The sequence below is a fragment of the Vanellus vanellus genome (genome assembly GCF_965231255.1).
Source record: "Vanellus vanellus genome assembly, chromosome: 20".
In the NCBI taxonomy this organism is placed as follows: domain Eukaryota; kingdom Metazoa; phylum Chordata; class Aves; order Charadriiformes; family Charadriidae; genus Vanellus; species Vanellus vanellus.
In genome coordinates this window covers 6,104,070-6,176,158 of record NC_138925.1, presented here as the reverse complement: position 1 = coordinate 6,176,158, position 72,089 = coordinate 6,104,070, and positions in this window count along the sequence as shown.

Below are 72,089 nucleotides of genomic sequence, written 5' to 3'. Positions count from 1 at the left end.
GAGAAGTTGGGAAGCCAGGCCCCCCACTAGAGGAAATCCAAATACAAGGCTATAACCCATAGGCATCTGCTAACACACCCTGAGAAGCAGATAAAAACAGCACCACAAGCAGCTCTCCGCCTGGAAAACATCCCTGCGTGCTTATCTGCAACTGCAAATTCAGGTTCAGGAGTTGGGCGAGAGTAATCACAATTTTAATATGAATTTAGTGTAGGTGAGAAGGACTAGACTTGGGCTAGAGAACCTTGGGCCTCTTCTGAATTCTCAAAGTTAGGAGAGCAAAATGGTAAACTTCCCCTTACCGCTGTCCTGCCTTCAGGGCGTCCCCACTCAGGCGTACAGCTCAGCTGTACGGGAACGGGGAAGCCTCCTGCCTATCACGCAGGTCTTCACCTCTCTAATGAGGCAGATGATAGATGTGGAAGTTGTAATTTCAAATTCTGCTAACTGCAGAGCTGGATTAGCGATCCGGTTTTACTCTATACAGATGTGTTTGTCAATTTGCAGAGAAGGAGGTAAAGAAAGACGTGTTTGAGATCTTCAGGACGAGATGCTCAGACCAGACTAAGAAGTGAATTTCCTAATGCTCACACAGCACAGCAAGCTAACTTCCTTCCCATGTCCTTCTCCCTTACAAGTAGATTGGGACTTCTCAGCTCCTTGCAAAAACTGATTAATCTACTATCTATAGATTAGCCTAAAGGGTTTTTTTGTGTGTGTGTTTGGGTCAACTGATTCTCCACAAGACCTTGACTAGAAAAACCCAGGGATAACTGGGTTTTTTAGATTGCTGGCATATCTGATTAGCCAAGGGAAACAGGGTGGCTGGGTTGGTATAAATTTACAGAGCTGACTGAATTGGAGCTAGTGATCAAGATACATCAAAAATTATTTGCTGGCTGAGTTGGCCAGTTCAATTTCAGGTATGATGAAACAGACTTCCCAGTGACTGAATATTAGCAACAGAACCAGTACAAGGGAAAGATTGCTTAGCTGGTTAAATGTGTATTTAAAATGCTGATAGCCCACACTGAGATCCAAGAAAAAAATGTATTTATCATTGTTATTAACAATAATAGAAATAGAAACAATTTTAATAGCACACAGGGTTTGATGCATTTCCCAAATGCACGGATTTATTAGTTTAAAGCCTGTGTATTTATTTTTCTCTCCCCAGTCCTGCCCCCCCTTCCAACCGTCTTGAATTTTTAATGCACGCTGTTCCTAATGCCAGCCGTTTTTCTTGTAAAGGTTTTTTGACATAACTTTATATTGCTACATCCTTTTGTTGTTGCCATTCCCCATCCTTGTTAGAGACTCCACTCCCCTAATGAAGCTCGTCTCCTGCCAGGATAATAAAAGAAAATAGATACAGAGCTGAAGTGAGGCAGTGAGAGGTGTGTGCATGTGTGTGTGTGTCTGATTAGAAATAAGGGTGACACAAAATAAGTGCCATAACAGCCTGTTCTCCAGGGACTCCCAAGGCTGTCCCCAAGATCTGCGGTTTCTATATATGGCTCTGTGTGTGCATGCACGTGCATGTGTGCATATGGATGTATACACGCACATAGTTTGTATGGATCTAATTCTATATACACAGACTGACAATGTGGAAGGACATCTTTGGAAGGTGTGCGCTGCAGGTGCCAGAAGTATGGGACATTATGCCTAATTAAAAAAATAGGACTCAAAGTAGTCCACTGACTTCCTAGTCCCTAAATTTTGGGGGTATGCTTTGAGTGTTTCACAGTAACAAGTTGCTGATTAAGCGTGTTCAGTAGCTTTCTAGCCATTGTCTCTCTTCCCCCCCCCCCCCATCCGTCTTCATGAGTGTCTAATAAAGGCGAAGGCACCTTACTCCTATTGCCAGTCAAAAGACCAAACAGAACTGTTTTCACAGCCCAGAAAACGACAAAGATCCCTGCTATCCTGTGTGTAACATCCCCTTCTCCTTCCCAGCACTGAACTTCCAAAGCACAGATCGGTTAGTAGCATGTACACATTGGCATCTTTTGAGCAGTAACAGCCACTGCAAAAAACGTACTGCAGCCTGTGCTAAAGAGAAGAGCCCCCTCAGCTCTTTAACGCCTTCCAGCCTTAGGAACAGACTCTTGTGCTTTTCCAGGGCAATTCATGGCCTCACTATAAGCTGTGAAAAAAATCCCCAAAACTCTACAATCCTTCTTTCTCTTCTGTCCATTGAGAATAAGAAACTTAATGTTTCTATAACATTCCTCAGACTTTTAACTGCTTCTATAGGTACTTGACAACTAAGTCTCACAATTTTAACGTGATGGGGGTGGTCAGTGATTACACTTGTATTACAGACCGATAAAGAAGAGAGAACTTAAACAAGGCTCCCGGGGACACAGAACAAGGAAGTGGCAGTCAGGGAAAGACCTGAGGTGTTGTGAAACCCAGGTCCTCTTCTTTCTGATACACAACATCTTCTGCTCCATGTTAATGCATGCTAAAGGCTGTGCAAGACCTCTGTGCCTCATGTCACTTATCAGAAGAAACCTCAAAACTACGCTGAGAAGTTCAGTCACTCTGGGTCAGCGTTAATTAGCCCAGACCTGGAAAATTTCTAAAAAAAGAAAGAAATTTTAAAAAGGCAATGAAACCCAAAGTCCCTTTAAGAAATTATCAACTGCCATTTCAATTTATCCTGCGTTCTATATTCCTGCCTGGTGCAGAAGGCCAGCAATATTATTCTTCTGTTTCCACAGCGGTGCTTCAAACAAATGCTTTTCAGTGTTGACGGCATGGAATGTGTATACTCTGCCTGCTGCTGTTAAGATGCAGAGAGCCAACCATCTCCCCAAAGGTGCTGGGAATGAGGCTTGCGTTTTTCAGCTGAAAACTCCAGTTTTCTAGCCCAACAGTTGCTGGGATGCAGCCACACTGTTAGCACAGGGCAACAGCTAGGTCTGGTACTTCAGAAATAACAGCTCAAACAGCAACAGCAAAGCAGTTTCAGCACGCAGGATCCTGCCTCTCCTTTCCAAAATGGTTTACGCACTTTGCAGCACAAGTCTTGCTCAGACTGTCTGTAACAGCAGCGATGATGGGGGCTGGCTATTGGTCCCTCTCCTTCCCATAGAACAGAGCACAGAGTGAAAAGCAGTTAACTGGTGAACCATAGTTCATCTATAGGAAATGCCTCCTCAGAAGTTGTTTGCTACTAGTCAGAAATTTTGAAGAGGGTCCAGCAATGCACGTATATGTACCCTTAGCCCAAGCACACTTCCAGACTACTTGTCCTCTTGGATGCTTCAGAAAACCAGATACCTGTTAGATACATGTGCAGCAATATTATCTCGGGGACTAGTTTCTTGCAGAGTCCAACAGACACAAAGAGGACTGGGTCTCTAGTTGAAGTTACGATAAGCAGAAGAATCTGTTTTGATTTGTTTCCAGTGGGATATCCAGCTTTTAAGCACATCAGACACATTAACATGAGGAGAACCTCTACATATTTGTGGCTTTTGACATCTGAAATATTTACAGCTATCTGCAGCTCTACTCAGTTGTCTGTAGCAGTGCCACGTACTTTAGAACTCCAGAAAGATCCGTCTATTTCTTCCTATCAGACCAACTCTAAAATTCAAAAAGCAGAGTCATTATGTCTAGGCTTGGTTTACACACTAACTCTACCCTGAAAAGCTTAATTGAAATTTCAGGTGGAAATTAATCTAGTCACCTCTTGTTCCCTAATGGATTTTGATCTACTTCCCCACACTGTGACAATTTCTGGCACAGTAAGTGATGTCTGTTTTAAAGAAGGCCATAATTATGAAGTCTACAGGGAACTATAGGCAAGACAGAGACGCAATGACATAGCTCTTACTAGACCAGAAAAACAGGAATGGCCAGGACTACTGACACGCTGCAGAACAATGACAGATCAGTGAGGAAAATACTTGCAGCATGCAAGATCTGGCTCTATTTTGTCCTTTTCAAGCTGTATTTTCATAGCTATGGAAAATATCTGACTAATTTTTATAACTAGAACGCTATTCTTTGTCCTCCCTCCAAAATTCTGGCTGGAAATCCCAGAAGCAGTCTCAAAACAGGAATACCTACAAACTAGCAACTTTTTATCATTAGAATCCAGAAAAGCAGACCGGAGTAGAAGCACAGGGCAGCTGAATTTAGGCATGCTTTTAAGGAAAAATAAGGGTACTTGCATGTCTCTGCATATGTGTGAGCAAGTATTACAACCAAACACGTCACAATGATCAAGACCCAATATTGACACACAGCCTCGAGATAACCAAGCACTGGGAATGATGAAGTGCTGTTATTTCTGTAAAAGGACAGGTCACAGTTCTATGAAGTGCAATCAGTTATGACAGAGCAGAGTAATCAGCAAGATAACAGACTGCATCATGAAATGGGGAATCCAAGCTCCAGCATGGATGTGGCTCGTGGAGTGGAAGCATGCCAAACAGGTAAGCTCTTGGCTGATTTTCTCCTTCATTTGATAATACCAGACAGGCAACACAAGCTGTCCCTCATACGTAGCATGATGCTGCAACTCAAAACATCTCTTTTCAGTTCCAAACCCTGTACCAGCCCCTCATTCCTGCTCTTTAGTATCTGGAGTGCTATTTTGAATCCTAGCCCTCCCTCACGCAACCCAGAAGCTATGCCAAACCACAGTGGGATGTAGGAAGGGTGGTGTGTGGCACCCTCAAATGAGACCAAGAGCGTGAGACCAGCACATTCTTTTTCTCTCATCACTTAAGGCAGCAACACAAGCCCTCTACCCTTTCTCCCTGAATCACAGCTCCCCAAGCCACTCTCCTAGTACCTTCATGCATTTGAGACAGACAGAAAGTCTTCTAGCTTAGAAAATGGAGCCTGGTGAGTGATGGAAAAAAGCTGCTGTCTGGCCAGATCATGCCCCTCTCCGTGCTATGCCATCTCCTCACAGGCACACACAACACGCACTCACGCAGAATAGTGCCAAAGTAAACAGGAGCTGTCACAAGTGGACAGCAGGGGTGGTCTTGGTGCTGTGGGGTAGTGATGAGGAGAGATCAGACAAGAGGGCATTGAGATGACAGATGCAGACATGAAAGAACATGTCTGCGTGGAAGACTGAGGGCTCTTTTGTCCACAGAAGAATGGTGGAGATATGAGGAGAGTCAGAAAGAGATCTGGTATGTAAGTGGCTCATTTTGGACCATCGAAATCCCCTCCACTACCATGCCACCAGCTTCCAAAGAGCTATGATTTCTTCCATAGCGTATCTGTCCTTCCCCTATAATTAAACTGTGTGTCTCTGCTGGATCCTGATGTGCTCCCCTCTAGCTGGATTACTGGTACACACTGCAGCCCAGAGACATCACAATTCCCAGATTATACCAGCTCACAAAAGACCCTGATCCAGAAGGTCCCAGGTACAACCATGCTTAAAAACTCCCTGGGGGAGCTGTCACACTGAAGAATGGCAGAAACACAAAAAGCAGAAGTAAGCATTTGTGGTTGCTGATAATCTCTCAAACAAGACAAAGTTCACCAAGCTGTTTAACCTATTGATAACCAGGACAAAAATGGCTTGGACGCTGTGATATTCCTGAAAACTAAAATATTACATCTCCTTGGCAGTGGTTACAATCTATGATCCAAGCCTATCTATCTATCTATCTACTTTGCTTCTGGCATCATCTCCATTACCCTGTCAAGTTTGGAAGCTAAACACATAAGCATGATTCGGTGGCCACCCAAGGGGTTTGTGTGTGGCCGCCAGAACAGGTGAGGTTGTGCAGCATCATTGGTTTACCCCTTTCTTTCTCACAGATGCAGCCCTGAACTCAAGCTAAGAGGTAAAGCCACAGACAGTGCCCTCTGGACACTGTGGATCTCCCTCGGGGATCACAATGACCAACACAAACCAAGCGTTATATTGTACCCTACAATTCCCAGTTAAGAGCACCATTCCACAGGGGCCATGTGGTGCTATAAGCCAATGCATGGGAGCCTAACAAGCTTTACAACAGGGCCTGAACACTCCAGATTTCTTCGCAGAGAACTGGAAGCCACTTTGGTGCTGAATAATCCAGATGCTTCCCGAATGCTTCAATGGGTGTAATGGAGGAGCAGGAATGGGAGGCTTATCTAACCGACATCAATTACACAGACTTGGCACTGTGGCCAGTGTGCCTCAACCAGCAAGGAAGATACAATCCCTGCCATAGATAGCCTGCAAATTAATGTCTGACGCATACTCCTTTTTTTGCATGATACCATACAAAACCAGGGGCAACTGTTCTCAAAGATGGCAGGACTCTAGATCTGCGTTCTTCTGAACAATGGAAATATTAAAACGTTAGTACAGACTCAGCTCACCAATTTTCTTCCTCTACTGACTTTGAACAGGAACCTTAAAGACATATACTATAAACTTTGGAGAATGGGAGACCTCAAGAGGACACAAAAATTGTAAGTGGGACCTATCTTGAGTCTAAAACATACACCTCTTTGTAACAGAACTGCACATTCACTGTCTTTCGGAACAGCTCTAATATACAATCAACTAATGCTGACAGTAAATCACAGCAACAGTTGCCCGTTGTGTCTTACACATAGCAAGGTGCATACGCGAACGTGCTCTTGTACAGCTTTTTCGACATAGAAGTGAAAGACCCACTGATACCTCATCCAAATCAAAACAAATATGTCTGTCCCAAGGCAAGTTTTGATCAAGGGGAAGAAAGAGAGTAATGAAAACCACAATGACATTGAGACAAAACTATTGGTTTCACACAAACAGACTCCTGGGTGGCAGTATGAAGCCAAGAAAAGAAAGAATGGGTCTTTCATGGATAGATGGATCACAGAAGGGGAATATGCTACACAACCAGCAGTTCTGAAGGGAAGATGATATTTTTCCCTTTGGCTGTCCTGAATAGACAATGGGACCAGCAGTGTTATGATCTAAGAAAGACAATGCACACAACAGCAGAGGCACGGCAGCACTGTCTGCACAGCAATTATTTAAATTGAGAGAATCCATACAATTATTTTTTTTTTGGAAGAGGGAATTTGTTGGTGTTGTTTATTTTAATTTAATTTTATCAAGAGGGCAAAACTCAGCCCTGCTGGAAATACCCCATTCACAGAGATGCTAAAGGACACCCAGCAGGTTCACAGCCGCTGCACAACACATCCCAGCCATCTATGATTTTAATGCTTAGGAGGTGCAGGCTGTGCTGTATTAATATGCAAAGTGTGCCTGCCTTCCCAATTAAACGGAAAATGCTATGATTAAAGGCAGTCAGAAGATATAAGATGGATAGTGCTGAACTATGGGCTTTATTTCCTGCACATAGAAGCCCCACAGGAGTGCTGATGGAGTACATGCCGGGGAGATTACCAAAGGCAAAACAGAGCTGGGAAAGGAAAAATGCCTGAATATGTAGAAGGGGGAGAAAATGAGGAAGCTGTTTACAGGCGGATGGAATTAACCTCATCCTGGTCTCTCAGACCCTCCGGGCCACGCATACCTGGAGGGAAACGAAGCGCCACTGCTCATAGAAGCCAAATTCTGGCACATCATTTTGAGGGAAGAAGGCCTCAGAAGGTGAGTGAATCACAGCATAAGGCCCAGAGAGCTTCACAATTCATAGCTGCACAACCCTGAGGCAAAGCTCAGAGGGGACAGGCCTTTCCTATGCCCCCTCTTTCCTTGTTAGCACCAGCATGTTCTCCTCTACCACCTATCTGGGATGGGAGAGGAAAACACTGTGGAGAAATGCAGCATGCTGGATAATTTACAATTAAACCCATGAAGATGAGAAGATAAACCAGGAAACATTAATAACTGATTGGAGAGTTCCCTTTGACTTGCTGCGAAGGGCTCGCTCTAAATCACCCGCATAGCTTTAACCCTCCTGGCTCTGCTCCGCATCTCAGCCCCAGGCCACGGAGCCATCTCCCCCCACTTACTCTTCCTTCCTGTCTCTGAACACCACTGCACCCTGTCACCGACGTACTCCGTGCCCGTGTTTCATGACTTGCATTTAATTAAAAGAGATGGCAAAGTCAGGTATATTTATGGGGACTTCTAATCCTCACACTTACATTTTCAGTTGCTATGGGTTTCCTTCCAGAGTTCGCTCTTTCTCCCCCACCCCCACCATGTAACTTGCACCAGAGTAAAGTCTAATAAATTCTGCTATGTAATTGGCTGTATATTTTAGGAGTCCATCTATCCCAGTGCTGTGAAAACAGAGGCCTTCAAAAAATTACTATAGGGACAGAAAACCCTGGGGGGAGGCAGTCCGAAGTGCTTTATTTCCTCAAATGACTGCTGCCAAATTGTTAAAGGTACGAGGCTGGAGTGCTGAGTGGTACAAAGGCAGGGCTGGTGGCAGCTGCGATGTCACAGGACAGCACTTAAAGGAAAGCAGTTGCCAGAACTTGCACCTTTGTCCGAAAGCAGTTTGCTGTCCTGCTTTGCCTGACTGAGAGCAAAAGAACCACCGCAGGGGCTTAACAGAGGGCCCTCCCTGCCTGCCCAGTGTGCAGCTCAAGTGAGGAACAGGCGCCTGATATGCCTTAATGCAGTAACTCTTCAGGTTCTAGTGGTGCTCTCACCTGGCCAAAGACACTGAAAAGCCCGTGATACTCTTTAAATGAGCCACTTCCACCACAGACTCTCCCAGAAAGGTTGGGAAAAGGTATCCACATTTTGAGCTGCTCTTTGTCTTTCAGGAGGGATTCCTTTTAGCAGCAACATGCCCCCAAGTGAAGCCACACAGAGGAAAGGATGCACATCCCTTCTAGACTGCCAGCTTAGCTCCAACATGGGTTGGCAGAGCCACATGTAATGATGGTGCACGTCACTGACTTACCCTCTTAACTGCAGAGCTGGCTGTAACAGGTAGGATGCAAAGTACGTGGGAGTTAGCTGTGTGTGAGGAAGCCCGCTCTGCTGTCTGTTACAACCCTTTTGGATATAAAGAGAAAATATTGGTTCAGCACACTGCAAGAGTATGAAATACTTTTTTTTTTTTTCTTTCCTTCATGTGCATTATGTAATGGACTAACACATACAACTGGAGAGTGTTAAAAAGCTGACATTTATGTAAATGAAAGCACTAAGGATATATGAATGTTGTGTGCTGTATCTGAGGTGGGAGCGCCACTAAAAATATTAGAAATACTGCTAGCAGCTCCAGATCATCACAGGCCCCACTTCTACAAAGACCTGTAAAGAGGAAAAGTGCATACACAAAAAAATATCTGACCTGTTCTGCCAGCATTTTGGATGACACATCTCTACTGATGACAATAGGAATTGTCCATGTGCCATGAGCGCACTCACAGGTGGGCCTGCTGCACCACTGCTATCTTGTTCAGCACTTAGCAGGATTTACTGGTTGTAATCTTTCTTCACACAAGGAAACCCTTCTGCATGAGTACCCACACCTGATACCAGCACAGCACAGCCTCCCCTCATCTCCCAATTCTCACCAACCCATAGAAATTTCAAATTCCCCATTCACTGCTGAATCCAAGTAAAACACTGCAAAACAAGAGGGAAGGAGAAATTAGGTTTCCTCTGGGTTGATCATTTAAGTACAAGAAGACAAAGAGATAAGAAAAGAGGAAGGAATTCTATGAAGTTGGCACACGTGCCGGCCCTGGAAACACACAGAATTATGGACAAAACTGTATGCGGAATGCCACTGCACAAACTCTCCTATTTTTCTATCATTTCTCCATGATGTTAGCAGAAGCTAGCGCCCCTAAGTCACTGTTTTCCACATTCTAAGTTTATGTCCAATGTTAATGTTATTTAAATGTCACCTTTTTTTTTTTCATTCTCTCTCCTGTGAAATTCATGCTGGGTTTCTTATTTTCCTCCATTTTTTAAAGAATAGTTTATTAAGAAAAGCTGAGTGTACCTCCACTCCGTCTGCTGGAACAGCACTGATGAATAAAAAACCCACCTCACAGGAGACAGTTTTATTCTGTTGATCGGAAGTCTGCCAGCCCAATTTATGATTGGACATAAGATCTCCAAATCTGAATTTATGTGTTGTAGTATAACGACAGGTCAATGAGATTAAAAGTATGTTCATGAGAAAGCTGTAAGGCAATTTGAGTTTCATGGTTCTGTGGTGATTGGGCATTCAGTCTAAGAAAACCTACGTTAATAAAACACTCGCAGTCCCCGGGAACAATCTGCACATTATTCATTATTGCAGCCCGGCTGCGGTCGCCTTCGCCAACACCCCCTCACCATAAAAGAGAGAGAGAGAAGGAAAGCAACTCTCCCCCTCCTCCCTATTCAGATGAAGCCACCAGGGAGATAGTGCCATTGATAACAAATGGGCTGAATTAACAATTGATACTCTTTTCTTCTTTATCATATGGTTCACATAATCAAAGCAGGGAGGGGGAATGGGAGGAGAGAAGAAAAGTCTGAGCCTCACATACGGGTCTCCCCCACCAACTGAAAAATATATGGACTAAACACAGACCAGCAGCTTCTAATCACACACAGAGTAACTCCCTTGCCTTCAAGGAACCCTGTTTATTGAAGAAACACCACCCTACAAACCTTAAACACTGCTTAACCGAGTCTTAGCCAGGTCACGCAGGCTTGCGCAGGTCATCTGAACCAGAGCAAACCTGCATAAATTGTAGACGTGGGCCTCGCAGCTGCATTTGGATCTAGGGCCAAAAAGCCTTCTCATTCAGAATACAGACTTGGGCTTCAAAACAGGGCTGGTTTGGCCCACAGATTGGATGCAGCAAGTCCTGTAAACTTTAGGTTCAAATTCAAATATCTCCCAGGCTTGTAACCCAGACCAAGGTTTAGGTTCAGTATGTTATCATGGTAACTTTCAAGCGAAGCTCAGATCTTGATCCAAAGTTACCTGTGGGCTCAAAGTTGTTTGCTTCTACCATGCTAGCTCACCCTTTGTCTCCCTGCAAATAACTACTAGTTCAAGCCCAAATCAAATTCCTCATCTCACTTTGGCATCACACCCAAACTCCTAACTACTCCTACCCAAGACAGGAACACTGCCACCCTTCAGATTACACAAAGCATCACGTAAATAGAAAGGAACCTACAGCAAATCAAAAAGTCATCATCTTTTCTCTTTAAGATGTTTCATTCTTCAGCAATGCTTCTTTTCTTCATCATCATAATAAAGATTTTAACTCAAGAAAGATCACAAGGTGTAATCATTTGGTGGTAGGGAGAATGTTCCATGCTTTGTTTCCGTATGGACTCTGTCTCAATAAACCAAACTCCTCATGTGCCTCACCCCACGCGAGTACAAGGCCCAGAATCACCTTGGCCTGACTGAAGAAGGGCTGAGCATCCCCAATTCTAGCATACTTCAGTTATTGCTGTAGGTGCCCAGCACTTCTGAATATTAAGCACAAATGCTGAAAAACTAGAGCAGAAGCTTACAGAATGCAACACCAGCAGCCCTGCAGACATGGGAAGGACGTGAAGAAAGGAGCCTGAAAAGGGACAGGGCCAAGAGGAGATGACAAGGAGCTGTTATTTTTCTGTACGTTTTCATACAGAAAGGTTCACTACACTGCTGTTTGACTATTCCGATCACTATGCAATGGAGTCCCAAATCAGAGATCCCTGTGTACCTACAGAGCTGTTACTGCTGAAGGGCCAGAAAATGTTTGTTGTGTAAACCCATCTCTGATAGGCAACGAGATACCAGGACGTTCCTGTTTCATCATTGTTTAATCTGTTCTGTTGTCAGGCAGGGCACTGGGCCAGTAAAAGTTCCCACTGCCTCAGCTTCAGGGGTGGACTGGCTTCAGGATTTATACAAATAAAAGAAGAAACGAAAAGCGCCGGCAGCACCAATCTGATTACAGAGTCATTTATTTTCTGGTCGTTAATAATTTGTGCAATAAAAGATTGCGTGCCTTTCTGAGTTAGTAGGAGTTATTGGCACAAATTTCCCTCCACACTGGTGTGAGTCTGTGCTTGGAACATAAATTATTAGTTTCTTATCGCACTCCTCCTCATTTTTCATGCTGCCACAGCTCGATCGCCAGAAGCCAACCCCTCAGTCTCGGTCTTATTTTATGCTGCACGAGAAAGGCAGCAAAAATGGCTATTCCATCTTTAATTACATAAACTCACTTTTGCATTGCATCTCCCCCAGTCTCCCTCCCCACCTGAATACTGGCAGGTGTGTGCGCTCTATTGTGTCTGTGTGTATGCCCCTGTCTGGGGAGACAGGCAGCTACTCTGCCATTTGCCAGTACATTTCTAATGAAAGCGCTGTTCTTTGACAACACTCAGAATAAGGAAATGACAGGCTTCCACCATCCTGCCAGCTTCTATCAGATATCTGTTTGGAATGCTAGCAAGAAAGTTGCATGTGTGCATCTCAGCGCGAGGATAAAAGGAGACTGGAATTCCTACCATCCTTGAAAGAGTAGGAGGAAAGTACTGGCACAGAATCGGGTCGTACACAAGATGGCTTTATCTCCAGTTGCAGGTTAAGGAGTTTGAGTCTTGGATGTAGCTGAGAAAATGCTTGTGCTTTCTCTTCCTATAGCATTAGGCCAGTGAATGATAAGAACGCCTCAACGCTCCTCTCTAAAACGGATGCTTTACCCACATTTCCAGTGGGGGAAATACACTAAGAATTAAAACTCATTTAAAAGCTATAAAAACATCCATCTTGTTTCTCTGACACAGAGCACTGAAATGCTTTTTAGTGGTGCTAATTGTTTTGTTAAATACAGCAGTTCACATACAAACCACACCAAAATTCTTGGACCTTTCCATATGTCAGCCTCATGGTCTCCATTCAACATGCCTCCTTCAGTTGTGTCCCAGGAACATTTACCCCAACATCTGCTTAACTTCAAAAGAAATACTTACAGATTCAGATGACAGAGCGTGTCTGGCATCTGCAAACCTACTTGCCAAGGGCTGTGCAAACCATAAGCTCCTACAGATAAGTGAAGTCAGAAGATGCAGGAGTAGCTTTGCCTTCTCTTCACTGAAAGACAACTACCCATCAATTGAGAGTGCTTTTCTATGCAGCACCCATGCACAGCAGACTTTCAATCCATGTTCTCTTATTCTCTCCTTACACATTCATCTGGCAACTCTAGTCACTCCTGGTCACAGCCAAAGCCCACTACTCTCCCTCCTGGATCCCTGAAATGCCAAATACCTGCTGCATAAACCAGGTTGTGGGAGGCCAAGAATGACTGTGCGTACTGGAGGTGTCTATTACAAAGGGCATATGTGCAACAAGCTCCAGTGGAGCCACAGGTTGGAGATCATGGGGCGTTTTATTTAGCTTTACAGAACACTTTCTCGTGCCAATATGGCTACGCACAAGCAGCCCTACAGAGGCCTGATGTTGTCTATCAATAACAGAACGACAGGACATGCTTAGGGCACCCCTGCATATACATATGTTAAAAGGAACATGTGTTCCTCCATTCCAACAGGATTTATAACAGGGGTCTTGGGCAGGCATAGCACACGCATAAGGGTGTGCTGTCAGTTCAAGAGTGATTGATGGCTCGGTGCTTGGCATGTCTACAGTGATTACACTGCATTGGTGAGTCACTGATCATTTCAAAATGATGGTTATGTCTACAGGGTAACATCCAACAAATCCATGGTTCACACCATGTTCCAATTGTCCACCCTGAATTCTTATGATCTGCTGAAGGAGCATCACCAGGGCTCTGTTTCGCTGGGTTAGTTTCTGTCAGAATCAAAGAGCAGCCTTCCCCCCCCACCCCACCCCCCCCAGTACAGATAAAATCTCACTAGCCATCAACATGTAACAGAGCTGCAGAGAAGCACACTGGCCTCATCAAGTGTAGCAGGATACCCACCCCACAATAGTTGAGGAAGCCCATGTGCTGCAGAACATCCCCCAGACTGCTATCGCACTGAAGGATTGCTCACACACAAAACCCCAGCCCACCTACCGCTAGCTCACTGAGTACCGGTGTCAGGAAACTCCCTGCTCATCTCCACCGAGGAAAAGAGTGAGTCTATGTTGAATATGTTAACACAGGAGGGACTATAGCTGCAGTCAAGTTACAGCTGTAATAAGATTTTTTTTTTCTTAAAAAGAATGTAAAAAAAATAGTTGCATGCTTTATAACTTATCAGATTGGTCCTTGAAAAAAATTCAAAGACAGAAACACCACCATTACAGAACTCCTTCAGAACAAAGATTTATAGATCACAGTAGCAATCTCTCAGGTCTATCACAAAATGACACCGACAGACAGAAAAGAGAATCTTTACATTAGCAAAAGTAATCACTTTGCACTGTGTACATGCTCCTGGTCACTGGACACAAATCCTGGGCTTTTTCCTGATTCTCTCTCTACCAGATTCACATATCCCATGCTGTTTGCCATCACTACTCTGATTTCTTCCTAGCTTGCTCCCAGTTTGGACTCTCCAGTTTAAAGCTACAGACTAGGCTAGAAAAACATCCACCCAGTTCCTTTTGAAATCAAATATTGAGATCATGACTGGGAGCAGATACTGAAAAAAAAAAAAAAGAGTGAGCAGAAGGTTACCTGGCGGCAGAAGGACCCAGAAATGAGGACGAAATAGAGCCACCAGGTTCAAACCCAGATCAACTTGAGAGGGTACCCAAAATCACGGCTTCTGATTCATGGTATTTAGAAGAAAGGCCAACTGTCCCTTCAGGACCTGGGGACCCAAAATCCTGGGAAATTTATTTTGAGCCCTTGGGGCAGTCAAGTTTCTATCCTTGGAGAGAAAAATACCAAAAAAGCACTCAATGGAAATCTTCTTAGGCTTTCACCAGGCCCCCAGATTGTCTTGCAATTTTTGATGTGTTAGAGGACAGGTCCCAAGTCCTCTAACAAGCACATCTTCATTTTTCCTGTGATCAAACAGTTTTAAGATATTTATCACTCCTATTTCCACTTCTCAAGAGAACTCCCTTTATCACAACCTATTCCAAATTTGTTTTGCTGCCATCAACACCTGCCAAGGCCATGCCTTCTGTAAAATAAGTTGGCAGCATGCCACAGGCAGGACTTGTCAAAATACTGTCTCCATGCTGCCTCTTGGAGGACCCACACCCGGGGACATTTCCATGCCCTCCCCAATTCCTTCGTCACATCCCTCACTGAGACAGCTGGCTGAACACCAGCTCTCACGCAAAAGATGAAACCAAACTGCAGAAGCATTTAAAATTTCTGGTGAAGCAATGACAAGAGGATGAGGGGAGGTTGCGGTGGAACCTGTCCAGCAAAGTTTCTGTGGCCTTAAAAGCAGCAGATACCTCGAGAAATTACTTGACAGCCTACATGGCGCTGGACTTCAGGGGCCAGTTAAAGCTTAAAGCAGGCTGACGACTCTTCAGCTGAGCAGTCCGGTTGCAAACCATTCTGAAACAAGTCCTTGGAAATCCAGTCTGCCTCATTTGCTCAAACCTTGCCAGCTTAATCTGAATAATAACAGAGAAATCGCCCCTACAAGGCTAAATGCTATCAGTGTAGGACTAGCCAGGAAGATAAATTAAGCAGCGCGCGTGGCTGAGACCCTTTAAAAGAAACAGTGCGCTTCCTATTTTCACATCTTGAAATCTCAACACTATAGTAGCAACACTGGCAGGAGTTCCTCAGTCACTTTATTCCTAAAAGGTCAGCACTTCAAGCAGATGTCCTTCTCCAGATCCCTTTATCTTCTTTTTTTTTCCTATAGCCAGCATGTCATTGATTTAATTCATGATGCTTCTTTGCACAGCAATAGCAACCATCATCTGAAGTTCATGAAACACTTGGCAGTCATTTCTCAGCTTTCTGGTAGTACTGTGGGGAGCCAGGGAAGCACCAAACATAGGCAAATATTAGTATGATTTCTGATCTGCATGACAGTGATACCAAAAAACCCCACGCTTTAGGAATAGTGCCCCAAAATACTAAGAACCTCATAAAAACATTTTGCTATTCAATATTCCTGAATATTTCAATACACAGTTGAATTTCCAAATCAATTTCTTGTATCTATTTTGCTTTTGTTTTTACTTCACAGTGTTCAACCCGATGGATATTTGCTGTCTTACAGTTCTATGCACAAAGATTCAGAGAAATCAACTTACTCCCCTCAACTCGTTTGTGTTAAAGACACAGAAAAAGCATTTGGCATTTCAGAATCAAGAGGCAGGAACAGCAGACAACTTGGTTCCCTTATACACAGGCAGCTCCACATGACCAGACTGTTCTAAAATAGACCGTGCATGTTACTTACTACCTACTAAGCATAAAATAATTCAATTCTCTTCCTTATACATAATGATACTTGACTTTAGTATTTCTAGAAAGGGAACTGTTTTCCCCCATTTCTCCCACCCTTCCCAGTCGGAGCTTTGCACATATCTCCTGAAAAATCTGCCACTGTGCACTCACAAGCTGTATTGCACTTAATGAGGCACTCCAGGTTCAATGAGGTCCTTCATCTTTTCAGTTCTAGCTCTGTGCTTCTCCCTTCCAGGCATCTAAGTTGGCTCCTGCACGATCTTCATTATGGTACTTCTTTTTCCTTAAGTTACAGCTCCATGGTCCCTTTCCCTCCTGCCTGAGGCAAGAGACTAAGGGGTTAGAACTCCTGGGTTCATTTTCCAAGCTGTTGTGACCTTGACAAGAAGCCAGGAAGGTGGTATTTTTCCAACTTGGGTGCCTAAATTGAGGCACCTGACAGAACCTTATTTACTGAGGTGATAAGCATCCACAGCTCTTATTAAAAAAGAGCAGTAATTATGACAGTATCCAAAGTCTCATAGTCTTGCCTCCCCTCCCGCTTTCACATTTCATTAATCCCAAACCTGCATCTCCCCCTTACTTTAACAGCCAAAGCTAATGCAAGCTGTATCTTCAAACCCAGTATAACCTATAATTCCCAGTTCTTCCAGAAGCTACACTGTACCACCAACAAAACCTTCACATGAATGCCTAAAAAGGTTAAGTGGGAACCATAGATAGGAGTTTCTGATGTAGAGCAATGTGTTGATCCACCTTCCCTAATCCCTTTACCATAGGAAGGAAGTAGACGTCTCCACAGTAGGAAGTAAAAGCCTCTTTAATTTTCCTCTTTGGGATCCACAGTACTTCTAACATTCTCAGCATTCCAACCCGGAAGAGTAGTATACGTGTTTGGTCTGTGGACTATTGCATGTACGTATAAAACTTTATACAGCTCAGTTTCCAACTGATCTGACAAACAGGTCCATAAAGCGTGAAAACTGAACCTTCCAACCAAATACTTTACATGCACGCCCTTCCTACAGACCTGTAAACCACTCATAAAAGGTTCTCTTTTAATCTCTATGGTGACTCGGCACATTTTAAAGAAAAAAAAAACGTACTAAAATATCTGCCATAGATGCATAACATTTCAAGGTGTCTATTTGGTACTGTGGGTGAACCCACGGGGTGACAAAACAATACTTTATTATATTGTACCTGTATGGTTCTAAATCAGATGGACTTTCTGAGTAATCTGATTATCTCTTCTATGAAATCAAAACAGCAAGGGAGAGAGGTTTTTACCCTAATCCTAGCGCCATCTCTGGGAATGGTTTATCGTGCAGAATGACTTAACAATGGGAAGGAGGGGAGGGTTTTCCTGTTTGCCGCTGCCGTCTCCTCCATTAGCAGCAACGGGGGCTCCCAGCGAGGCGGCACCCCCGGGGCTGTGGCGGGGGGGGGGGGGGGGGGGGGGCTCGGCACCAGAGTCACCCGCGGCAGCATCCCGGAGCCAGTCCGCCCCAGTCCGGCGGGACGGGGGAGCGCAAACCCGGAGGAGAGCAAAAGCGTAGCGGGAAGCCGCGCAGTGTCGGGTCGGGCTCCGGCAGCGCTGCCTGGGGCCGGGCCGGGCCGGCGCCGCCCGCTCCCCCTATCCCCCCCCCCCCCCCCGGGGCGCTGCCGCCGCCGCCGCGGTCGGAGTCGCCCTGGCAGCGGAGCCGAGACGGCGATGAGCCGCCGACACGCTTCAATTAGCGCGGCGGCCCCGGCCGCTGCCTCCCCCGGGGCACGGCACGGCTCGGCACGCCCGCCGCCGCCCCCGCGCTCCCCGGGCGGCCGGGGCCAGGCGGCAGCGCCGCGGCCGGCGCTCGGCGGGGAGCGGCGAGGGGGGGAGGGAGGCTTAAAAGGGCGATAGCGCGGAACCGGAGACGGCTGCAGCCCGCAGGAGCTGTCTCCGTGCTCCGAGCAGCGGCTGCCAAAGGGGCGAGGAGGCTTCGGGGAGGGGGGTGCAGGGGAACACGGGGCGCTCGGGGAAGCCGCACAGCGAGCAGAGCCCCGTTCTGGCACCCACGGCGGGAGCTACCGAGCCCACCCGCGGTGAGCCAGGACTCGAGGCTGGAGAAGCGTGGCAAGGGCACAGGGGAGGGCAAAGCACGCGCAGCGCGTGTGGCCGGCACGCATGTACTGCTGCAACACACATGGGCAACCTCACAAAAGAGCACAAATAAAACATGGAAATACAGTCAACAGCGGCGTACCAAATATGTTCACAGAGAACACAGCGCTGGACCTTCCTCTTCTGTACACGCGACCACAAAGCACCAACCTAGAGGAATTCTCAGGGCAACAACAGAGAAGGGTGTCACACAGGGTGGCCTCATCTTCATGAGTCGAGATGCGCTGCTGGCACACAGTGTAGGGTATATACAACAGTCAAACCGCGTCAGCACAGAACAGTGCACCATTACTAGCATTTTGCACATCAATATCGGTGCTTTTCTGAATATTTTAGCAATGAACAACTTCCATCCTGAGATTTTCACGTTTCTGTTTTGACCCTTGGCCACACAAATACAGGTGTTAGACATAGAGAAAGTCTTCTAAATTATCAAGCGCCATGCGCCAGCTGAGTAGAAAACAGTCTCCAAGTGACTACAGAAGCACTGATGGTGTGGCAAAAGGATGAAGTCACAATCAGAGCCCCATCCCTTCAAGCTGCATCTGCCAGAAGATTGTCCACACCTAGCGAAACCTTTAATAGAGACAAGCTTTGACACTAAACATATAGTTTCAAGATTCGATTTTCCCCCTGTTTATCCTACAAAAGGATGTACTACTCAGCTGTAAGTCACACCCATTCATCGCAGCCCTCACTGCCACCCACCAGAAGCTTTGCAACATCAGATACAATGCAACCACACGAGGCACAAACTCCTGGTGTCTGCCCATGGCTCTCTTTCAGCATGACAGACCACCTTCAAGAGAGATGGTCTCCGCTGAACAAGAGATGAAACTGGCGCAAGCATCATATTCTCTTGTTCCCACACACAGAGATGCATTTGTTTCCTGGGAAAGTAAGGACGATGATGGAAGTTGTTTCCCCTATGCATGCTCCTTTTTCCCCTGTCAGCATTTCCCTTAATCAGGAGATCTGATGCGATCCCACAAAAGCCAGATAGTTTAAAAACTACATTAGGTCTAGGAGTGTGTTTTAATCACCACCTTGTCTGACCTGACAGGTTTCAAAGGAGATGTCCTCCTTCTGGCTTTATTTTCAAACAGTTAAAAAATATTTCTGATATAAGAAGAAGGGCTTTTTGTATTTCAACAAGACAGTTAAAAATCTCACTCGTTTATCTTCATGGTCCCACTTTCAATTTTGCCTTCCTGGAAATAATTTTGGGATGGGAGAGACAGATTGTATCTCAAGCCATGACATTTCAGTAAAATGCCACCACTTCTCATCACAAAATGATGGTGTTTTGCCCCATATCATCAAGTCATATAGTGAGAAGAGTTTTTTTCTCTCTCGAGTTTTCATTGCATTAAAAATGAAACATAGCAATCTACGAAATATCTGACTAGACCAACACTGATTCAAACATGGGACAAAACTTACCACGATTGTCAAAGTCCCCTTCTACTTGATACTACAAGGATTGGGGAAAGGAGGAGTATGTCACAAGCAACATTCAGCTCTAGCACGAAGGGACACGACACCTGTCAGAGTGGAGTTGTGTCCACTGAGCTATGGGGAGGCATTTGATCTCACTGCTATGCAAGACATAGGAACCAGATGGTGTGGAAGGAGCTGTTATGCCTGAAATATTTAACCTCCACTCTAAATATGCATCCTGACTTCAAACTGTTCCAAGTCACTACTTCAAGAAAGACTTTCTTCAGAATGAAGTTAATTTTCAAAATCAGATACTTTTTGAGGATGAAAGTGAGGTATTTGACATCTGATTTTCAGAGCTGTAGAGCCTTTCCACAGCTTCCCGTTGACTTCTACTGGAGTTACAAAGGTGTCTGGAGAAGGACTTGCAGGCTACACTTGTTTCCATGCCAACAACCACAAAAAAAAAGGGTTATTTCAGATACAGAGTAGCTAATTTTCAAATGACAAAATTATCTGCCATTTAAATTATGTTTGCATCTCCTAAGCGGCTAAGGGGGGGCCTAATCCATATTGGGGACTAAAGACCTGCAATATTTTATTATTAAAATTTCAGCTGTTTTAGAATGAGGGAAACATGAGAAAAGGGCTTTGTGTTCGTGCCTGTAGACCTGAGGCAGGTGAACTTTCCAGTAGGATCTGTGGTAATTTTACCTGAGCGCATCCCAGTGCAAGAACCTGTTGGCCAGGGACATGACGTTAGCCCTGCCAAAACAGGGGAATAAAAAACGGCAGTGAGATAAGTGTGGAGAATTTTAGCCATACTGCAGTGCAGGCAGAAGCCAGGAGGGAGCAGGAGCCCTGACAACGCAGATCGCATTCTGGCAAAACTCTCATTGACTTCAGTGAAAACTTTGCCTAAGGAGGGGTGGCAAATGTCACACCTCATAACGAAACTCACCTGCTCAGTACAAAGGCCACATTCATCACACGAGAGCAGAGATTCTTCTCCGCACCGATAGCATGCTGTTAGCGTGTTCCTGGGGCAAGAAACTGAGGAAAACTGCAGAAGAGCACTACATCAAATGGGTAGGATTCTGTTCCTCAGTCCATCCCACAACTTACCTGGAGGTGGCCCTAACACAGCAGCAAAATACTGCCCCAAACTCCGGCCTCTGCCATGTACCAAGGGCACTCACCATACGTTGGCCCCAAGAACCCAACCCTCTCTCTTGGCAGCGCTCGCTGTGCTAGCTCAGAAACACTGAAAACCAGAAGGTGGCAACCAGGTTAACCTCTTAATTCAGGTACAGCCTTACAAAGTTGGGTTTTTTTTAGCATACCAATATCATGTTTGGGAGAGAGAGGAGAATTTATTTTATCCGGAAGTTCTATCAGTACAACCCTTAAAAGGATGCAGCTATACCATCATGACACGGGCTGTACCTTAGCATAGGTTAGAGACATTATATGGCTTCATTACATTGGTATAATCAGTACAGTAAAACCTTAAGTAAAGAGGGTTCATTTCTGATCTAAAGTGGAAATGAATTGCCTTAAAGGTGTTTTTGTGGCCCCTCGGCAGACATGATTTTAACTAACACGTAGGTCATAGGTACAAAGAATGCAGCACTGCTGAAATCTCTGTTCAAGCCTTTGCATTGTTTGTTCTTTGTTTCAGGCAAGAAAATCCGGAGAAACATTTTTTTTTTTAATTCCAGAAAAATGCTGGGATGCAGCTCCCACTGGGAGGCAAAATGGCAGAGCTCTGAGCCCCCACGAGCAATTGCTCACTGGGAAACTCTGCCAGGAATTATAACTTGGGTTGGGGTGGGGCAGCGGAGGGAAGAGTGCGGAGCAGAAGAGGTCCAAGATGATGTGAGAAAATAATCTCTTTTTGAAAAAAGAGAGATGGGAAGAAAAGAGTTGCTCCCGAGATGAGTTTTGAATGCCAAGTTTCAGCAATTTTCAGCGCTACATTATAAACCCTTGAAAAATGAGATTTAAGGCTTCTTATCTATTAGATGGACTACCCTTTGTGCTCATAATTTTTACAGAATTGCAAATGCTTTTTACTCTCTTTTCCTAGAGTCGGGGGGGGGGGGGAGGAACCCTGAAGAAAAAGCTAAGTTCCTTTCAGGGACGAGCTGTTCATTCTTGAGGCAGAAAGCCTGGAGGGCTCTGTGCAGACCCTAAAATAAAATGACAGTGGTGGCCCCACAAATTTGTCCCTAGGGTTAGCGCTCTAACTGACCCTTCCCCATTCGTCATACCAATTCAGTCACTCATCGTGAATGACACAGCACGACACCACATGAATTATCTCTGACCTTCAGGAGGAGTGGCTCCTCCAGATCAGGTTGGGGTCACGAGGAGGGCAGGAGGGAGAAGTTGGTCTGTTAGACCTGGGGATTAGCAGAATGCTTCAGCCCCCTGAGCAAAAAGGTGACGTGTTTCACGGCATGAACCTGTCCTCATGGCCCAAGTAACAGTCCTATAATCTCAGCCATCAAGCCCCGGAGTGTTGTGTGAGGCAATGGTGTCTCTAGGATCGTGAGAACCGTGTGCGAACTGCTTTGGGCGACTCAACTTATGGACACAGCAAAAACGCCTGTGCCCCAATTCAGGTTGACCGCACCACAGAAGCCACAACCAGGACGGGTGACTGGGAACTGGGCAATCCTGGCTTCTACTGCAAATTGGCTTGCCCCAATGCCGAGGAGCTAACAGATTGTTGGCATTTCTGTTAGAAGCCCAAATTATTGGGTGTTTATCATTTGTCTGAAAGTTGTGCTTTGCTTCTTCTAGAAGGATGGAAGACTTGCCCCTGGATGACGTCAGCGCTCCAAGGAGTTCAGCGTTCACCCTGCCTCCTGCAGCGGACCGTGCAAAGGAAGGTAAAGTCTTAAGCCTCATCCTGGTTTGGGCCCCACATCCTGACATTCCTACATTCAAAATTTAGATGCTTTTTCTGTCTATGGAATAACCAGATCTTGTCTATATATTTTCAATATAATCTAAATGTCCTTAGATGCTTTTAGCCATAGAAAATGGCTAAAAGTTTAAGGCATCTTTCACACACAAAAACTGCATAATGAAATATGCACAAATAAATCAACTCTGTTCAGATGCTCCTTATCTCATTCAATGCCCCAAATTTTCAGCTTTATAGAAATGATTAATATTAAGTAAATGAACCATACCACTGAATTCATTAGTACCTCAAATGGAGCAAACACTTGCTGTTTACAAACAGCTCCACCCAGATGAGTCTACAAACCTCACTCCAGCTAATCCCTGAGTAAAGTTACCCATAATGCAATACTGTTAGCAGGATCAGGGCCTAAGGATTTAATCCAGCTAAGAATTACTAACTACTGATGCTAGTGAAAACAATGGGGCCATTCACGTACAGAAGTGTTGGGTGGAATGAGATTTAAAAATAAAATTGGGAGAGTGATTTTTCTGTAATACCAATTCAAATTGAACAATGAACCTAATAAGTTCTTGATGCAGACAAGCAACAAACAAGAAGGGTTGCAGTCCTTTAACATAGTGAACTAATTGCATATTTCATCTGCTCAACATTCATTCTTGGAAAATCCAAACTCAGAAGTTAATGTTGTCATTTTTATGTCTTTTTCTTTGCGGGGGGTGGGGGCGGTATCTACTGTCCACCAAACCACCACCTCTTGCCAAGTTATTCTATCATGTTTGTCCAAGACCACGGCATCAATAAGAACTGAAATGACACTGCTCTCATGTCATTATCTATAGGGAGGTTCCCTTGTCATCAAGACTAGTTACAAACCCCAGAAAATTCCCTCCAGGAAAATCTAACATGGCAGTTTTTACCCAGCATTTACCCAGAATATTTACTAAAGCAGTGTTTAAGGAAGGGCACATTATTCTGCATGGGACACTAGGGACGTATACATCTCCTGCTTCCCCCAAATCAAACAAACCAAGCTAGCAGCGAAGTTCCAAGTATTTCCATCATTCAGCTGCAGCCTGAGAGGGGGCGAGCGCTCCCCAGGATTTTAATTCCTACTCTACCTTCGTGCAGGCAGAAAATGGAGATGAAGGAACTGCTCTATCGTTTTGGCAGGTGATTCAGCTTTCTTTGCTGCATCCTGGCAATTAGTTTGCATTATTACAACTGTAGGAAGAGCTACAGTTGCAAGTCTCTGCTTATGTGGGGCGGGTAGGGAAACTAAAGGAGGACTCAACACTGGCAGCTGCTCCCCAAGGCGCCGTGCCTGGGGCTAGACTCCATTCTAGTCTGGACTAGATTCCCACAGCTCCACACAGTGTGCAAAAGGAGTTTCAGTGATGGTGCCTCCTCCCTGCCCCCTGCATAGAGGCAGCTGAAAAAAAGTTCCTTGCATCCATCTTCTTCCCTGTGCACCTGTACAGGGTTAAGCATATTCTAACCCACTGTCTCATAATGTATTAAGGGCACGACCTTACAGCTAGGGTACCATCGCGCAGCTGCTGTCCTAGGAGAGTGTCTACATACTGATTCCCTAAAGAAGAAGATGGGCTAGAGAGAAGGGGGGAAAAAAAGGAAACCAAAAAAGCTTTACAGGAAAGAGATGAGCACGTAGATTCCTCACCAGTAATTTCATTACAGATTATTAAATCTACTACCCCTAAATAAGGTCATTGGCTTTTTTTTTTTTTTTAAATTTTCAGTCTATCCCTCCTTTGCCTGTTTCCTCGAGGCAGGCACCAGCACCAAGGTTCTTTATACATCATCTGAATCTATTTTCTTTTCAGCAAAGCAGATTCTCAAAAGAAAGCAAATTCCCAACTTTCTATTCTTTTGGCTGTAAGCATGAGAGCATGAACTGATCATACAGGAATCAGGAAGAAACCCTGTATTTCTTGTACATAGTGATAAACATTCAGAATATGACAGGAGAGATTGTGAATTGGAGTTACTACTGCAAACAGGAGACAGGTTTTGTTAGATTAAACATGTAATCCTTTAGCGTAGGAGAAGTTTCTGTCCTTTTCCCAATAGTCACGTTGCCCATCACCTGGCATCTGTGTGCCAAATGAAATAATACACACTGACTGAGGCATTCCTAAATTAATTTGGTCCCCCACTCTCCTTCACTCTGTCTCTTGAGTTTACCACTGTTAGTTTTCTATTTTCTGCACCTTTATATGCAACAGTGGTGCTTACACAGATAGAAATCCCCTCTCCATTAAATGGGATTTTGTGTGTGAGTACTTGCTCACAGCATGCTGCTGTTGTGTTATCACCCTCTTCCTCTGGTTCTGTTGTGGGAGAACATGGACACCACGCTCTGAAAATAAACAGGTCAGTATGAGCTCTATTCTACTCCGTCACACTCATGCCACAGCCAAGAGCTATCCACTACAGTATCACAAACGGGTAGTTCTGAGAACTGTTAGTTTCAGCTTTACCATCTGCCCCTCTGACAGCCAAACTTCAATTCATGAGGAGATTAAGAGTTATCCCATATGTTGAGGGATATCAGATCAATTTAAGGTGTGATTTTAAGCAACTGAAAAAGGTTTCCCATTTTGAAACAGACTTTTTTTTCAGCTTAATTTATATCAGAGTTTCAAATGAAACTGAAAAAAGAAGTTGGCACACATTCACTTTCCAAATGGACTTCGTCTAATTTGTTTAATCACTGACCCAGTCACAAAGCCAGAACCGTAGAACATGTGCACAACTCAGCTGTTTCAGTGTAAAATCCAGCGGTTTAGCATAAACTAACAGTGCAAACCAGCGCATCTCTGCTGATTGACATAAAGTGTCAGCTTATCAGCTTCCCAAATCAAGATTTCTTCTCCTTCCATAAATATTCTTGTTAGTGGTTACAGACACCCTTTCTCCTACAAAGTCGCATAGCGGGAATTAATATTAAAAAAAAAATAAATATCAAAAGTCACATCAGCTAAAAATCCTGCAGTAAGATCTTAGCCTGCAACAAGAACAGCTAACCATTTGCAAACCCATGTGCTCCACGAATGCACAGCTCAACCCTTCATACTCTTTTTGGACTGAGGAATAGGAACTTGAACCAGCAACCCCAATAGACGTTGTTTCTCTTTTCCCTTGTTGCTGTTCTACCCTCCTTTAGACCAATGATTAGGAGTACCTAAAAAGCTCACCTGATTGTCTGTAAGATAGAGAAAAAGACCCCCACTATCCTGGGCATGCTTTTTGCTCCTTTTAATTGTATGTATTCAAATGTATTTATACAAACATAGGCCGTGTGCTATAAGGAACATTGTCTCTTCTGCAGGGCTCCTTTCTACATACCTGGCTGAGGATAGTCAACCTGCAAATCCTTCAGTTCTTAGCACACAATGGGGGACAAAAGAAGTTGGTAAATTATATGGCATCTATCTGATATAGACACTTCATCCACTTTCTGCTATGCCAAGCTGATTGCTCTTTCTAATGTTACAGAGAAAAAGAGAAAGTACAAGGAACAGAGAGAAAACAAAGGAAGAAGACTGCCACATCTCCAACTCCACTCCAGAAAGGTAATCAGCTGAGCGAAAGTCCTCCTCCTCCAAGGAGATGCGGCAACTGAATTTCATCTTATTCCCCTGCTCAAGGTGGATGGTCTTAATTGTTCATGCCAAAAGAGCAAGCAAGAAAATCTTTTAATCGATTAAGATGAGAAAGGGGATGGTTAGTGACAGCAGGCCAGACACATTACCTGTCTCTAGTCTCCGAGAACTCTACTGGAGCTGAGATCTATTCATTTGTCTGGGATAGACTGTTTTTAAGACCCACGGTCAAGCTCTCCAACTTGTTGGCTAATAATTACTTCCCAACCCTTTTGCAAAAGTTCCATAAAGTTTACAGTTCAAGTCTATTCTTTTATTTGGGATACACTTCATTTTATTGTCTTCTAATGCTTCTCCCACACTTCCTTTCTCAATGCTGTGTTTTTTGCAGGATGAAAACTCCAACACAGATTTACAGAAAAAAAAAAAAAATTCAGTGAGTTCTCTCTCTCCAGCTCTACTCCTTTTGAACAGCAGAAAGATCTATCTGTAGTTACCTAAGCTAATGTGGTCAGTGTTATAATGTGTTTTTTCCTCAGCTGCTATATTATGCTCAAAGAGAAACAATAGACACCCTGTCTTTTTAACATGACAATAGGTATCAAAGGGATGCCCTGAGAAGGTAGGTGACCTGCAGAATGATTTCTCTATTAGAATTTAGTCCACATGGTGAAAAGATTGAGTAGCTCTGTCCTATGGATATATCAAAAATAGCAGACTTGCTTCCAAGCACCACTGAGGTTGCCATGACGCAACCTGCTTCTTCCACGCTTGAAGGTAGTTTTGAAGTTATCTTGTGATGCCACAGCAGTGCTTTTGTGGGACTTCACAATGTGAAGTGGCTTACTAAATTTGGAGAGAAAGCAAGTATGAGAATGATGACCTTTAAACACACACCACGTGATGTCAAGAAGGCGGCTTTGACTTAGAGTAGCCAACATGTCTACTCCTGGCTAGACACGAGGAACACAAAGTATCATGGAAATACCAGCTGCATGATGATTTAAGAACCACTTGCTAACAGGTCTATCAAGAGTGATGCCAACCTTGCCTCCTTTCATACACACCATCCTCCTCACAAGAAAGAATACAGGTTGAATATTCCCATACCTGGCACAAAAGAAAGGAGAGTAGAGCTGGGGATTCATAACTGGGGTTAAATGTCAAACTCATCAAGGACATCACAAGGATACACCATCCCCATCACGCTTATAAAGAAGGAGAGAGGCAATGCAGAAAGAGAGGAAGGGGACAGGGAAACAAATAAATAAGGACAATGCACAATTTATGAAGACAAGAAGGTAGTAAGTGCTACTCACCCAGAGTGTAAATTGGTATTGATGTCACAACACAGCCCAGCCAAAAAGTAATGATAATGATAATTTAGGGCTTGCGTTATATTTCACTCAAGCCACAGTCCTATCCAACAGCAACTCTCACCCTGCCACTTTCTCCCCCTTCTCTATTCATTGGTGTCCTCCTAAATCAAATACACTCAATGTTGATTTGATTATATTTCCTTATTTTATTTATCATCCATCGCTCACTCTTCTACTCTCTTCACAAGTTCTCAGTGGGCATCTCAGTCATTTTCTGGTACCTGGCAGTACTCAGAGGAAGAACAAGCCTGTCTTTAGGCCACAGGAATTAGAATCCTTATACTGGTAAGGATTCGTGCATCCTTCCCAGCCCTCATCTGTCATCCTTTAATCTCGCCTGTTTTATGCTCCAGATCCTGGCTACCCAGTCCTGACTTCCCAGGTTTATAGCCCTGACTTACTTCCCTCCTGTAACATTTTACTGCTTGGTTATTGGCCCTTAGGGGCCTCATTTACACAAGTGATGTTTTCGCTATAGTTAAGACTAATTCACTGGGTTACAGTTTGCTGTTCCATCCTACATTCTGTTCAGTTCCCAGTCTCCTCTCTCCTGCAGGGAGGGCAAAAGATTTTCTAATGGACAGGAGGTATTTTATTTTTTTTAAATTATGGGTATTAATTCCCCTTTTGGGTGTTTCAAAGCCTGAATTAAATTCTCCCCCTCCGTATAGCATTATTCTGCCTGTTTCTCTTTGATGCACATGTACCCACAGGGTCTGTGGGACCTTGAGACGGAGACATCATCTGGGATGTGCTCTCCTCATCCAATTTGATGTTCTGAGGGAACCAGAGTCCTGAGAAAGCCTTGGGAGCCGGATACATCCCCTATTTGCGCCTCCGGTCCAGCTGACAGTATTCTGTTCCTAGAATGTACATGTGTGTGGGTTGGGTTTTTTTTTTTTGTTTGTTTGTTTTTTTAATTTATTTTCATTTTCTCATTAGGGAAGGAAATACTTTCCTTGTCATTTGTGTTCATTTCTTCCCTGAAGCTTTATAGGGTTAGTCTATGACCATTAGATTTCTACCTTTCTAATATACACGCATGTACAGATACAGGTAAGTATACACACACAGATAATATATATTGGTGTGAGTATATGGCTCATTTCAATAAATCTCCCTAAACAAGGCTCATTTTCCAGTGCCGCTTGCTTTCACAGCGCCAACTCCAGCTGGGTCTGCGATTTATTTTGTTTATGGACTGGTTTTCATATAAAAGCACAGCACAATCAATGCCCTTCTCTACACCGACTAAGCCAAAACCACAGAATAACCTACAGAAAGACAGAGGACACAGTCAAAAGCCACCTGGTCAGCCTATGTGTGGCCCCCAGGGCTGTATCTAATGTGCCTAAAACAGAGAAGACGGCTGGTACTATGGAGAACAGGTAAATGGGACCCATGGAAGCCATACAATGTGACCTGTCCGGGGTTGCATGTCCAGCAAGACTTAATACAACTGCCTAAGCAAATGAAAGAGAAAGTCTAAATTTGAGTCACGTTAGAACCTCCCACATGCCAGGGTCAAGAGTCTGTTGAATTCTGTTTCAGTAAACTATTTAGCATCAGCCTAATTCCAAATAGCACCATAACAACGTGAATTACATGAAAAATGAAACATGAATTTGTAAATAATGCTGTCCTTTGCTGTTGTCTGTTACTTTTACAGGATCAAAAGCTTATTGCCAACATTTATTAGATTTCCCAACCTATTGCAAGAGATAGATATTATCCCTATTTTTTTTTATAGATAAACTGTGGCACAAAGAAATTAAATTAGTTGCCTAAGGTCATACAATGAACAGTTTAGGAACTGGATCACTGGACCCATTCTTTTCTTCTAATTTCTACGTTTCTAAACGGAAAACCCTCCAGGGGTTTGGCACACACTTGCAAATGATTTTCCAAAACTGCCAATACTGGCATAACTCCATTTCTATAGAAGCCAGTATGCTGTGAACAGAATTAGACCAGCTTATTATCTTAAATGACAACAAAGCTAAAGCAGCACCAACTGCAGTTCAAAATCTCCCCCAAATGCAGAAATCAATAAATCTCCAGAGGACATGACAATAGTAAAAAACAAACCAGCATCAACAAAAAAAGCAAAACTAAAATCAGAAATGAAAACACAATCATAAGAATTTAAGGGTCGTAGAGGAGGAAGAGTTTGGTGTGTTACGGTATGGTTCTAATCTGTGCTATGGGCTTCTGGCTACTATGGGATTGCACATAAATAATAATATCCCACAGGTGCATTTTTTTTTTTTTCTTAAATTGGCTTCTTTGGCAACAATGATCACAACCAGATCCTCATCCCACACACCTTTCTTTTCTTTGAACCTCACATGTATCATACACTCAGATGAAAAAATGTGTCCCTTTTTAATAAACAGGGAGGTACCTAAGGTGCTACCTTGCAGCAGGCACACGTACACTCTGTTCACATGAGCCTCAAGAAGTGTGTGACCATGTTCAGGTTTTGTTCTTCATGGTCCTTCCTCTTTCTCCAAGTGCCCAGCATTCCCCTTTCCACCCTCAGAGATGTGCTGTACGCCACAATGTTTTCACTTGATGGCTGATGGAGTTCCCCCACATGGAGGTGGGAGGAAGAAAAAAAAAAAAAAAATCACAGCTCTGTTGCTGCACATGTCTGCTTCCTGGCCTGGCATGACAACCACAGCATCATTGCCAGGAATGCTCTTTGAGAAAGCAGTGCTGCAGGATCCCCCTCAGACCCAGCTGCCAGCTGATACAGGCAGTAAAGAAACAACGCATTATAAATTCCTGCAAACCTCACTTGTTTCAAGCCATAGAAATCATGTCTAATGTATTTAGCAATTAAAAATGAAAGAATCCGAAACCTGATGCATGTTTCTGTTCAGTGAGCAAAACTACAGCTCCAGACTCCTTCATCAAAACTCTGCCGGGTGGTCTAGCAGCAACTATCTTGGGGGTTTGGAGATGGAGATCCTAGCTCCAAAGCAGGCTCACGCTGCAAGACAGTGGTTTCAGGAAGAACCATGTCTTGCCATCCTGCAGACATATATATATTACATGTAGATGGAACCCCAGAAAGGTTATGTCCTCAGTCAGCACCCGAACCTGAATGTTTCCACAGATAACCATTGAAAAAGTGTAATATACACTACCACTCCTCTGTGTGCTAAATACTACATCACTCATTGGAAAACACTGTAGAGACTTGGATTGGTAAAACTGACGATCCCTCCCTCGGTGAGCTCAGCTCACTGACTCCAACAGACCTATTTATATGAACAATAATTACTTCTCTGAGTAAGGGATTAAATCTCCCGCTATTAGATTCTAAAGTAAAAGCCCAAATGACAGACACTAATCTCTTCAGGGTATAAAAGTAGTTTTTAGATGGTACATTAACTGGCTGTGTAGTTTTATCCAGACAGTCCCCATTCCATAATCGGAATGTGTATGCCCTGCATACTACCAGATCCCAACCCAACATCTGCAGCGCATGCATTAGCAGCAGTTTACCGTTGGGCTTCTCTGTGCAAATTCCATCATTGGCAGCATTCCCCAACTCCTAATTCATGTGGAGCAGAAGCGGGGAGCGCAGTAGATTCCTGAATGTGCATGCAGTGCTTGCTTTGTAGTAGACATTTGATAAACTTAATTTTCTAAAATATATATACAGATAAAAAGGAGAGTTGGTCAAGGTTTAAGATGACTAGTAACTGTCTCCAGCATGAAAACTCTAGGGAGATCTGGAGACAAGCATTCTAAGGACAGCATATACTTTGGAGATGACATCCTAGGTAGTTTTCAGGGCTACAGATACACATGTGTGGACTCAGAGGTAGTGAAAAAGCACTTTCTGCAAGCTTAGTAATCTTTTACGTCACCCAACTCGTTTGGAGGGAAAAGGACACAATGTTCCAGGATTCCCATTTCCAAAGAGAGTCTGAATTCCAGGTGAGAAAGAAGCGTTGCATACCTCACTTCTGTTGATGATCCCATCGAGCATCAGCAACGTAGAGGAGCTTTGCTTTGCAACTTTCTTGTGCTCCAGGCAGGAGTTTTCACTCACTGTCTTCAGTGAACCTAGAATAATAAAGGGAAAACTTAAATAGAAAGTTCACCTCAGAGGCAGGTGCTGAAGAGGTCCTCCTACATTTCCAATATAATCCCAAACAAGGCTTCAACTAGAACGTCGCAGCAAAATGAATGCTAAGGCACTCCTTCCTCTGCAATCAGAGAACTCCCTCACCTCTCTACTAACATACCATAATATGTCAGCAGGCTGAAACAAAGGCTGCATTTTCCATGAAACATAGACCCAGGGCTGGAGACTGCATGGGCCAGAATTCTGGGCAGATCTGTTCCAAGATTCATCTGTCCTAGCACCTCATGTTCCCCCAATACTGTTTATAATCAGAAATGAAATTATAAAATCAGCTCTTCCTTCATCATAGGCTGATAAATTCTCATCCAAAGATCCTTCAAATTGGTACAAGGACTCCTGCTGACTACAATAAGATGAAAGTGTCATGGTTTGGGCTGGGCCGGCCACCAAAACGAACAACAGATGCTCTCTTCAAACCACGACAGAAGGCCACTCCAGCCTTTCTTCCAGAGGATCTAAAAACTAGCAGCCATGCCCTAATCTGAAATGTTCTCTGATCATTCCATTCTCTAGTAGCTAGTAACCCTGACACCAAAATTTTGCCATTTTTCCCAACAAACCTGAGTACTATATTCACATTGCACATACTCCAAGAGGTTAAAAGCCATTTTGTTCTGGATACATTCTGTGTAACTCAATTTCTAAAGCACTAAATTGTAAGCCATAAACCCATGTCATTATTTACTTTCTTAAAGATAACATGTAGCCAGCTCCTCCCTGTGTCTCTCTCCATTTTGCTGCCTTTTGGAGGCATTCTTTGCAACTGCTGCATGGCTCAGTAAGTCCCAAGTCAGCGCGTATATGGAAAATCCACGTCAAACAATGGCGCGGGAGAGGGAGGGAGGAAGGCTCCATTCACCACCGGACTTGGTTCTCTCGTGGCTCCCCCTCCTCTGTACCCAGATGCCTCTGCGCCCATCTTCCCTGCCTCCTTTTTTTGTGTACAGAACAGCCGAAGCGGTTGCGCTCCACACCCATTTGGGGGAAAGGAAAGGGGGAGCGGCGTGCGGCAGAGGGAGAGGGGAGGGGGTCACAGGGGAACAGAATTAACTTCTTCTCAGAGAAGCATGGCATCCAGGCTGGCGGGTTTCTTTTATCCTGTTTCAGTTCAGTAAAAGCCTCAATTAACTTCACATTAATTATTAAATCAGAACAATGCGTCTTTGGGTTCCAACAGCTAAATTCTGTTACTGCTGTTTCTTTGGGGAGCTTGGCTAGTTTTACAATTTAGGACATAAATATCTTTCTTCAAGGGGTTTCTGGCCTGTTGTTTTTATTTTCCTCTCTGTGGGAGCATGTTCAATCACAGTATCTCATGAATGCATGGAGGGAAGCATTTCTGGGCCTGCTGCACCTTGAAAACTTTTTACATCTAACACATACAGCTCTTCCAGGCTCCAACAGGTGCTACCAACGCAGCCATGAGATTTCACCCCCCAAGAAAGCTCACAAATTAAGGCTCTCCAGGAAACTGGAAGCATTTGCACAGCCCCTCTAAAAGGGGCTGCTTTCTTGTAAAATAGAGTGTTGGGTTTCCAGGTACACCTTATTCTTTAATTCTACAGTTGCTTCCCACCTTTCTCCTCCATGGATGACCCTAGGAATCCTACCATATAAGGCCAGTCTAGAAATATTTGCCATTTTCTTAGCCCATTGTTGCCAGACACACACACTTAGAAGATGTTCTTCTGTTCTTAGTTGTTCACTGGTGTATCTGTCTCGCTGAGCAGAGCCAACCACCCCCATACATACCCCGCTTATACCATCATTATCCCTTTTCTTGGCACAGGTTAGTGGAACCGAAGATAGCTGCTCTCCATGCATTTGACTGGTATGCCAAGGACCCCCTCAGGGTGAGAAGAAAAGGAGATACAAGTTCCAAATGGGGCCATTCAGCGCTCCTCTCCTGCCCTTCACTCTTTCACAACAGCATAAAGTACTAACTCAGTACAAAGCTAGAAACCTCTAGGCACCTATCTTAGCTCAGGCCTCTTAAAAATGTTTTTGCCCTCCCAGCCCTAAGCTCTCTTATTTCCTCAGTATATTTTCAAACTCTTGCTCTTTCTGCTTTCTCGCCCTAGATTATTTTGGAGACAAATGGCTTTCCTGAAGTCTCCTGGAGAGTCTCTGCCTTCCACCCATGAAGTTCTAGGACTTCCCGAGGAATGAACAGCTCTAGCACTGTAAAATGTTTTTATTTCTTATGTGAATTTAATGTCTTTGGGAAAGAACCAACCTGACAGAACTGAATGCAAAGGCGGTCAGAGGGCCTTCATTTCCCAAACAGGGAAGTCTCCAGCTTCACGGGTAAAGAGAGAAACCCATCTCTCTCCTCCCATCCTTTTCTTCCTCTGCCAGTTCTCTCCCCCTCTTTCCTGTGTTGTGAGCTTTTGCTGCTCTACTCATTGCGTGCAGAATGAATGAAAGTGATTAGAAGCCCCTTGGGCCATGTTCATAGCTGGAAAGAGGAGGAATAACTCCACAGGCTTCTCTGTCAGTTGCGTGGGGCCCCTAGTCTCTCAAGCACCTTGTCCCAGATAGAGAGTGGCAAAGGAGAAGAGAGTGAGGTCACTAGTGACACAGTGACACACTACAACACAGGTCAGAGAGCAGGAAATACAGCAGAAAAGAAGAGAAAGGAGAGGAGATACATGAAGGCAGAGAGATGAAGCAGGGAAAAGAGGGTCTCAGCTGAGACCAACTTTCTCACTTACACTGCCCTTCCTCTTCAGCCAAAAGGAAGAGGGATTAAGGGTGTTCTCTACTCTTGCTCCTCCCATACAGCATGAAATCATTGGGCAGAAGGTAATGGTTTCAAATCTGCATTGAACTGAGGTGGGATACTATATGCAATACATTGAGAAGAAGGGAAGGGAAAAAATGGTGTCCAGTATGCACCACCATGGGGAGAGCTTTGGTGCTGGGCACAGAATGAAACTCCTCACTATAATAATAGAAAACTGGGGCACTGTGTATGTTAAGAAAAAAAAAAAAAAAAACAAAAACACCCAAACCCAACAAAACAGCAAGTATAGAAAATAGGCATAAGTAGAAAACTAAATTAAACAGGCAGCTCTGAGCAGGCAGCTAGTCAGTCAGCCACCTTTTCTGTCTCCCTTCACTGCTTGGATTTCTGTTTCTGCTCAGACTGGGGAAGCTGGCAAAACTTCATGCTTGACCTGCAATACCACTGACAACATGTGATTTGTTTTGCCTCTGTTGGAAAAGACTGCAATATTTGCTATAGCAAACTTACTGTCTGTCAGCCCACATGTCCTTCAGTGATGCCATTGACCACAGCTCTCCAGTTCTTTTGGCAGAAATGACGAGGGGGAGGGAAAACTTACAGTTGTATTAGAGAAGCTGCTTCCACATCTCTTTTTTAAAAAACAGAATGGACTAGAAGGGGACCAGTAGTAAATATTTTCTTCTAATCTTGCAAATGTTTCAAGATACTCTGCACATTGTTGCCTGCATGCATGACTGTGTGTGTGTGAGCTGTGCATTTGCCGTCAGCGCACGTTATGCCCAGAACTTTTCTGATCTTGCAAATCTCAGGTGTAAGGTTATCCTGTGAGGCTGCTCCCTGGGTGCTGAGAACACAACCCTCTTGCTCAGAAGAAAAAAGTCTCTACAGCCAGATCTAAGTTTCTAGGAATACCTGTCTCAAAGATATGCCTGAAAGACACTACCCAGGGCTCTGGGTGACGTAAAAAAGAAAGGCAGAGAAGAAGGCACACTGTGTGAACTGTGTGGCACAGCCACCCACAAAAATGAGGCACTACACAGTGCTGCAAGAAGCATGAATTCAATCCATTTTTGCTATGCCCTCCCCTGTGTATCCCTTTGGCACACTGTCTGATGAAAATTAAGCTGTTCATCCCTGTGCTGCAGTTCTACATTTGCAAAATCCACCTTTCAAAGAGTTTTTAAGATCTTGGATGAAAGCTGCCATTATGCCTTACAGTTAATTAGGTAATCGTTATTATTTGTTATTGTGGGAGTTTCTGGAGAAGTTGTATGGAAGCAGAATAGCAAGCTTGACCTTATGTACTCACATCTCAGTCTACTTCAATATTCTTTATCAGACGTACCTTTGCTGCAAAGTTCCTCGGGGTAGGGGCTCATTTGTTCTGCAGGAAGCTTGCAACACTTCAAAATGCTATAAAAATAATTAATAAAATTATCGTTATCAATCACGATAAATACCAGCAAAGCTGCCTGCCTATGGATAGCAAAATCCACATATTATTGCTAATTTGGAAAGGATTATCAGTGATAAATGGAAAAGTCTCTCTAAAATGTTTAACTACGGCTTACTTTAATGCTTACCTCCATTTGCATTTATGGAAGACACATTTATGGAATAGAATTCTGAAATTTACACAGTTAAACAATATAGGCAAATAGAAGAAAAATTAAGGGCAAGGACAAAGCAGCAGCCTGTTGAGGCTTGTCTGCTTGAGAGAAGCCCACATGTTCACCCTGGAAAGTGGAAAATGTCCAATATAGAGCCCCAAGATACTCCTGCTTACACTAGATTTATGTCAATGGAAATCCTCTGACACCAACTGAATTGCTCTTCCACACCAGCATGACAGCAGAATCAGGGCCAGGTTCTCTGCAGGGAAAAAGAAAAACAAAACAATCTGAACAATCTTCATTTGTGTCTGTGCCTCATGCTCTGCCCCATTTAAAGCAAGGCAGCACAGAACTATTTCTCCCTTCTGCTAGCAGCGTCTAATAAGAGCAGTAAGTACTGTTCACAGCTACATCATCCAACTGAGCATCTCATAGCACAGACATTTCTCAATCAAACATCACACTACTCATTCCTGTAAGGCATATACGGATGTCTATCCCCGCTCTACAGGTGCACAAACCGAGGCCCATGGAGAGCTGGCAGAGAAGCTGGGAATACATTCAAGAAACCCTAATTTCATAGGCTCTTGGTAGAACTTGCAGATGACACTTGTTTTTATACCAGGTAACCCACTGTTTGCTAAGCAAAGAAGAGAGATGCTTTGCTGCCACTCTTGAATAGTGATGTGCAGCCATAGGATCAAGGCATAAAACCACTGTCCCTAAAGCCAGTCAGGTTAGTCATTTTGATTCATAGATTTACGTACAAAATCCCATAATCTTATTTTAGCAGCATTTAAGCACAAAAGACAGCAACTTCCCTCAGACTGGAAACAACAAGGAAACTCACATGGCGGGCCTGATCCAGAACTGCCTGACGACAAAGGAACTATTTCACTAATCCCTGTACATTTCTACAGGCTTTACCTTCCAGAGAATGCCAGCAAGATGCTAGTGGAACCCACCAGAAATAGACCTGTGGGAGCAAGTAAAAGGTCCTGCCATCTTACCCTGGTCCAGGAATCCACTTTCACATGATTAATTATTTGTACTGTTAAGCAAACATGAGTGCTTTTAGTGCAGACTGAAGAAGAGACGCTCCTAATCAAAAGCAGCCAGCTTGTTTATTTCTCTTTTTTTTTTTCCCCCCATTGTCTATTTTAGTGTTTATAAAAACTAAAGTTGGGAGCTGCGTGGCTGTGGCCTCCTCGCAGCAGCTGGCTTGCTTGTAAAGCTTCCACATCAGCCAGAGAGACATACCAGATATACAGGGTTTATAGAACATTCCCAGTGGGAGAAAATACCCGTTGCTGGTAAGGCCAGGCCAACGCCTTTGTGCCTGTGGTGCACAGAGGTGGTTCCCCAAGTTGGCTCCAAACAGCCAGCAGAATAGGGATGGCTGTGATGGAAGAGCCCACGGATACTCAAGCAGGCGGACCTGATTATCTAGAAACGTGCAGTGCGAGGCACTGACCACCACTCCAGCCCAGAGCTGGGAACAGTGGCTGCACTTCACCTTGGATTCTGCCTGTACACTCCTGCCCCCACTCAAAACCCTACAGGTCCTTTTCTTTGGATTCTCCCACCCTATAGAAAAAGGATGGTAAGCCAGAGTCTGCCTGTGAGTCTGCTGTCCCATGCTGACATGCCCATGAGACAGCAGGAATATCTATGGAATGTACCCAACTTAGTATGAGAATTGCAGTCGCTGGGCTATTTCTGAGAGTGCAGCAGTCACACGTATACTGGTGGTACCCTGCACTGGCTTCCAGTTTCAGTTCCCTGCTACCTGAGAAAAGGTAGATGCCTTGAAAATAACCACCAGTTTGTTATGTCAATAGCTAGTCTGATTTTCACTGTTCACTTTGATAATTCTGAGCCTGTCATTAAATGGAGTGGCCATTCAGCAATTCTGATCACCAAGTTCACTGTGTTGGAGAAGCTTCATAGGCTGCGACTGGTTTCCATTTGTTGTGTTTTCTTTAAAAATAAAAAATTTACACACACCCCCCAAATCCCTTTCAAGCCACAGCACGAATAACAGACTCCCCCAGCAAAACACTGGCCAAGAAGCGCGGTACATACACCAAACTGGTAACTCCTGAAGAAATAAATATGACCTAGAAGAGGAAAATGAACTCACTTTAAACATATCAGTAATATAAGCCACGGGCTAAGCAGGAAAGGAAAGAACAAACTCAACGTGAGCTAGGAAGAAGGTAGAAGGCGGCAGAAATGTTAACTTTTGCAAGGGATCACATAACACCAGTCACTGATAAGGCATCAGGAAAGGGGTGTAACAGCCGTGGAGCAGATCATAGTGAAATGCCACTGTGCAGGTTGACAGGAATGCATTTTCCACTCACTATTAGCAGCAGGGACATCCACCCCATATGGTTTCCCTCCCCAAAGCAGCGTTAACTCTTCTTTTATTTTGGAGAAGCTGCTCTGAGCCCTGCTTCCTTCTACCCACTCCACTGCTACATGCCCTGTCCTCCCTATTGATGTCCATGTGCTGTAAGGCAGTTCCTGTCCCTACAGCAGCTCCGGCAGGAGGACTGCAGAGCAGACTCCCCCACCTCAGCTCCACAGGGAAGTAAACCTGGGAAGTAAACACACACCATCTTAAAACTGGGCCCCTGCTTGTGAGGCAGCAGTTCTAACAGGTCTGCTCTTGCTTGGAACCACTCTTTTCTGTTTAGATCCCAAGAGGATACGCTTTAGCCACACTCTAACTCCACATGTCATAGTTAGCTCCTTTTCCCACTAGCCCCATGCATTAGCTGGGGGTAGTTGTCCAATTCTAGCATACTTACAAAGAGCAGAGATATAAACCTTTAATGGACACTACAATAAGAGGGGACAAAGCACCACTATATTAAGAGTACTGAGCTATGTAAACAGCCTCACGAGAGATCTCTGCATGCTCCCAAATATAAATTTTCCCGTGCTAAGGGACTGCAGAGCCAGACAGGTTAGAGGGGAGAGCTATTAAAACCATCTGAACTTGAGCAATACTGCGTAACTTGTACTTTTTTTCTTTTTTTTTATAGCTGCTTACAGTCCCAACTTTTTCTTTAATATTCTTTTTTTTTGGCACAGGACTGATTACATGCCTAATGCCTGAAGAAAAGTGGGAATACCAAAGGATTAGGAATACCTAAATTTATGGCAGGATTAGCTGGAGTTTTATCCTGCTTGACACAGAGAACTAACATGAACAATCAAGGACATTCCAGCCCCATTATCTCCTACTCCTGCTCTAAAGAATGCAGAAATAAAGGATTGCACACAAAAAAATAGTTTATGACATTCATTTGAGATATCCCAGTCTGTTACGAGAAATCAGTATATTTGTTGAATAATCCCACAGTAATTCAAAAAATATTTTATAAAATAATTAAATAAATAAAAAGTCTAATTCTGCTCTTGCTTACATCAGTTTTACATAAAACAACATTAATGAAAAGAGAACCAAACCCAAAGAAAATATTTGGTTAGATCTCATTCCACTGCCAATGAAATTTACCACTGAGCTTAATGGAGTAGGACCAACACCAGAAATACCTACATCTTCCATACGGCCGTATCATTCAAGGCTCTGCTCAGATGTTGGCTGATGAAATTAGCATTTCTGTGACCAGAATGAATGATTCAAGTGCTAATCTAGTGCAGATTTCCTTGGGTGACCTTGGGCATGTTTCAGTTCCCTTTCTCTGAAGCAGGGAAAACAGCCCCAACACCTCGGATGGCTCTTGGGAGACATATTCACAAGTTTGCCATGGACTCAGATTGTGTTAGTGATGGATCCAGACAAGAACAATGGACAGATCCTGCAGAAGGGAGAAATAAAACATGGAAGCATTATAAGCCGATAGTCATACAGGAACTGTCGGTTCTCAGCATCACAGAAAGCCAGCCAGCCACATACACGCTCTCTCTCTAAAAGGATTTTCTTCTAGTCTGAGAATTAGATTTTTTGCGTCTTTGCTCCTACACTGGCCTTGACATTGTAAACATATAGATCAGGCGATCCAGAATAGTAGAGCTCGGGGATAACAATAGTGATTATTTTTCAGTAGGAAGCACTCACTCATTTAAATCTGGTGCAATTACATTACAGAAATGCTGCAGAACAAGCCCTCGCCTCCCCCTAGGCCCATACCCCCGCTTTTAAGTCGGGGCGGGGTTATTTACCCGGGACAACCGCCCTCTCCCCCAGGCGTGACCCGCTCACAGAGCGCCTCTCTGCCGGCACTGTCCCCCCCCGGCGCTGCGCGGGCGGGCTGGGGACGAGGAGCGGGGACACCCCCCCCGCCCGGGAGCGGAGCGGGGAGAGCCGCGGGGCCGCCCAGGGTGGCCGGCAGCCGAGGGCACGGCCGCGGCGGGCGCTCTGCCAGTCGCCGGGCCGCCCCCCCCGGCAGCCCGCGGGGCGGCGGCGGCGGCCCCAGACGGCGCGGCGCGGCCGGGGCGAGGCGGGGAAAGGGGGGGGGAGAGGGGGGGGAGCGGGTTCCTGGAAGCGGCGGGTGTCGGGTGGCCGCCGCCGGCCAGGCGCGCTGCGGGCCGCGGGCAGCGACGGGGCGCGCCGCCGGGCCCCGCGGGGGAGGCTCCGCCCGAGGGGAGCGTCCCCGGTGGGGCTGGGGCGTGGGAGGCCTCGGGGCGCGGAGCTTCCCCCGGGGCTCCCACCCCCACCGGCACAGCGGGGCTGAGGGCGCGGAGCTTCCCCCGGGGCGCGCCAGCGGCACGGCGGGGCTGAGGGCGCCGCTCTGGCCGCGCCCCGGGGGAGAGCCGGCCCTCGGCCGGGTCAGACGGGAGGAGGGTACGCTTGGGGACCGGTGCAGCGAGGGGAACGTGGGTCTTTCCTCACCAACGCTTCGGTGAGGCGACGGTGCTGTGCAGCAGCAGGATGCCGCCCCTGTAGCGGACTGGGGTGGGCAGGCCAGCCCTGCGCAGAGACACCCGCACCCCTCAGGTGTCCCCGAAGCCCCAGGCACGGGAGCGGGGCCGGGCAGGCGTACCTGTAGCGTAGCCATGCAGACCGTGCAGAGCCACTTCTGCTCGTGCTTCCTCTGGCACTGAACACAAGAGGTTTTGGGTGAGTCGGTCACAGGTTTGGTTTTGCAGCGCTACAAGCAGTGTGCAGTTCAGGTCACTGGAGTAAGAAAGAAATATCAGAGTTGTGCATTTGGCTCCCGGAATGCACTTTGGGTTCCCTGTGGCATATGGAGAAGACCAGAGCATTTTGGTACTCCTTAGAAACAGCAGCAAAACTGATGTATCTGGAGCAAAACTTCTCCAAAGGGTACCGAGACTGATGGAGACACAGACTACCAATAACCTGATGTGGAAACGGGGAGCTAGAGCTTCCCCAGCGGCTGCATTCTCCGCTCTCCCTTTTTTCTTTTCATGAAGGCAGCATAGTCCCTCCTTCATGGTAACAGGCGATTGTGGAAGGCACTAAGGGAAATTCATTCCTCCCTGATACTTAAGGAGATAAGGTTGATTTGTTGATATCTTTACATTTTTATTATTTCTCCAAAATGTTTCAGATGTTTAACTAGCTTTGAAATAATGAGGAAGAGGACAGTTTTTGGACGGAGTGTTGATAGTGGTTGAAGAATTGTGTCTCAATGGAGTTGTGTCTGCTCCAACAGACTGAAGTCATAATTACTCCATGTTTTCAATACTGAAAATTGAGCTGGTAGTTTCCACGTTAGGTGAAGATGGTGCATGCAGAAAGAATCAGTGCTACTGCATCTGTGTCACACTCTTGCATATTTGAATCCTGTACCAAACGGTTTTGAAGGGGTTGAATATTCTGCACTGTGAAACATTTATGTTCATCTTACCCTACCTTTTCAACTCCACAGGCCCTTTGGTATAGGCTGTTTTCACCAAATTCATTCCCAGACATAAACAACCTAATTTGTCCTCAGTCAAACACTAGTGAAGAGAATTGAGTTATGTTGGAGGCGTATTTATCACATGAAATCTCTTCCCACCAGCACCTGAGCTGAGCAATTATATTGTTAATAATAACATACATAATAGCTCAATACACAGAATTGAGCATTGATGTTTTTTCATCCCAACCTGCAAATTACTGTATTATGTCTCTCACATGGCGTCTCTGTAATTTTTTACGATCAGACTTTTCCCTTTCTTTGCTACATGTTCCCTTTGCTGCCACGGATATGAACAGGGATTCACAAGGTATGACTCTGATGCTCCAGCTTTTAAACATGTAATTGATGGAAAATATTTTTGATTGCATATTAATAGAAACTCTCTGCTGCCTCCTTTTCAAATGCTGGCTACTGCTGCTAATAACACGGCAACACTCAAAACTCAGCGATTACTTGAAAATTACAGGTTTGGCCGATAACTCCATTTCACTCAAGGATGTTTCATACTGTAATGATCTAAAAAGAGATGGCTTTTGCAAGTGGATCAGTGCTCTTAATTTTCCTACTTACTTTGCATCTACCTCTTTAAAAAATTGACCAACACCAAGGATTCAACTTAGGGAAACCACCAGTGTTAAAATCATGAGCTTCTGTAGCTTTAATGAAAAAAGATCTACCAAGGCTGAGAAACATTGAGCCGTACCTGATGGGATAGACAGGACACCTTAGAGTAGATAGCTCATGTCAGGGTTGGGCACAGCCTGTTGGGGACAGGAATAACTTTCCCTCATTACTGTGACAGAAGGTGTAAAAGAAATTAAGGGGTCACAGTCCCCTTTACCTCCCTACTAAATCACCCTTAAATGCATATGGAGCTTATTCCTTTACCTTCATTTTATACAGCATCTTTTTGTCTTTTGTCACCTTTGCGTGGTAGATTTTAGGTATTTTTTAAAATACTTTGTTTTAATACTTTTTTTTTTTTTATCTGTAAGTCCTAATGGAAGTGGAAATAATAATTTCTAAGACATAATTTAGCCAGTAATAAAGATGGGCAACCTATATCTTAAAGAGCAAATACATAGATCCCAATGATTTCAGTAGAGACCATTTACCTGTGTTTGAAGGGCAGGTTTCTTCTCTGTCATTAGTCAAAACTGAAACAAAGATAAGAGGCATTGGGTTATTGCATATTTTCATAGCTGCAGTGGTGCAAGCTATGGAATTTAGTCATTTATTAGATGCATATTAAATATGCATGACAGTAAAAAGAAAACATTGAACATGAATATACATCTCTCTCATATACTGATAATAGTTGCTCTTTAGCTCCAAGACTGAGATCAGTGTGTCCACAGGCTCAGTCACCGTCTGTGTCATTGACTTGCTGAGTCACATTAATACCTCTGCATCTCACTTTCTCCCGTTGTGGGAACAACAGTGAAAATTTACTGGAAGAGTTGAAGGAGCTTCAGTCCAACCTTCAACCCAGATTTCCACTGCCCTCTCACCATACTTGCAAGTCCTCAGCGCAGGCTCTGTCCTGCAGCAGCCTCTGGCAATGAGCCGTGGGGTGCTGCCTCTTTGCCCGGGGGCTCCTGAATCAGGATGGTTGGGTGCTTGCAGGACCATGTGTGTCTCCCCAGATGCAGCTCTATGCTCACCATCCCACCCCATGAGTCAGTCTGGAGGAGTAAATGTGCCCCGTTGCATGGCCTACAAAGGTGGGTAGGGGTGCTCCTGCGTGCCCTGATGTGGTCACAGCTGTGCTTGCATTGACATCAGGGCTCTGTCTGTCCCTGTAATATCCTGATTCAGAATGACACATCCTGGTGTGCCTAAACCTAAAATGGAGACGTCTAAGGCTATTTCTTTCAGTGCCTTTCCCCTGAAAATTTTGTCAAAAATCAACCTGTTTCTGTGAACTCTTCCAATTTTTGAGAAACTCACACTTTCAGTTGATTGTTTCACAATGTTACTCAGAGCCTCCAAGAAGCAAGCCTGGCTTTGTATCACCAACACGCTAGGTCATTAATTCTGTATTTTAATTGACCACAGGAGCAGTCCCCTTCACTGGTATAATTTACGTATGCAGAAGATGCAGGAGAGTTAACAAATATATAGGAATGCCACTACATTGTGGCATTTCTTGTCTTTATGCTTTCTTTAATTTTTTAGCATCTTTGGATCCATCATCTCTGGTCATTCCTACCAAATTGTAAAGGACTGCGGATACTTCCCACATTCGCTGTCCAGTACTTTGGAGATTTACAGCTGTGATGGAAAACAATTTTAAATGGAAATGGACCAAAAGGAAGGGCGTATCAGGTCTAATTGGAAAAGCATACATATATGTTTAGAGCACACAAGGAGGGGATAAATCCCACCTATCTGTGGTAAGCAAAGACTAAATTAAACAGAAAAGGAGGGGGGGGGGAGAGAGAGAGAGAGAGAGAGAGAGAGAGAGAGGGAAAGAAGGAGACGGAGAAAAACTCATACATTAACTTAGCCATAAAGCTTAGTCCCCATCAAGCCAGCAGCTTTAGGAACACTTGACTTCCATGTGTGCCAGAGATGTGCTGCACCTTCTGCCTCGCTGTTAGTATTTTTCATTCTAGAAAAATTAACAACGACAAGACCAATATAAACCCCTCTCTTGCTTTCTCAGCTCAGCTTCAAGGAATGGGATCCAGACAAACCGCTGGAGGGAAGGAAGGCTTTTGGATTCTGCATTTTATTTTATTAGGTGTAAGTGAGTTATTTTGATTATGTTGGCAAGAAGTGGGAAAAAAAGCCTTATGGCAGCAGCTCTGTCCCCTCTCTACCCACTTCTCCATGCACATGTGCACTCCCAGCACCTACTGCCACATAATTTGGCCAGCAAAGGCTCACAGAGGCAAGCCTACACTGGTGCCTCTGCATTCTGTGATGTTTGACTGCTTAGACAGGAGGGCAGAAAAGCCTGGGTTTTTTTTTTTTTGCCTTTTAATCAAAGCATGAAGGTAGGGAAAGGGAGGGGAGGAGCAAAAAATGTGCAAATCCCCCAAGTTTTTTTCTCACCAGCTTTGGGCATCACTGTCAGGAAGTTTCATACGAATGAATGACATACTTTTCAAGCTGCCTTGGAGCTCCATGTGTGTGGTGACAATGTGGCTATGCTGTGCTGTAGTGAAAATGATGGGCAGTATCCGCCAGCCGCGGACCCCAGGGAAATCAGTGCTCCTTCCTGACATTTCATACCTGCCACTGGGGCAGGCAATGGGGAGCTGGGAATCCTGAGGCTTATTCTTCCAGCTGTCACTAAATTTTTGTGTGAACCTTGAGTTATTTAACTTCTCTATTCATCAGTTTCCCGATGACTCTTCACCTACCAGAGAAAACAGGGGAATCGGAGATCTGCCATCCTTACACTGCCAGGAAGGACCCGATGCACACAACAGAGTTCAAAAAATTTAGTCTAATTTTTGCAAAGATGTCAAAGTTTGGCCTCATTGCCTTCATGGAGGGGTGATCTCGTATGTGAAAGCTTGTGTGCATGCATGTATCTATATCAAAGGATAATTAGAACGGGGAGTTATTAAAATGAATGTAAAAGCCAAGATCAGAGGCAAATATCTGTCTGTGGATCCCTCCTTGCCAAGCTGAATGAAGCAGCGCTTTATCTCCCCAGTCCAAAGGGCATCCAGAGTAAGGGAAGATGGGAGCTGTGGTGCTGCTCAGATGGGTTTTATTTGTAGCCTCAATTTTCTGTGTTCTTTTCTAACATGGTTTTAGAAGTATTTACTACTTATGTACTTGAGACAGTCCTTCATTCCCTTCTTCCCTGTGCTTTGTTACTGTGGAATCACCTGCTATGCACATCTCACATCTACAATATCTCTCTCCTTTGCCCAATGGTAGCTGAGGAAGCAAAGAGGGAGGAGGACAAAACTGTATTTCTCCATAGTGAAGCCAATACAAATGAAATTGGAGATAGGAATTTATCAGCATCTGCCTCCCTTCTTGGCACCACAAGAGGCAACTTAGATGGCTTTGATACCTTACAGAGAGCCAGAAACACTGTGTACCACCACTTTCCCTCCCTGACAGAGATCCTGTTCTCAATACAAACCTTGGGAGAAGAGCACAAAACTTGAGCCTAGAATGGGTATGGAAATACACAGCTTGGAGAGAAGAATTCTTCTCATGGAGCCTTCCATAGGCTCCCAGACTCACATAAACCAAAAACTTAGCCCTACTCCTATTGAAATTAATAGCAGAACTTTGCTAAAGGCAATCTAGTACTGAGCAAGAGACCTGGAACTCCCCATAGAGCACAGGAAAGAAGGTCACACTTCTTCCTTGGCCACCTGCAGGGCAGGCCAAGGAAGTAGCATGGAGTGTATATGAACAACTTGGATTCTGCCTGCGGGATCTGTGTGTTCCCTGTGGGACAAGACTAGGGAGCCAGCTGAATATGCTGCTCAAGAGCAGGGCAAAGCTGACACCAAAGGAAAACAGAGAGATGAGTGCAGGAACACTGAGCTTCTGAACGGGTAAATGGAGATTGCCACATGAAATGCAAATTTCTAAAGTGTGACTGAGCTCCATCTTCTCCTGGGATGAGATAGCAGAAAACAAGACTAAACTATTGTTGTTTTGCATGTCCCCTGTGAAGGCTCCTCACAGGAAAGGCAGAGGAAGTAAAGAGGTTAACTGCTGAAACCAGGCAGTTCCCTAGGCATGGCCCTATGGATTGGCCCTGTATATTCAGCTTAACTGCTGCGTTTAAGGTACCACCAAGGGGAGAAAAAAGGAGGGAATAATAGAGTTCTGAAAACTGGTGGAAAAAAAAAATCTCATGAAAGGGAACCCTCCCATGCCGGAAGAAGTGGGAAGCAATAAGGGGGAAAGTGTGGCCTTCCTGAGACGCAGGGGAGAGAACAAGTGGTCTGAGTGTGAAGCGTGGATGTGAAATATGGCCCTACAACAGCTGTTTAGCACATTAGCCTGTTGGTGTGCAGGCTCCCATCCAAGAGCTTTCAGTCAGAATCCCAGTTCAGCAAAAGCAGCGAGACAAATGCAGCAGGATGGGAGTCAGCCCTTGCAAGTTGTAAACAGAGATGCTGCCTTCTTTACTTGGGGACAGCCTGGATGCAGAAAGGGAAGGGAGCAGGTTCTCAGCTCCCCTTGCTGGATGCTAGAAAGGGCTGCAAGAGGAAGAATAGTAATAGCTGGAATACCTTAGGCTTCATCCAAGCCTGCCTGCCCACAAAAGCAGGTTTTATGATTAAGACATTCTTGGCAGGTGGTCAGACAGTACCTTTTCCTTTTCACTCAGCCCTCTTAAGGGTGAGGAGGTTTCCAAGGATGATGGGAAACAATGATGCAGAGAACACCTGCACTGACTGGCTCTGATATAACAATAGAGGCCTCCATAACAGAGCAGATGGAGGGCATCGGTTTCGGTGAAGACAACCAACCTTTCCAACCCACTCCCACAATATAAATACCCACTCAGCCCTGAGTACATATTCTGCAGGAGCAACCAGCTAGCAAAACTATTCCTTGCTATTCAAAGGCCCTGGGATTGACCTGTTATTCTACTCAAAATGCTGCTTGAACTGAAACACATTTATTAGTAAGGGTTGCAAATTCCAGGAAGAGTCAAGCATTCAGCAACTCCTGTCAAAACCAGCATGTCCATCAGGGTATATGGCCCGTGGAAACAAACACCTTGTAGCTAAAATGCAATGCTGGAGTGATGCAGGGCCTACACGTTCCCCTGGGTGAAAGAATGGAGTGATAAAACAGGCAGTTCACACCTTCAATCCATTTACAGAATAAGCCTTTCTGCTTTCAGACCTGAGACCAGGTCAAATTTGAAGCAAGTGGCTAAACCTTTCCCCACAGTCCCTTTAGTCTCTGGCAAACAGAGCTCTGTAATCCAGGAAACACCCTGCCACCAAAGCCTGAAGCACAGATCTCAACACTGGCAGCAGAAGTGCCTCAAAGTGATCTCATCTGTGGGGAGAAGGATCAAAGTGCTCACTTGCTGCATGACCTATGGGGCAAGTCACTTGACCTGCAGATGGCAAGTCAGCCAACTGAGCTTGAAGAGCACTTGGGGAAAAAAAATCAAGCATAGCAGAGCCATTTGGAAAACCAAATGTTGAGTTGAAGCAGAGTTTTCCAAGGGACAGAAATTACCAGTAATGGTAGGATGCAGTTCCCTTACTGAAGAGTACAATAATGACATACGCTCTCTGCCCACTTGTCACCATCTCCATTCCACACTGGAAAAATAACATTTTTCTAACAGTTTCAGACGTATGTGGTTTAAACCACATTCAGCAGCCTTACCGTAGGCAAGGGTCAAAACTAGCACTGAGCAAACCTGAACCAGTACTGAACATAGAGCTCCTGCCTGCTGCCAGTGATAGGTAATTTCTCTGCTACAAAGCAAGCCCCAGGGATTTCTTTTCTTGAGGCTTCTCTGTATTATGGAAATTAGCTACCTACTCACTAGGTATTTTACTGGAACCACTTTAACCACCAGGCGTTTCTTTTCAAGAGCAAACACTTCTGCGAATGAGACGTAGGAGATTACCAAGGGCTGCCTCCCCAGTAAGCATGTGTGTGGGAAGGAGAGTACCCCTTTAGCATGCTTTGTCTTTCAGATCCTCCTCAGGGCACATTATATGTCAAAAAGCAGACTCAACTGGGGAGAGGGAGTTTGAAAGGGCAAGAGTGGAGGCAGCAATGTGAAGGCTTTTCTCACCACTGTGGCAGGAAATGGAAACAGCGCTTTGGTGGCAGGAAGAGTGAGAGTGATGGAGCTCCTGGCTGCACCCACCCTCCCGCCGCAGCAGAATCAAGAGTGAAAAACCTCATGCCACCTGCTTGAGAGTACTTGTGTTGCTAGCAGGGACTGTTTTTCTGGCTCTGACATTTGGCCTGACTGTAAATGAGTCTACTAATTCTCTTAATGCTGCTGCTGCAAGTGGTGCTAATTATACATCTCTACAACAGGGTGCAAGTTTGTCCCATACTAACTGGTATCAATTCCCTCTAGCTATGCATGACAGTCTGTGGGCAGAACATGTAAGGGTGGCCTGCCTGCACCCACCTCAGTCTCCTGTAAAGCCAGTACCATTTACACACAGACCATGAAAAGGTCTAGAAACTCAAGTGGCACATATTTTTCAACTTACCTTCTAAATCGTTCCTGAAGGGCAAGTCGCATCTCACCTCAGGTTCGCTGGATTTCAGCTCAGTGTTTGCTGTGGGTCCAGTGGGTCTTGGTTTTTTGAAGAGCCATCCCAGTCATGTCTCAATAGAAATTGCGACAATATGCAAGGCTGCACGGCAGCATGAGCCTCGACTACCTGTGGGCACAGCAAGAACATCCATTTGTAGAGGAAGTGAGGGCACAAGCCTAGAGCAGGAAAGACACAATGTTTTGTTAGCATTGTCAGATGAGGCAGAAGAGTTGTTGCACCAGCAAATGATCAGCTGGTTTGAATTAAGCTTAAGGCATCAACACAGGTGAGAGAAAAGCAGAGTATCAGCATAAAAATCAGAAGAACTAAGGCCTTAACAGTGCTAAAGGATAAGTGAGAAAGTCTCATCACTTCATGCTACAGAGCCCACCTCTTTCCCTCCAAGGCTGTTGATAAGGAGATGGGTTAAGGTGGAGATATTTATGAGAAACCCTTTGTTTATGCAGGGATGTTTAATTTATGGGTGAGGTGCACCTACGGTTGGACTTGAAAATCTGAAGGAAGAAATAAATAATAGATGCATACCACCATTCACAGACTTTTTAAGCCAAATTCAAAGAAGGAGCCTTATCAAACAGAGCCTTACTATGTCCATTCATTCAAGCTCTTTGCTCGCATGCATTCCCATCCTTCCCCCAAATCTGTAGCTGTAGCAAAAGAAAACACACAATCATTCTGACAAAGGTCCAGGTCTGCCCTCAGTTTCATCTCTACTGGCCCAATTGCGCTCAATACTGCCCAGAAGCTGCAGCCAGCAGCTCACCTGAAGATCAGTAACACTGCTTCATCCATGCATCCCCCAAACCAGCGATTTAAATAAGTGTCCTTCAACCTCCCTTCTTCATTCAAAATCAGAAAGCACTACTAAATAAGTGTTCTCCAGCCTCTTCCTGCATATAAGTAAATACTCATTATCATAATTCATGTGCTGTGCATGTTCACTGACACGACTCCATTGGACTTGGTACCTGTCTCTGAAACTATCCCTGATACATTGATTTTGGAGCTTTGGCCAGACTAGGGCCTAATTTCCTCACCACTTACAGCACTGTTTCTCCTCTGCTTGTCATACAAGCTTTTGACCAGCATAAGAGCAAAATAGGGCCCTTCTAGTTGTACCTAAATCCTGTCTGACCTATTAAAGAATGGACTGTCCAAGCATTTAATGAAGCCTGTATTCCCACTGATATCACTGATGTTCAGAAAGTTGAAACATGACTGTATGTCCTGAACTAGACGAAAGGATTGTATGTATGTTGGTTTGGGTTTTTTATGTCCATACTCTCATCTTATTACTCACAGCCACGCTTGGGTACATTTTAATTAGCTTATTACTTTTTATCTCAAAAGACATGACTGAAAGAATAAAAGTGTCTCAAAACATACACAAGCTTTTCAAATTCTCCAATGATTGAACTCCATGCTGCTCCAGCATCAGGAATTTTATCATGGTTATATTTCCTTTAGATTCATAGTTGCTTGCTGATCTGATTAATTCTCTGTCTTTCTTTCTGAATATTCAGTAAATTGTTGCATGTCCAAGTGCTCTGAATTCTTCCAGATGTATACTGATTTACTTTGATCCCTGCCATTTATTAATTCAGAAATAAGAAAGGAAAAGGTAAAAAAAGTGAGAGGGCTCGTCAGCTCTCTCTATTGGTCCCCTTTCGAAATTAGGACTAGAAGGAAAAAAAAAAAAAGGCAAGTGACGAAAAATGAAATTGGGAAAACGAGCAAAAAGAATGAGACCTGGAAGTAAATTCTTAATGTCAAACTAATTCATTCTGAAACAGCCAGAACCAGCAGCCTCTCGATACCTGTTCCTCTGTTGTGTATTTTCTTTGAGTATGTACACATACTCTTATGAATCTTGTCAAAGCAAGCTCAGTGGCTGATCTTTCAGTTTGTAGCTCTTTACGATGTTCTCCCAAAGAAGCCCACAACTTACAACCATCTGGGATGGATAGACAAAAGTTTCTTTACTTCCCTGCAATGTGTACCACAGAGGACACACATTGCACTCCCCCCCCACTTTTATCCTAGACGCGGATGAAACCTGATTTGTGATCTAATGTGAGGAGTAGCACAGAATGTCAGCAGCCACCAAACTCTAATCTCTTTGAGCCTGCATGATAACTTCGCCTAAAAGGCTGTTCTGTGCTTTTCTCCTTGAGCAGTTTGCCAGACATTGTCAAGTTGAGGCAGATTGGTCCAGCAGGCTTGGGATGCCCCAGCCCAGGAAGCATCCAGACCCATCCGTCCTGCCTTTTTCACTTTGTTTGAGGGAACGATGACTAATGTGAAGTGTGATATCTGATGAATCAACCGGGCTTGAAATATGATCAATGGGCCACTGGGATGCTGGGAAACCCGCTGCTACAGTGAACGACCTGTGCTTCCAGCTTAGCAGTTCATGTAATAGGTAGCCTAGAAAATATAATGTGCAGCTGAGACTTCTGCCCATCCTCTGCACTTAGGGCCTGAGAGGAGAGCCTGACTTGCGAAACATGCAGTCTAGCTTTCACTTTACCAAAATAGAAGGCTCAGCAAGAGCTAAAACTTACAGACTTACTCATAGGATGGCATCATTACAGCAAGAGAGCTTGTGCTGAGGACACAGCAGAGATGGAGTAGTGGCTGTGCCAAAAGAGCAAGGGGGATGCCAGAAGACCATAAACACCGAGGCTGCGTTGCCCACAGAGAGGAGGGAGAAGCCATGAGGGAGCAGGAGAGACTGTCTCCCCGGGTATGGCGTGCAGAGCAGGGTAGAAGGCCATGATGTGAACATTGTCTCTGTGCAAGTCAGATGCCGGACTGTGATCCATGGGGATTGGCTGGAGTCCCCCAGTAGCCATTATTCAATGCTTCCACTGAAACTCTGATGACTGTTAATGCTGGAGGGAGGTGAAAGAACATAGGAGGGAGGGGAGGGAGGGGCAGAGAGATAGGGAGATATACCTAGAAAATAGCCCTCCAGATGCAATCTCAAAACAGGATCTCTCTATCCTTTAAGCAAAGCCATCCAAGTAGGACTGATTGTTTTTCCACCAGTCTTTCTTTAGGCCTCCATGAAGGCCTAAAGACAGAAAACAAAACACACAGAAACAAAACAAAAAGAAACAAAACAAGAAAGGCATCAGCAACTACAAAAAAAGGAAAAGGAGGGTGGGGGAGTCTACTCAGCGTTGACAGCAGATATTCAGTGCTGTTTGAACTTCATTGGTGGTATGGTCTCACATTTCTAAGGCTCTTGACATAGGCATTGGCTCCAGGGGTGAGACCATCTGCATCTCTGTTTTGCTGGGATTGCTTCCATGCAGAGGGCCAGGAAAGGGAGATGGATTTCATCAGAACTGCCTTCTAAAATTCCCATCCTCTCTCCTGCCCCACCCCTTGCCAAGAGGGAGGGATGGGAGGACTAATGTGATTTCTAATTCTAGCCCCATTTTCTGCATTCTAGTACCAGCCAACAGACGTATCCCAGCAGCATTCAGACATAAACACCCTTCGCATAGAATGAAACACAGCACTTAATTCGGCAGCCAACTCTAACCCTACCTTTCAGGGACAGCGTAAAGGTGCAGAAATTTAGGATAAGGAATATTTAACCTGAATATCAAAAAACACTTGCTAACAATACCAAACACTCAAATAAAGGAAAATCTGACCTGTCCGTTAAAGCCATGAAAGAGTTCACTGTAGTAACGACTATGGAACAAGTTGAACATGGTGTAGTGAACACCATGTCATGTCAATGCTTTTTGTCAATATTGGCCAACAATTAGCCTAAGCCATACAGTCTGGATTTGAAGATGAATGCCCCCTAAGGATATGTATTTCTGAGGGATCAGAGGCTAGGGGCCACATGCTTCCTCATGTATCAACGCCACAAGTAGCTTATGGTGACTGGCCCCATTTTAGAGATTAAGAAACACAGGCAGAGTTAAGAGAAGCAAGAGAAAAAGTTTGCAACAGGAATGGGGTCCAAAGTCCTAGCAAATTGTGGCATTCATTTCATAGCAATTGCCACTGAGAGAGGCAGGCTTCTTGTCTGTAAAAGCAACATTGGCAGAGATCAGGAGCCTATTGCATTAGGTGCTGCACTACAATCCTAAGGCTAGCAGTGTACCCTGCTTGCTATGTAGGAGCAGTTGTCCACATAAACAGGTCCATTAAATCCATCAGTTGTGTCTATCACTGGAGAGTTACCTTCTTGTAACACTCAGAAATAATGCAGTCACCTGCGAAGCAGCACATTGCCACCACCGAAGCTGGCTGCTAACATTCATATTTAGTCATAGTTATGTCCTGATCTCACCTGCAAGAGGAAGGATGTATTTTGGGTACAAGCAATGGCAGCTTGATACCCCAATCTGCAGGAGTTGCTTTGGGAAGCTCAGTTTTGGGCTCTGTTACTATGTTCCCTGTGAACCTGTGTCATTCCTATTTCTCTGTGCCTCAGTTTCCCTGGAAGACTACATTTCCTTCACCTTTGAGGACTTAATTCAAAGGGCTCCTTCTAGACTCCTGTCTTCACCCTGAAGGACAGAACATTGTATGCCATGTATTTCTATCATGGTCTCAGTTGGCAAAGACAAACTATACTCCTGTTCTACTTCCACAGATGGGCTCCTGAAATCTCACATTCCTGGCAGAACGCTTGCTGCAGCCCATACCCATATTCCGAGCCAGAACACAAGATTATCTCCGTTACCTGCTGCAGAGTCACATCTCACCCAAGAAGTCTGTGGACCCACCTGGCACTCCTTGCTGCCGATGGGAGAGTATCACACCTTGGCGGATGGATGGTGGAGGGAAACACAGCTATAATTATCAGTGTGTCCACAGCCAACTCCATCTTGTCCCCAGTGATACCAGTGGAGGGGGAAGAGGATTTAAGCAGTGAGAACTCCCTCTCTCTGCTCCAGTAAACATTGCTTTTAGATCCTGACGGTGCTGCTGGTGTTTATTTCCTCCTGTGCCCCCCTCCCTCCAGAGCGCTTGGCATCCCCCCCAAGCTACTCCATAGAGCATAACTAGCATGCAGCAGCAATAATCGTACATTCAGGGGAAGAGAGCTGCCTGTGTATTGCTGGGGTGGAAACTGGGAAGGGAGGCAGAAGCTAACACAAGTACTTACTGGGAAAAAATCTGCATTTTATTTTGTTGAAAATTATTCTTGCATGCCTAGAGCCAGAAGCTCTGCTCTATAGACATGCTAATTATCTGGGAGTCACTCTGTGTGTGTGTGTGTTGGGGGGGGGCTGCTAACGCCCGCCTCTCCTTTGGGGGAACAAACAGACGGCTTTTTATTTGTGTCTCGGGTTTTTTTCCTCTGCCCTTCCCTTGTCATTCTGGCTAGTGAAGCAGATCTGCCCAAACCTCCCTCTTGCCAGAGGAGCTGCAGCAGCCCTTTCCTGAAACACTCCGTGGGTGGAAAATGCATAACTTCTCTCTACCCACGGGGCAAAAACCCCACACTCACAACAGGCAATCTGGAGCTGCATCAGTCACGCCGACAGGACAGCACTCCGGGCTCTCTGTGTTGCTAATGCACTGCACAAGCCAAACCCTCCAAGAACTAACCCATCCAAATCCTGCACACGCACCCTTTCTCTCCCCAGTCCTCAATAAAATCTTCCTCCCCCATTGCACATTCTCACTCCATCCTCATCTTCATCCTCAAGTTTGTGACTCTTTCCACTTCTTTCCAAACGCAGTTCCATTCATCCTTACTTCTTGCTTCTGGCAGATACCACTCTGCAACCTCACCACCAAAATTCTCCTTTCTCCATCTTGCATTTCCACATACCACACTCCATAAACCTCTTATTTGCCCCTTTTTAGATACTGTCACGCAGTGCTTTTCGCTACACGCATCATTCAGACACCGCTCCCCTCCTCAGTTTCCTTTCGATCAACCCTGCCATACTTATTGACGAGCCTGCTTGCCTATGTTCACTCAGTTGTCCTAATTATCTACTCTCTCACACATTCTTCCCTATTTTTCCCTCACTAGCTGATTACCTTCCCACGCGTGTTTATTTACCTCGTACAAACCCATTCAGCTTCTCACGCACGGGGCTCAGGCGTGCAGGACCTAGCTGTTGCTGTCCTTAGTGATCTAAACAGCTGGGCACAACGCCAGTTGTAGACTCTCTCGGCCCATCAGAAACCCGGAGGATGTATCTGTGAAATCAGCCAGGTTTGAGACAGCCAAACTGAACTATACCCAATCTCTCGATGCAGTTTTTTTCTGGCAGCCAGGAGCCTGCGAGTTGTAAGAGCTGAGACAGGAGCACCCATCCCTCCCAGGTGATTTTCCCGAGAGCATCAAAAACCGACCAGCACAGGAATGGAGGCAGCCAGAAAACATTTCCCTGTGTCTTTCTTATTCGTAAGGATACTTTTACCCTCTCCCAAACTACTAAAGAAGGTGACCTCACCATATTTTCCTTGTCAGCCCCTCTACTCACATACAGGTTAATACCCCAAGACCCTTCCAACACCCTGTAACTCTGGCTAACACTGTATGAAAACCAAACACACCATTTTTTAAAAAAAATCACCAAAGCCTATCGCTATGGCAAGCAAGCTTCAGACCAGCTGTCTGAGGTCAGTGGGGGTGGGGAGAGGAGAGGGAGGGAGGGAAGGAAGGAAGGGAGAGAAATGTTGGAAAGACAGAAACCCAGAAAATTGTCTTGAGGCCCAGGTCCCAGCATGGGACTCAGAACCCCCGAAACTCTTCTCCCAGCACTGGCAGCAATTCACTGCAAGGCCGTAGGCAATTCAATTCACTTCTTTGTGCCCCGTTTCCCCATCTAAAATGACAATGATCATCACTCCTGCCTAAGGCAGAATGAAGGTTAATATTTGAAGAGTGCTCTAAGACATTTTTCAAAATATTATTAGGAGTTTCTGTCCCTGATGCCTTTTGGGAAAACTGTGCCCAAGTGATATATGGAAACTGAACATTCTCAAGAAGTGCTAAGGCCGGCTTCCTTGCTGCTTAGCTTGTCCACATTCTGACCATGCTTCAAATAATACGCATATGGAGATGCACGCTTCACTCAGAGAATGTGTGCACATGCACCACAAAACATCAGGGCTGAACCAGGTTTCTAGTTGTTTGCCCATTCTCCATACTGGCTTTCATGATTATCTTTTTGCTTGATGCCCTATGCCAAAAAATCACCTGCAACACATTGACAAGACTGAGCCAAACTCAAGGGACAGGAAGAGGCAGAGACCTTTTCCCATGTATGCCCACAGGCTCCACCCCAGCTGGAGCTGGTTTATGGCAGTGTATGGTGGAGTTTCCCCGCTCCTTCCTGGCCTGAGCACCAGCACTGAAGGAAAAAGAGTCTAATGAGAGGTCTGGCTGCCTTGCAAGAGGGGATTTACATTTTACAGAAGCAAAAGCAATGCCCACTTCACAGGAAGAATGCCCCACTTGTTTCACCACTCCAAACTGCCCTACCACGGGGGAAAATCACATTCTTTCTCTACCTCACCCAATGCAAAGGAGAGGTACTGCTAAAGACAGAGAAGTACAGCACAGGGCACAGAAGTCCAGCTCATCTCCTCCTGTCAGAGACTGAAGCCTTATCTTAAAAGCTGATGTCCATGCCCACCCGTCAGCTGCGAGGAGGCTGTCTAAGAGGAATAGTCTTTGAACCATCTCAGCAGGATGCGGGCTGAGGTGGGAGCAGAGAGGGAAGGAGCGAGACCAGCATTGGGCACCGTGCCACCTGCAAAGCGCCGTGCCTCTACTGAGCCCAGCCAGGCCGGCTCCCCAGCACGTCCCCCAGGCAGGCCCCTTTCACTGGGGGCAGGCAGGCGGATAGGCATGGGGAAAGGTGCAGGAGAAAGAGCCAGAAACGTATTTCTGGGAATCTCAGAAAAGAGGTGACAAGTGAGAGAGATGGTAAGAGAAAGAACCACCTGACAGAGCCCAATAGCACGTGGCAGTGAAACAGAAAAAGAAAGGAGCTGAGTGAGATGTTTTGTGGGCTGCTGCTGATTCCGGGGAGTCCTGCCCTATTTTATTTTCCACTCGCAGCCCCCAGCAATCTCATTTTCAGTCACTGACTTTCCCCCTTCCCCCCAACGCACCCCCAGGGACGACTCTCAGCCGTGGCTGGGGGCAACCCAAACCATCACACAAACAAGAGGTCTCTCTGATAACTGCCTTTTTCTGTAGTTTTCCTTTTTGACATGCATATTCCGTTCGGAGAAACCCCCTCTCCCCTCCCACGTTCTCACCCGCGCCATCTGGTTACGGTTTGCACCATGACGTGCTTCCTCTGTGGTTTATTTGCTTTTTTTAGCCAAACCCAAGAGAGGGAGAGAAATACCCTGTTTGCTTTGGGGATGAACTACCCACCCCACGCACACATTTACTTTATTTATTATAGAGGTTTTGTGTGGCGGGTTAGAGGAAGGTTGGGCTTTCCTTTTGTTTTTGTTTTTTTCCCCCCATGAAGCTAATAAATGGCTCCTCACAGCATCTGCTGTAGATTATGAAAAGCTTTATGAGGCTGTTGATTTTGAAAAACATTGTCAGGTGATAAGGCGATGTGATCTAGCAGTTTGAGTGGGAGGGAAGCCTGGGGAGGGCAGAATCAGGGCACCTGGCATCTGCAGTCACTCTGTGCCTCAGTGTCCCCATCACAGAAACGGGACTAATTTGTGCCTGTCACTGGGGCACTGGTGAGGGTCTGGCTTCTGTGAAGTACTTCATACACAAAGTATTCTAGGGCTGCTAAATATTTGTAGTGCTTACACCCCTGAATTACTCAACAGGCATAGAAATTCAAAGACTGCCAGCTCCTGGCCGGTGCAGGCCAGTAACATGCATAGATTTTAAGGCAGAAGGGCAGGAGTCTGTCTACTTTCCCAGTCCAACATAGCATGAGAGATGAACCCACAGAGCCTGTCCTGGACTGCTGCAGTGAGCACAGCAGGGAAGAGGACCTAATCTACCTAACTCCCAGCCCTACATTCAGCTCTCCAAAGTATGCTGTATTTTACAGCAGGCATGCAAAGAGAAGCTTTAAGTATTGCTTTGTCCTGGGTTTTGACAGCTGACTCCTGCAATCACTAAACATTCCCACTCAGTTCATACTCCAAGTCTCTGCTCTTACGCAGCCCACTATTTCTCCAGGAACAACACAGATGCTGTTGGTCTTCATCAAATATGTTTACAGCTTATAGAGTCATTTACTAAAAACCTTCCTCTTCCATGGCTTACCCCATCTACACAAGGCCCTTATCACAGAAGAGAGACTCCTCCCCTTTGGATAAATTCTTACATAGCAGGGATGACTCCATTAGGAGTCATCTCCACTTTCACTAGGTGGAAGCTGGTCCCACAGCCTGATGTATATCTGCAAAGTGATGCAGGAATCTTGCAGCCTTCCCTAGCCTACCTCGTGACAGGCTTTGTAATTTCCAGCAAGCATTTCAAACTTTGCCTGGGTCACAGCCACTTTGCCAAACGTGTGCATGTGCGCACACAGCCCATTAATCCTCTTTGCTCCAGACTTGATTTAATTTAACATTAGGTTTGGATGAGTAATTTTATCCTGCAACACAATTCAAGGTGATAGATGAGACTACAAGCAGGTGATAGCCCAGGCTTGACTCCCCCCCCTTGCTTTCCCTCCTGAGAAAGCGTAGTTGGCCAGGTTGCATTGAAGAGATTTACTGCTGCTCCAAAGTGGGGCTTCCACTGGGGAGAGCCAAGGAACAGAGATTGCAACTCTCATGAAAGGCTGGACAGGAGGAAGGGGCAGGTGGGGCAGATTGGTGAGCCAGAGCCCAAGCAGAATGGCTAGGATCCAGGGAACAGCAAATCAGAGCACTCCCTTTCTCCCCTCAGGCCACCCCTCTTGCACAGATTAACTCTTTGGCAGCCAGTCTTGCAAGAGACAATTTCATATTTCCTATGTGTGTGTATGCGTGTGCGTGCACATGCGCACACACGCGTACACCAATCTGCTTGGCAAAATGGAAAAAAAAGGAAGACGGGGCTATAATGGCATGGGATCAGACTTCCACTGGAAACTCCTCTGTCTCCACTCCTCTGGTAGACAAAGTCTCTGTACTCAGATGGATGGGCCTCAGAGTATGCTTCAAGTAGCCTGTCTGCCATCAGATTAACGAGGTACAAGAGCAATTCCAAGAAATGATGGTGAAGGTGTCCCCATTCCTTTCCCAGGCTGACCTGGAGACCCTGTTAATGCCAAGTGATCAGGCAGGGCCTGCACCAGGGGAAAGAGTCCTGTGTCAGTCCTTTCCAAGCTGAAATGCCATCTCCTTTTCAAAAAGATGTTGTCACCATCTCTTGAGGCACAACTGAATAAATACTGTTATTCCAGCAGCCACTCTCACAAGCTGACAACATACAACAGTATGTGAGGGCCAGCTTACCCAGACAGAAACCTAAAGGTGCCCTCGCCTGCAGTTAACACTGGGGAAAAACTGGATACCTCAGCCCCACCAGCCTGCAGCAAGGTGGGAGTGAACTGCCAGTCCAAATGTCTTTATAGCTTACTGTTAGCATGTTTTAGTTTTGTTGTGGATTTTAGTTCCACCTATGCTTAAAATACAGAAAAACAGCCTGTACAACAGAGAATGGACATTTAATAAGACATACCTGTTCAACTTCTGGATGGAAACTCAAAGAACCACTTGTTAAATGAACGATGTGTAAATTGTTACTAAACTTGAAAGTAATCATGGAACTGGCAGAGCAAAGAGAGTGAGAGCAAAACCAGTGCCTTGTATGTCTTTCTGGCGTTGGCTCTCTGTGCTATACAGATGATGCTGGAGTCCTTTGGATGCAAGCTAGAAATCCCAGAAGTTACAAACAAATAGGGTCCTTGGAAGATAAACCGGCACAGAGGAGAAAAACCAAAGTGAAGGACAGCAGAGTTGCAACTGAAAGTTGGAAACAGATGGAAGATTCACTGCAGAAGAAAGATGAGCAATGGCAGGCAGGTCCCAAGAGGCCACTGGGGGTATGCGACAGCCTCTGAGCTGAAGGAACAAAACATGGACACATGGGCCATGGCCTCATGTGCAACATCTTGAGAACATCACCATGGAGCTGAAAAGTAAGAGTCATATTGCTGTTTGGCAGATGGCAAAGTAAATTGAAGAATCTTCAGATTTTCAAGTGGAATTAAATACTGGCATGCTTTGCTACCCATAGCCTGTAAGAACTGCTCTCTTTACCTTCAGGTAAGTGTTTCTTAACAAGTGTCATGCTTAGATGTAACGGGCCCACTTCAAATAGGGGCTTTCAAGCATGATGTTTTCAGGAGAAACAATATCCCCTACATACTAACAGGTCAACATACTCCTTAAAGGACATGTAATATAGGTAAATGTTTTCTAAATATTATGACTTGCCCATATAAGCATGGGATATGACCTACTAGTTATCTGCAAGATGATAAACAAAGAGCCTGGTACTGCATGTTCTGTTGGAGCAGCCAGGAATTCATGTTCCCATCTATCAGTTGCTCTACATGTTGTTACCTCAAACAGTCACTCGGTACACTACACCATGCAGGTGAGACACAGCAGTGCTTATGATAGCGTGTAGTCATATAGTCTCTAGAGAGTGCTCATTCAAACCAAATTAGCCAACCTGACTGCCCTCTTCAACCTGAATGATACTCCAGGAGAAAACATTGCATCTGCGGCAAGACCCTAGGTATTCTGGAATCAAAACATTGATAACGATGCATTCAGTGGTTTTGGTTTTTAAAATTATTTTAAAGACATGCCTTGGACCATTCCTTTCAGTCATGGTTTCCAAAGTAAGTGTCATTTTGCCACACATTTAAAAGGCTGTGTTTGACTGCAAACCGAGATATCTGTGCCAGATACAGACACTCCAGAACACAAATACAGGTCTTTAAACACATTCAGAGGCACTCTTCTGTGTACTTAGGCACCCATTCATACATGTCAGGCTGAGTACATGTGCTTATATACAATTGTGCTAGACACACAGAGGTAAAGTAATACAGATATATATGTAACGTATGCACACGCACAAACACACACCATGCCTTGAGACACGTGTTGTCATTCATCTAGACATACACATCCTTTCATTTGGTTTGTGCTTCTCAGCTTTTATATCACAGAATTATTGGTACATTATTGTCCTAAAGTCATTTGCCTCTCAGAAGTCTGTTAGGGAGACAAGAATGATAACAGTGAACAGATGACAGAGACATTCCTCGGTTGCAAAGCTCTTTTCAAATTCCCTCTGCACCTAAAGCATACAAACCAGTCTTAATAACCCAACTCATAGTATGCCTCATATCAGCAAGGCATGGGCTCATGACAGAAATTTATCTAATTCACCCACAGGCAGGTGAGCACTGCCCCATATTACAGGTGAGGAAGCTGCTGCAAAGAATTGTTAAAGGTCTTGTCTAAGGTCATTCAGATGATGATTTGGTAGCAGAGACGGCAATGTTACCCGCAATCCTAAGCTTTGAACTCCCCTCTCCTTACCCCTCAGTACTGTCACCTCCTCTACCTGCAGCATCATATGTTCGTGACTGATCACGCACTCTCAGAAGCAAAGTCAGACACTCAAACCTTCACTCACACACACCCCACCTTGGTCTGGACTAGGTCAACTAGGTCCCACCAGTTAGAAGGTTTTACGCCTGTATACAGGTGGCTCAGCAGCACCCACACAACCACCTCCTTTAGCGTTCAATCTTTAAGACTCTGCAGATATAGCACCACCCCTGTTTCTACCACACTATGTAAACCATAAGAGCAGACAACCCTTCAGTGTTATTGGGGATTACTGTTTATGCCCTGTGGTGTCCTCTGAAACCAAGCTCTTACTTTGGTACCAGTGTGGTTGTCCCCATTCCTTACCCTGCAGTGCCCCTTATGGCCACCTTGGGAAAGAGTAGTCACAAGTCATACTTGCACAAGCAACCCTGGGCTAGCTTATGTGTTCGAAACACCTTCCAAAATGCTATTCCTTTCACCACAAATAAGAACTACAAGATACATTTGATAGAGAATAATCTCCCTCCCTTTGCATTTAAACAAAACCCCAGTATCCACAGGTTTCCTGTCTCCCTTTTTCCCAGGTGATGTGATTCCTTCTGCTTCAGTGAACACAGGACTGGCCTACACTATTACTTGGAGTATTCCAGAGCTTATTCACTAATAATTTACATAAAGCCTGAACCTAGGAATTCCTGTTTGGACAACAGTGAATTCCACCCTTTGCCCATCCAGACCCCAGTTACAAGGCATACAACAGCCCTTTTTGACAGTACCTGATTCATACCAGGAGTGGGGGAAACGGTTAACCCCAATTTTCACAGAAAGAGAGTGTCTCAGGTTTTTCATGCAATGCATTCACACAGAAAGGTCTCTGATTCACCCAGATGGATCTGAAAAGAGAAGACAGACAGGGTATAGCCTTTGGGACCTGGTCCATTTTATTAATAAAATAACACAGGGAATGATTCCCTTTTCATGCATATATTTTTGCTTGCTTTTCTTTTGCCATTTTTACTGCTGAATCATACACTATCCTTTACTAATACCTACCTTAATTCTCTGTATTTTACCCTTCACCCTTTTTGCAGCCAGTCCTGGGTGATGCCTAGCAGCAGAACCATCACTACCCAGCTCCATCCTACAGTGTCTCTCTTGCAATGAAAGTTACAGGGAAGGGCAAGCTCTGAATTCTTAGGACACTTCACTTGAATGACGCAACATGTTTCACTAAAAGGGTACTCCAGTACACTATAGCGATGTGCCATTCTTCCATTCCCAGTTCCAGAACCAAATACTTACCTAATCTCTATCAAACAAGTAAAACATGAGAGCCTTCTGGGTTAAAGGACACAGATTAGAGCTCGCACAGATGAGGAACCAAGATGCAAAGACAATCGGGAATGTTTTCCGAAAGGTATCTGAGAGGTTGAGCCTGTTGAAAATCCTTAGCACCTGAACCTAAATGAATACATTCCTGTCAGTGAGTGGGGAGTGGAAGGAAGAAGCTTTATAAAATGAGATATTGATAATACCATGCATACAAAAATGAGACATGTCATTTCTGTAGTACAGCAACCTTTTTCTAAATAGTTGGCTACCAGATTAAATGGCAGATAGAGATGTACAAATTCTGGGCAAATTCATGTTCACTTGTTATCTTTTTCAGAACAGTTGTTAGGGTGTAACATAAGGGCTAAATTAGCTGAGGTTGCTCTATGAGTTACTCTCCTTTTCTGTTAAAGAACTATAATGCCATGTGCCTTAGAGGGATGGCATGCAAATGATGTAACATTTGCAAAGTGCTTTGAAGATAAAATGGAAGATTTACCCAAAACCTACTGAGAGGCAAAGAAAGGCATTACCAAAAATCTGACAAGACCACACAGCATGGCAGGCAGGCACTGCTCTGGAGCAGCCATGGGAAAGAAGAGTTGGTGAGCAGTGGTGAGACACTAAGTCTCGAAACCTCAAGAAGCAACTTTCAAAGTTTCATCCTGGCACATTTTGCAAGAGGCAGGTAGGAAGAGAAAACTCAACTTGTCAAAACACACAACAAGATCTGTTGGGCTAGCACACAGGTCTGCCAGCTCCTGGCTCCATTCCTACCGCCACCTTCAAAGCAGGGTGTTAAGGAGGTACAGGAGGAAAGACAAATATTTTATGTTAGCAAGGGGAGAGGTGGCATAGACTTGGATGTTGCGAGGGAGAAAGGAGAGCCACAAAATAGTTAAAATGTAAAGAATATCAAGCAGGGAAGACTAGAGGAGAGCCTGGAGAGAAGAGCAGGAAATCCACATATTGGGGATTCCTGTTCAGAGAGGCAGAATGATTCTCTTAGCAGCCATGTCAGCTGCAGGGCAGAGCTCTCTGCAGTCTGCAGGATTCACACAGGAGAAGGGGTTAATGAGAAAGGACGAGAGAACAGCACAAATAAAATCAGAAATGACATTCTGGCCAACGGAACACCTGCGGGCTGGGGAAAAACCCAGAGAACTCACTTGGTTCTATTTTCTGTCCTGCCTGAGGATGAGCTCTGGGCTGAGACTTCACCTTTAATCTCATTCCTGCGTTTGAACAGAGCTGCGATGCCACAGTGAGGGTTTATCTAAAAGCCTCTGAATGAACCCACAGTTCTTGAGAGTTAATCATCCCCCACACACCCCACCAACGACTTGCAACCAGTCATCCTTGGGATGCAGCTTCCAAGCCGATGCACCTGTCCAGAACTCTTCAAAAGAGGAAAAAAGGAAGTGCTGTGGTTAAATCACTGATAGGAAATCTGGCTTCAGTCTCCAGCTCTCCCAGAGAATTCCTGGGTGACCTTGAGAGTCCCTAATTGCTCTGTGCCTCAGTTCTCCACCCGTAACAAAGAGATCATTAAATAGCCATGAAATCACAGTGAAAGTTAATTAATTCAGCATTCATGAGGTCTTGATACATTAAGGGGATCGCAGAGCACATTTGAATAGAAATATCACAGCTAGCCCCACATGAGCTTGTCCATCCACACATCACAAAGCACACAAAGAGACCAGCCCAGTTCACAGAAGCAGCACAGTCATGACTGTGGCCATCCGCCCAGCTTAATTAACCCTACTTCTCAGGTAATTAGGCAATTATCTTGGGTGGAGTATCTCTCTAACAGGCACCGTCTCTTTTCCAGGTTACAATTAGCTCATTCACAGGTAGGTAGAAGATCTCTGCCTGGCAATGTGCAGCATAGCGCAGACTAGACATATCCAGAGCCATTACACAGCGCATCCAGACCTGGCTCCTTGCAGGTATTCCTGCTGGAGTTGGCATAGGAGTGCTGAGCCACACAGGACCAAGAATGTGCTTGGTTGCTCCTCACAAAGAGATACCTGTGGGTTTTTTTTGTTCCTACTTGTTATCATGATGTTTGGTGCGGGCACTGGGGATTTACTTATCCCAGTTAATATAAATAAAAATTGTAGGAGAAAAGACACCAGTATTTTATCGCAGAATTGTTTAAAGTGGAACAACTTAAAGATGCAATAACCACAGTATTGATTTTCCTTTTTTTTTTTAGGTCCTTTTAGATCATTCCCTTTTCTTTTAGGTAGCTGACTAAGGAAGAAAGAGGGGGGGGGGGGGAATGCAAAACACATCCCCTTAACTGCCAAGCCACTTTGGACCTGCAACAGGAGCTTCTGTGTATGGGATTCAAGGGAGGTAGAACAAAATCAGGAAAGTTCAGAGAATATGTACAAAATTCTCTCAGCATCCTTGAGAAAGACAATTGACTCCTTAATATGTGGCCATTTAGAATATAATCTATGTCATAAGAGTTTCAAATAGGAAATTAGAGTAGATAATAAGAAAACATGAGAAGAAATACATTTAACAATAAAGACTCTCTTAAGCCAGAAGGACACATAAATAAGAAGCAAGAAGGATGTATGCACAATTATAAACCCTCAGTCCTTTTAAAAGAAAGTAGTAGGAAAATTAATTGTGTATCTTGTCTCTTCCTTTGAGGACAATGGAGAGATTCCTATTCCGAAAGCCCTTTTCACAGGAAATCAGAACGTGGCCTTAGCAGACACCAAAATCTCCAAGGAGGAAGTTATGAACCGAGCAGAGGAACTCATGGACAGTAAATCACCAGGGCCAGATGGTATTCAACTGCAAGTTCAGAAGGGATTACAGTCTCCAGTGACGGACTGGCCAACACAGCTTCACAGTAACTGCTGCTGAAGAATATAAAGTCAGTAAAATGATGCTGGTCTTTACAATCCCCTTGCATAGTCCCCAGATACCAGCCATTAAAGCCTCACAAGGCTGACTTTGGTCAGCTTATTGAAAGTCTGCTTAAGGGTAAAATAGCACAATAGTTGGATAATCCAATGCTGCTAATTCAGCAAGACTGCTTTAAGGTAAACAGTTCACTGCTAAACAATGAAGTATTTAAAATTCTATATAAACCACGTAAGCTCAAGAAATTCACCTTGGCCCTTTACAAGACAGCGAATTCAGCTCTTGCACACATAACCAAAACTTACTAGAGAGGCTAGTAAGAGTTGTGTTTTCAGTTATAGGAACGGGGGTTAAAGGAACTCAGTGAAAAGGACTACCAAGAAATCAAACAAGTATTGGACCAGTGCTGGCAATGAGCAATCCCATGGATGATGTTAATAGTGTATGCCAGTTACTGGTAGGAGTCAGGACGTATCCTTGGTATCCCTCCTCGTCTTCTTTCAATGGACAGAATTGTCCAGATGGAAAGGAAAACAATGGTGTGAATTTCACCTTCCCCAATAGCACTACCAGAGCCCCAAGGAAAATACACCTCTGCTGCTGTCAACACGTGTGATTTAATCCCAAAAGTCTTCTGATATTTACTGGTTTTCACAAAGCCTTTGCTCCTGGAGTCAAGTGCTTATGTCTGAGACATGTATCTTTCTCACTTTAAAGGAGAATTCCTAGCCTTTGTGAGTTTCCAGAAAAAATCAAAAGCATGACTGTGAGAATGTCAAAGCGAAGAAGTAAAACAACAGAACAAAATAAGCAAACTAAAAAGAAACAGTCCTCCAAATGCCTTTATTTAATTTTCCTGACCTTCATGCCAATCTCCAGGTTTTGGGTGCCTGACTCCCAAAAATTGGAGCACTTCCAGTTGACAGCACAACAGCCTGGCTCAGACACCGATATAACCTAGTCCAGCAGCTGCCAAAGATGACAGTGAATATTCACATTCCTTTTCTTTTCTGAAAAGGAGAAGGAAAATAAAAGACAACAAAAAATGGACTCCAGGGATGCAGGAAATGCATGGTTTGAATTGGGAGCGTTTTGTCCAGGTGAAGGCTTCCAGCCTGCACGGTCCGTAATTTAATTCTGAAAAGCATATTGTAAAGCAACACTTTAGAGTTCTTTGGGTTTGTTTTCGGTTTTGTTGTTTTTTGGTTGTTGTTTTTTTTTTTTTAGAAGGAAATATTGACACCGCCTGTCGGCAACTTCCCAGAGGGGTGTAGTGTCAAAGCACATTAGCCTATTGCGAATGAAAAACCAGATGCAAAGTCTGAGGCCTGGGAGCAGCAAAGCTTCAACAGCAGCCCAAGGTTTATGCATGCTAATTCAGTTTAAAGCAACACTCTTGTGCTCTTTGCTTTTCAGCAAACAGCTACGGGGTTCTTTTCCCTTTTAGCAATTTGTAAGAGCAATTTAGAATTAGACACCCCATATAGAGGTTTTGGGGCCAGATTTACAAATTTATTTAGATGCTGAAACATAGAGAAATATTTCCATATACCTGGCCTATCTGTTTGTCAGACATCATTTCTTCCTGCACGAAAAATACATTTTTTTTAAGGAAACACTAAATGAATACAGCCTCTTCAGGCCATTTCCTTAGACTTGCTCTTTCAGTCTTGCTCTGAGAACTGACAAAATCATTCCATTTCATTGCAGACCATCAGAAGGCACTGATCACTACAGAAAAGTAGTACTGGAGGTCCTACAAGGAGAGCAGAATTTAATTTTTAAGTGAAAGCTGGTTGTTCTGAAAGAGCAATTTAGCATGTTAGAAAACAAAATAAGTTCACAGTCATCTTAAAATACAGGCTCAAACAGGGTCTCATCCACTGACATCACATCTTAAAAGTGAGTAAGAGCACAAAGAGTTTTTACCTGAAGTCATAAAGGGGAACGGTTTTTGTTTGGTTGGTTTTAATATTTCAGGAAACTGGTAAGAAAAGAGAGGAGCATTTCTCTCATTTGTCAACTATATGGAGAAGTATCTGGATTTCATCCAAATGCAAAAGCCACGCTCCAAACTTCCTTGGTGTTTACTTACACATGACAAAGCAGTGGTAATAACACAGACAGGATTATCAAAACCTGGAAGTTATGGTTATTTCATCAGGGAGAATAATCATACAAGACAGAAAAGGACCTCCAGTGTTTGTGATTCCAGCCTCTCCCATCACAGATATATGCTGCATACCTGCGTCAAATCGACAAAGACCCATCTTAAAAATAATCTGGACTTCTTACACTGCACCATCACTTGGAGGCCCCTCTAGAACTTCATTGCCCTAAAGCAGCGCAGAAGCAATCTCCTGTTTTCCAGCTAAAATGCTCACATCCAGCTTGTACCATAGATATTCACCTTTGCTTGTGTTTAACCTCCCCAGTATAGAGAAGTCTCTTGGACATGGGGTGCCCAAAAGAGTTCCTGAGCTCTGGTTCTGCTGCTCATGCGTAGAAGGAGGCAGAGTTGGCAAGCCTTTCAGGGAACCTTGACCCCGCTCCAACACAGCAGTGATCTGCTCTTCCATCTGCTAGGACCTGTAATTTCAACAGACAGCCCAAAAATACCAGCTGTTCCAGGAGCCTTTGCCCCATGAATGGACAGTACAATGCAATATGATATAATATGGTAATAAAAATCCCAAGAAAAGTCTCCAAAGCAGAGCACTCTCCCGTCTGAATACAGCTTTCCCTACAAGTGCATGCCCCTCCACTCCTGTCCCCAGCCTCAGAGCTCTCCATGCTTTCAGTAATGGACACCAATATTCTCATCCTCAATATACATATGTACAAGACCTATTTCCCCATGACCCAGCATTGACAAGGAAGGAGGGCAGAGAAACATTTTGCCAGGGCTTGCTTTCTCCCCCTCTATGCCTCCCCTTCCTACTCCTGTGTGTCCTCACAGTGATGGATGGCTATTGGTTCTGGCTTCATCCGACAGAAATCTGTCACCTCGTGCCAGGGAGAGGTGACAGCAAATCCATCAGCATGGAGACAGCAGTCACTTGCAGACTGCTTTCAAGGCCACTGGGGGCTGGATTCTTCTTTGTCTCCCCACCTCTCTGGTTTCTCTCCTCCCTTCTTTTACACAAGTCTCAGTAAATCATCATTTGAACAAACCCATTTGGCTCCTATTGCATATCCAAATTCTAACAGCTTTAAATTTGTGTGTTATTGTCTTGCTTAAAAAAAAAAAAAGTTTTTCTACAAGAGTAACTCATTATTAGATGTTCATATTTGGCCCCTTTGTTACTTCCAAAGCCTGGATCCAAATTCTACTAGTGTCTCCATGGGTTTATCAAGTATGATAGCATTGTTTGACCCAGAGGGGAACACTGGTCCAAACGGCAGCTTCTAATCAGGGTAGTCTCAATAATGGAAATGCAGAGGATGCAATAAGACAGGACACCAGCCAATGAAACTACAACTGATAGAAAGACAGCAAAATGTTTCTCCGTTCCATACTTGCAACATAGCAACCATCTTGCTCAGCCCTCTGAAATATTAGACTCCATCTAGGTGAAAGACAGAGGCACTCTACCAGCTGACATCTGGGCAGAGAATGCCAGAAATTCTGGACTGCAGCCCCAGCTCTGTCAATGCCTACCTCTCTGCTGGGCTGCTCACTTGACCTCTTTATGCCTCAGGCTTCCCCTAGGACAATAATATTTATCTTCCTGGAAGTGCAAAGTAAGGCTTCATCAGTTGATATGTACAAAGCTATTTGAGATCTTCAGACAAAAGACCCTAACAAAGCATCATGATTACAGACAAATTCATTTCCTTCTGTTCCACACACTGTAAGATATGATTATTGCCTATGTGACAGTACTACTTCGAGAGAGTCAGAGGCAGCCCTGTCTTACAGGGCTTGCCTGTCTCTCCAAAGCTCCTCAAACTTGGGGGACTAAGGTTGTTTAGCATTCTCCATCCCTGAGGGCAGCCAGGAGCATCAGCATAATGAAGAGCAATTTCTGCTTCTGCTCTGCCTGCTTCCAAAGGCACAAGGGGACATCCTGGTGATTTTTAATTGCTTCCCACATGTACGTTATACATAGAACGTGAAAAAGGTGGCAGTTTGTTGCCATCAGTGCCCCATTTCCCCTGAACCCCACCAACGCATCCAATTGTGTCAGAGGAGACAGGTACCTGTGACATTGCACAGCTACCCCACAAGGTGCATGCAGCCACACTACGATCACTAGTGACAAACACCTGAACACCGAGACACATGATGAAGTACAATGTAGGCTGCTCCAGCATCCTAAAATGTCAGGCTAACACCATCCGCAGTCGTTTAAAATAAAATTATCCTAAAACCACCTTAATTTCTCAGTAACTTTTTACTTTTAAATAAATGTTGCTGCCCTCTGAACCACGATATGAGCCACAAAAATTGCTAAAGATACAAAAAGCATGATGCCCTGCAAATCTGATGAGGGATGGGTAAGACAGCTGGAAAAACTACTGCACAATCCTAATGCTACCTATGAGCCAAGTCCTTTAATTTCTCAATGATCTCTTATTTATGGGTCACATCCTTATTCTTTTGCACCCATACAAATCCACTTCAGCAATTCTGGCCTTAGTAGAGTCACCATAGATTTAAATGTCAACTTGGGTATATGGTGGTTCTCTGAGATAAAGCCTACTGCCAGTCTGAGATTTGACAAGAGTGCAACCTAACTAAGCCTGTCCCCAAACTTAATCCCTCCCTACAGACTTACTCATTATATCCTCTGTGTGTCCAGTAGCACGACCAACCCGTTAGCATGAGAAAAGTGTACTCATCCCCAAAAAGGACCTACCGTTTGACTAGGACTACCACTCTCAGATATTGTAGGTAAAGAGATCTTGAATATCTTATAGTCTCTAAGCCTGACCCTGTCTTGTTCCCTGCGTACAATTAGGAAAAAGGAACTCATTCTCATTAAACACTTGCGATCAGACTCTCTCCACAGTTGCTTCTCTCCTGCATTTGCAGCTGAGTCGCATGGAGTTGATAATCTGATTTTCAAAGCCTCTCAACACCAACTCATAGGCAGAGATAAAGGATAAGGACAACAGGCTGACATATCAGAGTGGCTACAGAGCACCCCACAGTAAAACAGAGACAGACAAGTTTGGAAGGAATCAGGCACTCAGATGGAAGAGAACGCTGCGAAGCACCTTGGCTTGGGAGGCGGGGGACACTCCACCCATTCTGTCACCATTCACCACAATACGAGTGGACTTGCCCGAGTGTTCAAAGTCAGGGAGTGCCGGTGCAATCTGCACAGACCATTCACTGCTGCAGAGCAGCAGAGTGAAGGCTTCCAAGCTGACTGCAAGTTTCCTGGCCATGGTTCCCATTGCCTCACGGGATGCAGCCAGGGAGAAACATCTGGACTGCAGCCAAAAGGAGCGCCTGGCTAGGACCCTTCGCTCGCAGAAAACGCCCTGCAGGTTCCAGGCGAGGGCTGGGACACATGGAGACCCTGCTGGACTCCAGACTGCTGAGTGCAGGATGATTTATGGGTCTTTGCAGATGGCATGTTCCAGCCAGAGGGCTTCAGACCAGAAAAACGAGAGCCTTCTGCTTCCTTAAAGGGGCAGCTCTGCTTCTGCCTGCAAACTTACTGTAAAGCTAACTGCTTTGGCATTTTAATATTTTAAGTGCTGACCCCTCATTGATTCTGTTTCAGCCTTTTAAATCTTTAATTTACTTACTTATTTGGGTTTTAAACCTTGCCTGCAATT